Source organism: Thunnus maccoyii, chromosome 9, assembly GCF_910596095.1.
Source record: "Thunnus maccoyii chromosome 9, fThuMac1.1, whole genome shotgun sequence".
NCBI lineage: Eukaryota > Metazoa > Chordata > Actinopteri > Scombriformes > Scombridae > Thunnus > Thunnus maccoyii.
In genome coordinates this window covers 6,036,953-6,109,041 of record NC_056541.1, presented here as the reverse complement: position 1 = coordinate 6,109,041, position 72,089 = coordinate 6,036,953, and the positions used below count along the sequence as shown (strand labels likewise).

Genomic DNA, 72,089 nt, shown 5'->3' with positions numbered 1-72,089 from the left:
ATCAGGGGTTTTACAGTTAGTTAAGGCCATGATATGATGATGATGATATGATGTTATGATATCAGCAGGCAACAAAGACTACAGCTTCTGTTGAGGTGGAGAGGAGCTTGAGGATGCCACAGTCAATAAGAAGACTGATGAACAAGAGGCAGGGCTTTGTCCAGGGTGTTCTCAACAGAGGAGAAGTGGCAACAGACAAGCAACAGAAGAACAGGACTGAAGCTTCTGTTGTTTCAAAAGTAAAAGCTGTGCCATAAGAGGAGTTCAAGGAGGACACAAACAAGTTCTAGGAGATGACTGAGGAGAGGGAGACAGGGTTTTGTCAAGGCTGAACTCAGTAGTGGAGGAGAACTACTGACCTCAACCACAGATATAGTCAAGCAAGAACTATGTCTAATGAGCAGGATGATGATTTCATATCAGAGGTGGTGTTTTCTAAAGTGAGCCTGAACTCAGTGGAGACTTCAATGTACTGACAGGAGGGATGGAGAGAGCAAAAGATAATCAGGGGTTTTACAGTTGGTTAAGGCCATGCTTTCCGCTCGATTTTCAGGAGCAGTGGAAATACAGGGCTGTTTCTTGAATAGTGTTTGTTGGTTTAACACATGTTTTTAAGGAATGGCCTGCTTGATCTAAATCAGAGCAGAATTTCCCTATGTTTTCAGCAGATGAGGAGGAATGCAGTTTTTGCTGGATTTAGGAAGAGTTCGAGGAGGCTACAGTTAGTTAATACATAAGAGCAAGAGTCAGGGCTTTGTCAGGTCTGTTCGCAGCAGGTGAGGACAACTACAAACATACAGGTATGAGGAGACCAGAAGGACTGCAGCTGGGAAGAGGAGCACAGTGTGGCAGAAGCTTGACTTTACTCAAGCAGGTTGTAGCAACCAATCATAAGACTGAGAAAGGAGGATCAGCAGTGAGCCGTAGAGGAGGCTGCTCAGAGATTTGACTAAAAGATAATTATGGCAGATAGTTATGGCAGCAACTCAAGAACTTGATCGTTGACACCAGCATTGGAGGAGGCCTTGAGGTTGAGGAGGGAGGTCTATCGCGCAAAGTTAGTCGAGAGGACTAATAAATCAGGCTTAAGGAACGTTGTTTCTTTGTTTTTAGAGGCAAAAGGTTCAGTGCGGGAGGAGGCTGAGAAGGCCTGAAAAGGCCTGAAGAAAGTAAACCATCACAAGATTGAGGAAGGAGAGGCAGACGAGAAGCAACGAGAACGACTGACATGTATCAGCAAACAGGAAGAACTGCAGCTTCTGAGATTGCAGAAGTAAAAGCTGCTGTGTAGCAGAAGTTCAAGGAGGCCACGAACAGGTTCTGTCAAGACTGACTTCAGACATAGTTGATCGGTAGAAGTAAAATTTGAACAATCCTTTTTTCCTCTGTGGAGGAGGCAGTGCTGGAGGGCTCAGAGGAAGCTTTGCCCACTGTCCGGTGAAGGTCACTCAGATAGTACAAAGTGACAAGGCATCGCTGGTGCCTTGCAACCAACCCCATGTAGCAACCACCTACCTTAGAAACCACCCAAAACAGTGTAACAAACCCGAGCAACAAGCAACTCTTGTTGTGTCAGCATACACACATAAAATGCCAATTGGTCAGTTATTTTAGTTAGTGTTAGCAGAGATAATACAGACATTACTAGATTGCAATTTTGAGTGAGAGCACCGAGCATAACAATTAAACATTTCCCATTTAAATTGCCCTATTCATCATCACAACCACCTATTAATGCTTTGGCAACCACCTGAAACCCCCTGGCAACACAGTTTCTAGTTAGTTAACTACTTTTCTGATGAGTTCTCACAATTTGTGTCCTACCAACCGTCTGGTTTCTTTTAGCCCTGACTGCAAACCTTCCCTAACCTTAACCTGCAATTTTCGGGGATCCTTTCCTAACCTGTTGGTTATACTGAACCAAACCTGCCTTACCTATAGAAGTGGGAGATCTGAAAATGTTCAGACAGTATGAATAATTTTTGAAGCACTACTATCTGTCTTCTTAGGAGTCACTGACAAACAGCCTGTTTTGACATGTATGAGAAGTTGTTGGGCATATGCTGCTGACCGGGTTGCCAGATCAGAAAATGCATTATCATATTGGTCTATTTTTTATTTAACTGAATCTAATTCAAAATTGTTTTCCTTTTCATTTCTTTTGCTCCATTTTTCATCTTTATTCCTCCTTTTTCTCTTTCTGTTTTAATTTTTTTTAATGTTTTGTGTTTTTTATTTCTTTTATGTTTTTTTTTAAAATGTTTTTATGTTTTTATTTTTTTAAATGTTTTTATGTTTTTATTTTTTATGTTTTTATTTTCTTTTTATATATTTTTCTCTTTCCTCTCTTGGTGGGAGTTGTTTTACTTCTAGTAGTTATGTACTGTTTCAGAAAAATCCATCTGTATACAGTATGTTCCTCTCTTATCTGTGATAGAGTGTTCACTCAGTGTGCCTTAATCCTTTGCAGCATTGCCTGCATGTGCATCTGGAGCACCTGCTTTGTGTCACATCACCAGTTTATATTGTTCACTTTTGGAAGTTTTGTGAGTGGCTGCAATGTACTACTACTAAATAATGTATATTATCATATAAATGATTGTCAGGTGTCTGCCTTGATGGTCTGCATGTTGTGAAATTTGGAAAATTGAATTGAAATTGTTTTGTAAAAGCTTACCTTTCACTGAGATTTTTAACATTTATTTATTTCAGTACGGTAAAGGTATCAGAAGTAGCAATAATAATGGCAACAAATGATTAGAATAAGTTGCAGTTGTGATCAGGATCGATAAAGAACAATGTAAAGACGGATATGACTAATTATGAGATAGCAGGTTACACCCATGAGGAGGATGTGCATGTCAGATGTTCAGATGTGGTTACGTCTGGTCTAAGTGGTGTATTTACATGTATTTCTACTTTTTTTAGAGGTGTCATGGTGTTCAGTCTCAGGTCTGTCCATTTATCTCTGTTTTCCCACTTTTAGGGAGGCATCAGACCCTGAAGATAGTGTATTAGAGGTCAGTGATGGGATGTCTCTCTGAGTCCCATTTATCAATAAACATGCACCACCCAAGCGCAGAGCACAGCACATCCTCTTCAAAACTGTATCATTGTGCTCTTCAGGATTTTATCAGTATTAATTCTTGTGTTCTTGCACACTCTACAAGAACTCAAGTCAGGGTGTTCCTGCACACTGTGCCTGCTCACAGCGGCATCAAGGTCAAGTACTCGTGACTGTGCCTGCCTTAGGTTGTCCCAAGGTTTTGCAGGGGGATCTTACCCGTCATAGGCGAACCAGTCTTCCATACTTGCCTGTTTGTTTTTTATAATGTTTTTCCTAATGTTTTTCTGCATCTTTCTATTTCCTGTGTTCTTGCACTCTGTACAAAAACACCATTCACGATGGTCTCGCTCACTGTGCCTGCTCACAATGGCGTTTAGGTCAAGTACTCGTGGCTGTACCTGTCTTAGGTTGTCCCTAGGTTTTGCAGGGGGATCTTACCCGTCATCGGTTAAACAGTCTTCCATACTTGACCCTTTCTTATGTGTGATATGACTTTATCAATTGGGAACATATAAACACCAGTCCAGCTTGAAGGTGAATCTGAGTGTGCCTGACTTGATCAGTGCAGAATCAATACTTATGGGACTCAGGATTCTTCCCAGTGGCCTCATTTACTTTCTTCAGGTCAGATATGTGCATTGTTTCGTTTAATCTTTAGCTTCTTATAGGGCCATGTGTGTGTATATCATGTTGAAAGTTACAGTAGGTCTGTGTACTGCGCAAAGACACTTCAACATGTGGAAACGGATAAAACTACCAACTGAGCTGCAGCCGCTCTTTAACAGAATAGATAAACTTTACATTGGAATTAGACCTGGACCGGTAAAGAGGATGAAAGAAGAGGAAGTGACTCCCAACTGAAACATGATACTGACATGCAAATCTCCCAGCAGGATTAGAACTGGCTCTTTTCAGTAGAGTCGTTGTGGTTAGTCATATTTTCTTTGCATGTATTCTTTTACTTCTGATCAAAGATGTTACTGCAACTCTCTAATCTCTGTAACATTACTACTGATACTACCAAGGTCCGAATAACTTTTTTTTGTACTAGCATCAAAATGAACTCAACTTAGTTTTAAAAACTGAAATATAAATTTTAAAGTCAGCATTTACAGCTGAGGAACAACCACAATGTTTCACGAGAGTGTGCAAATAACTCACTCCCAGATTAAGACAGTGAGGAATAATAATCTGTAATTGCAACAACCTCATTGGGCCATTAGACCATGTTAGGTGAATTTCAGTTCTGTTCTATTTCCTTTGATGTAATTGATACCTGAACACTTTATCCAGCTGTGTGACAGATCGAAACGTCTGTCTCAATTATGTTGGGTGGTGTTGTATGACTGTACAGTAGGTTGTGGAGAAATGTGTCTGATTGTCTTTAGCTGTGCTGCTCAGTCAGTTTAGTGTAGTGTAGTGTAGTGTAGTTTAGTTTAGTTTAAGTTAGTTTAGGTCAGGTCAGGTCAGTTTAGTCTAGAATAGTGTAGTTTAGTGTAGTTTAGTTTAAGTTAGTTTAGTTTAGGTCAGGTCAGGTCAGGTCAGTGTAGTGTAGTGTAGTGTAGTGTAGTTTAAGTTAGTTTAGTTTAGTTTAGTTTAGGTCAGGTCAGTGTAGTGTAGTGTAGTTTAGTTTAAGTTAGATTAGGTCAGGTCAGTTTAGTCTAGTATAGTGTAGTTTAGTGTAGTTTAGTGTTGTGTAAATTAGTTTAAGTTAGTTTAGTTTAGGTCAGGTCAGTGTAGTGTAGTGTAGTTTAGTTTAAGTTAGTTTAGTTTAGGTCAGGTCAGTGTAGTGTAGTTTAGTTTAAGTTAGTTTAGGTCAGGTCAGTTTAGTCTAGTATAGTGTAGTTTAGTGTAGTTTAGTGTAGTGTAGTGTAGTTTAAGTTAGTTTAGTTTACGTCAGGCCAGTGTAGTGTAGTGTAGTGTAGTTTATGTAGTGTAGTTTAGTTTAAGTTAGTTTACTTTAGGTCAGGTCAGTGTAGTGTAGTGTAGTGTAGTGTAGTGTAGTGTAGTTTAAGTTAGTTTAGTTTAGGTCAGGTCAGGTCAGTATATTGTAGTGTAGTTTAGTTTAAGTTAGTTTAGTTTAGGTAAGGTCAGTGTAGTGTACTGTAGTGTAGTGTAGTTTAGTGTAGTGTAGTTTAGTTTAAGTTAGTTTAGTTTAGGTCAGGTCAGTGTAGTTTAGTCTAGTTTAGTTTAAGTTAGTTTAGTTCAGGTCAGGTTAGTGTAGTGTAGTTTAGATTAGTGTAGTGTAGTGTAGTGTAGTTTAGTCTAGTTAAGATTAGTTAAGGTTAGGGTGGGGTAAGTTAGGTTAGGGGACTGTAAATACCAATAGGTATCTGGAAAAGCTCTGGCTTGCGTTATCTTCTGGGAGAAATCCATAAAACCAGAAAAAAAACAAAGAAAAAAAACAAGTCAAACTGAAAAATACAATGAAAAAGAAAATTAATTTGGGCTTAGAATATCTCTCCTGGTGGCAGAGTGGTGCCACCTCTGGGCCAAAGACCAGGAGAACCTCGGCTCAAATCCCAGGGGGGACAGCCCAACAACACCCCCAAACAAATAAAACTGAAATTTAGCCCCCACTCTTTTTAGTGTTAGGGCTAGGTTAGGGGACAAAAAATTAGGTTAGGTTAGGTCAGGTTAGGTCAGGTCACGTTAGGTTTAGGTTAAGTTAGGTTAGGTTAGGTTAGGTTAGGTTAGGTTAGGTCAGGTTAGGTTAGGTTAGGTTTAAGTTAGGTCAGGCTAGGTTAGGTTAGGTCAGGTTAGGTTTAGGTTAGGTTTAGGTTAGGTTAGGTTAGGTTAGGTTAGGTTAGGTTAGGTTAGGTTAGGTTAGGTTAGGTCAGGTTAGGTTTAGGTTTAGGTTTAGATTTAGGTTAGGTTAGGTTAGGTTAGGCTAGGTTAGACCAGCGGTTTTCAAAGTGTGAGGCACGCCTCCCCTGAGGGGGGGCCAGAGGACTTCAGGGGATGTGCAGCGTGACAAAAAATAAACATCTGATAACACCCTCGATGCTGGTTTTAAAAATTCAATTAAATAATAGCATTATGCATTGTCTTACACTAAGATAACCTTAACTAATGTAAGGCTATAGTGTAACCCAGGGGTTTTCAAAGTCTGGGAAAGTGAGACTCCCCTCAGAGAACATAATGGTAATAAAAGTGTCCTACTGACTTTGATGTGTTCAAAAATTCTTTGACAAGTAAAATTGCACAAATAAGCCTTAAAATATATTTGAGGTTATTTTAGTAGGGCTATTGTTGAGTCTATTTTCAATTTAGTTATTGGACTGTGGAGGATTAATTGTTAAATAATTTTATGTAAAGGTTGCCCGCAATTTAAGCATGAATGTGGGAGAAAATCAAAAGATGTAAAAAAAAAGATAGATGTTTAAAATGTTTAAAAAATATGTTGAAAAAATAAAGATGTTTCCAACATTTGTTGTTGAAACTTATTTTTATGCTCAAGTAGAATATATAGTATAGCAAGAGCAATAATAGTAATAATACCAATAATAATTACTGTGTGTGTGTAATTAATTGAATTAAAATTTTTAAAGCCAGCATCAAGAGTGTTATGAGATGGCTGCTGGGGCATTACTAGGTGGTTGCTCAGGTGATGTTAATAATTTGATATTCATCTATGTCTGTGTATATTCGTTTCCGTGACCTGAACACCTTTTTTATCCTGGTCCATACTGACTTGTTGCTTTGTTTGTGGCTTACTTTTAAGTTGCTCTTCATCTCCCTCTTCCGTCTTTGTTTCTCCTCTTCCTGTGCCTTCTCATTTTCCAGTGTTCGTTTTAACCTGAGCAGCTCGCTCCTCCTACGCCACTCCCTCAATATCTTAATCTCCTGTTGTCTGACCGTGTCGCCTGAAACTAAAAATATATGAAAGGTAAGTCTGGAGTTCAGATGTACACCTGCACCCCTCCCCACAGAAAAGAGTCAACAGGTCACATTTATATATTTTTGTTTTGTTGCAGCTTGTTACAGTGACACTGTCTCACTAAGTGAGATCCAGTAGTCTGAATTGGAAAACCCAGACTTAACTGAGCAAGTTAACTGAACTGAACAGCTGCACCAGCTGTTCCTAAGTTAACACTTTAATGTCAATGTCAGTGTTATTTATACTACAGAAAAGGGCAATAAGAATCATAAATGGCAGTAAGTATCGACTGATACTGAAATTCCCACGTTGTCGATTATAATTTTGGACTGATTATGTTCAGAGCCTATAAAATTCACTACTAGAAAAGATACAAAACATGTTTGCTACCAGAGTAAGTCGTTACAACCTCAAAGGAAGCTGCATGTTCAAGAAACCAAAAATCAGAACAGATATAAAAGGGAGACGGTAAAAGGAGTTAATTTATGGAATAACTTGCAACCTGAAATAAAACTGTGTAATACAATCATAAAATTAAAAAAAAAATGTATGAAAAGAATGTGAAAGGAAATAACATATTTAAATCTTGTGTTATGAATATGATCATTGTATTCTGATCTTCTTCATGCGCTACATGTACAGGGGCAATGACATTTTTTATTTCATTTCTTTTTCTGTGAAAATGTTTATATGAGTCTAAAAGGGTAGACGTAATAAGTTTAGGTTTCAGCCTTTACTTTTCTGCCATTTAAGACTTTAAAGACACTGTTTCTGGAGTTAATCATTATAAGAACTTATGAATTGAATGTTTTCTTCTATGTATGTTAAACATAATATTTTGTATATGTGTAAATGGTGTACATAGGGTTTGGTATGTTTTATATGTTTTCTTATGGACTGGAATAAACACATGAAATGAAATGAGAACAAAACCTGAAGTAGAAACTGTCTCTTCACTAAGTTAAAACCACACAAACTAGTTATTACATGAAGATAAGATGCTACTAAACTTTATGTGAAAGAATGTAAATGGACTTACGACTAAGTGCGATGAACCACTCCCTCTCATAGGTCCTGTTGATGGCTCTGGTGATGTTCCTTCTCCCGGAGTTGATACACCAGATGTTCAGTCTGGAGAGGAGGCCACCTTTTGGAGCCGTTCTTTGTGTTTCCTCCTCTTCTTGTCCTTTCCACCCTTGGCTTTCTATTTCCTCTTCCCCCCTTTCTCGTTCCTTCTCCACACCTGTCACCCCCATCTCTTCCCCCTTTCTTTTTTCTTTCTCTGCCTGCTTTTGTCTTTTTCTCTCCTCCCCTGCCTGCTTTTCTAACTCTTCCCTCTCCCTTTTCCCTCGTTTTCTCTCCTCCCTCACCTGCTTTTTTAACTCCTCTCTCTCCCTTTTCTCTCGTTTTCTCTCCTCCCTCGCCCGCTTTTCTAACTCTTCCCTCTCCCTTTTCTCTCGTTTTCTTTCCTTCTTCTCCTCCCTTTCCCTCTCTTTTCTCTCCCTTTCCTCTCGTTTTCTATCCTCCTTCTCCTGCCTTTCCCTCTCCTTCCTCTCCCTTTTCTCTCGTTCCCTCACCTCCCTCTCCTGTCTATCTCTCTCTTTTTTCTCCCTCCTCTGTTTTTCTTTTTCCATCATCTCCTGTCTTTTTCTCTCCTCTTTCTTCCTCTTCTGCATTTCTTTCTCCTCCCTTTTCTTTCTTTCTCTCTCCCACCTTTCCTGTCTTATTCTTTCCTTCCTCTCCCACCACTCCTGTCTTGCTCTTTCCCTCCTCTCCCACTTCTCCTGTATTTCACTCTCCTCCTTTGTCAAGGTCCATGCCTTGACCGCTCTCCCCTTCTCTCTCTCCTCTATCCCACTGACATTCTCCCCCTGCTCCTCTCTTTCTATCTGTTTACCTGCCTGTCTTTCCCTCTCCTCCTTTCTCCTGGCCCACTCCTGGAACTGCGCCATTGTCCCCTTCCTTCGCTCCTCTGGTTCTTCTGGTTCTTCTGGCTCTTCTGGCTCCTCTGGCTCATCTGGCTCTTCTGGCTCCTCTGGCTCTTCTGGCTCCTCTGGCTCCTCTGGCTCCTCTAGCTCCTCTAGCTCCACTAGCTCCTCTAGCTCCACTAGCTCCACTAGCTCCACTAGCTCCTCTAGCTCCTCTAGCTCCACTAGCTCCACTAGCTCCTCCGGCTCCTCTCTTCCTTTCTGTTTATCCACCTGTGTTTCCTTCTCCTTCTTTGCAAAGATCCATGGCTTGACCAGTATCCTCTTCACTCTCTCCATCCCACTGTCATTCTTCTCCTGCTCCTCTCTTTCTTTCTGTTCATCCACCTGTCTCTCCCTCTCCTCCTTTCTCCTGCCCCTCTCCTGGAACTGGGCCATCGTCCTCTTCCTTCGCTCCTCTGGCTCCTGTCTTCCTCTGTCCGTGTCGATATCTCCTGGAGACCAAAGTCTCGTAAAGGAGTCTTCAAAGTCTCCACGACTGGATTTATTCATACTCTCAATGACAATGACTCAATGATGTGTGCCGACGTTGTTGAACTGCAGAGACAAACACACAGAGCGATTATTTCACTGACAGATTATTTTTTTTTATAGCAGCACATTGAACACATTTTTCTTACTAAACTGACTTTCTTAAAAGAAAAGCAAGAGAGATTTCAAGACTGCAATGACGTTCAAATCAAGTACTAATGTCTGTCAGACATATAATACATCTAAAATCATTATATTCATTGAAAATGTATTGCAGTATTGTTGTATTGAAACATTTAATTAAGACAGTTATCTAAAGAATGAGGGAAATAAACTTTTAGGGTAAACTTTAGGCTTGTAGCATTTCTTTTCTCTCTCTTTTTTTAAAAGAATTTCCTTTTATCAAGTGCAGTCATACAGTACAGTCACATGTTCAGAGACATAACACAGGTATAAATGTCTTAGGGGGCAATCCATGGATTTCAGCATCCCCTCAATGTCCATATACAGTTCCCATTCTCAAAAGAAAAGGGGGATGGATAGTGACATTTGTCCACAAACACAGAGAAAACAAATAAATAATGAAAAAACACGTAGTGTTCACATCTAAATGAGGAGAAAAGAAATCCGCAGGAATTGTTTCACTATCTCTTAGATCACATCAGTTGAAAACATCTGAAATAATTGGGGACCATTTGGTCAGGAATACGTCTGTTTTTTTATTGCAACCTTGCAATTATGTTTTCTATGTAGTAAACATCCTTAACTTTCTCCCTCCATTGTGTTACCGTGGAGGGCTGCGGCTTCAGCCAGGAGACCGTGATTATTTTCTTAGCGATTAGAAGAAGGACCCTCAGTAGTAATGTCTGATTGTTGTCTTCTGGTAATATTCTTAATAAAAAGTAAGATGGTTCTACCAGGCCACAGCCCCGCCAGCTGGTGCACAATTTATGTGAACTTCTCCACATAAAAACATGCAGCCTAAATTATATAGATGTGTGTATATATTGTTATGATCAGTGTTTTCTTTTGGTTTAATAATAATAATAATAATACTATTATTGGTAATAATGATTAAAAAACATAATTGGAACAGAGCAAGCACTCAGTACTACAATGAAAGCAAAGCGTATGATTAGCTCATGATAAGTCTCTTCTGTAACATGATAAGAAAACTTGATCAACAACAAGTGCACTGAATTTAACAAAAATAAAAAGGGAATTAGGAGTCAGATTTACTAAAATGCCTTGTAAGTAATCTTTAATTCAAATGGCATCTTTGAAAAAAAATGCAAAAGTGCAAGAACTGTACAACTCTGTGTCAATATGAATTTTCCTCAAGAGCAAAGAAAAACTACAAGTGCAGTCCATTTTTCACACATGCAATTAAGGCAACATGAAAAACTAAGTATACAAAATATATAATTATATAATTTTACATAACATAAAATATAATTATGTTATGCAACATAAAAAGTAGACTTGTACCTCCAGATTACAGCAAAAGTAACCCATCTTAGTGTTGTTATCTTGCATGTATCTAATGAGAAAAGTTATTTTCTTCACGGAATAATGCCGTGAAAATTAATTTCCTTCTTTCTCTACACAAAACATGTTTATCAAATGGAAATAACTACATTTAAAAGCTGGTTTTTCCCTGCTAAAAAGTGGTCTTACCTCTTCAAAGGTTGGGTTGGAAATGACTGTAGAATTCTTAGAACCTGCATTTATGCAAATGTTGCGGAACTCTTCCATTATGATGTTGGTGTTCTCACAGAGAACAGAACATCAGCATTGTGATCCTGTTCCAAGTAAAAACACTCTTTCACTTTGACTATATGAACTTATCCTGCCAGCACAGGCCTTTAACTACAAACCCTCTGATCACAAGCACACTTCACTAAACTCTGGGTCACCGCCAAATCTACATGACATTATAAGATATATCAAACATTAAAACTATAATAACACATCTCCTGGTGACATACGATCGAAACCAAAAGAAAACACTGATCATAACAGTATATATGCATATATATAGTTTAGGTAACAAGTTTTTATGGTCAAAATTTCACATAAATTGTGCACCAATTATCAGAGGAGAGAAAAGAAATGCTACAAACCTAAAGTTTATCCTAAAAGTGAATTTTGTTCCTCAGGTTTTAGGCAACTAGCTAAATTAAATGTTTCATTCGCTCTTTGTGCTTCGTCCATGTTTTTTAAAAATCTATTTTTGTATCGTACTTAGGTATTGCATTAAAAGGACAATAAAAAACAAAATCTGGCTCATTTTATGCATCACTGAGACTGTATGACAAGGTTTCTCATATCTATCTATGATGTGTTTCTTATATTTATGAAAGAAGCACACTTCAGTGATCATGCTGTAAGTGCCTTATGAAGGGATCTTCTAATGGTCAGTATGAACAGGAGGAATGATTATGGCAAGAAAAAAAAAACAATTTCAATGTTCATTTGGGCACCTGATTGTTGTTTTAAGACAGACTTGAAAAACTGTGAACCTGTCGTTTAACTACGAACCCTGTCATAACAAGCACACCTCGCTAGAGACAGACTTGGAAATTTGTGAACCTGTCCTTTAATTTTTTTGATTTAAAGCTTCAGCATCCAAATGAGTCAAATCAAGTAGATATCTTTCAACTTTACAGTCTTTTTAGCGCCAAAGTCTCTCTTTTTGTTGCTATACTTCCACCGCAGCTCGACAGGGAAACACAAAGAGGGAATTTGATGCTAAAAAGACAGTAAATGTGGCAGATATCCACTTGATATGACTAACTCAAACTGCTGAAGCCTCATATAAGCTTCACATCAACTTTTAAATGCATTTTTGCACAAAATTAATATGTGGACACACTGTCGATTTTGGGCCCCATCGCTTACATTGAAAGCACATTTAAAGGAGGGGAGGAAAACCTTTTTCAATGTTCATGTGGGCACCTGACTGTTGTTTTAAAGACAGACCTAAAAAATTGTGAACCTGTCCTTTAAATACAGTAATTGGGTAACTGGCAGAGACTCAAACACCACCACGTACACTTTTTGTTTAACTGGAGCATTTTTGATTGTGCCACTGAGTCAAAGCAGTACCTGAAGGCAACACTAGTCATCTAAACAAAAAAAAAAAAAAAAGAAAAGAAAAGAAAGAAAGAAAAAAATGGAAAGAAAAAAAAAAAAAGAAAACACCAGGTCACATGACCGCCTCCGTTATTTCCTGCAGCTCGCTCCTGCCTGCCTGCGTCAGCTCAGCAGCGGTGTGGTCGCTCTCTGAACGCACGTTAACGGAAAGAAAAACACTCCACACGTCCTGAAGGCCTCTTGCCACACCGTAAACTCTGCTGAAGTCACAGCGACGACGGATATTAACACAATCATTTTTTTTGTGGCTAGTTTTTATTTGATAGCTTTTGTAAAATAAATACATTCTTTAAAAAAAAAAAAAGAAAAAAAAAGCCAGTGCTCATAATGGCGACAGCTGCGGTGTCTGCCCCTGCTGGCTGCGGCCCCAGCCCCGGGCCGGGAACGGAGCTGGTCCGCGGGCAGGCCTTCGACGTCGGCCCTCGGTACAGCAACCTCTCCTACATCGGGGAGGGAGCCTACGGGATGGTGTGGTAAGTCTACCCGAAGACTCGTTTATCCATCCCGCTACACAAGTTACTGTATAACGACAGAGTTTACACCTCTTCTTCTTATTTTAACGCGACTTAACGTTAGCTAACTTACATATTTTCTGTTAAATACAATAACTTGGCTAATGTTATGTTTTAGTTAGCGAGCAACAGTGTCAACCTGATGTCAGTTAAATGAAGACAGCGTCCGTCCGTGAGGAAAAAAACAATAAGTCACGGCTGAATTTGTAGATGATTGGACTCAAATTTGGTGCTTTTTGCGCTGAAATGATCGCTGATAAGGAGTCATTGCTCCTTATTTAGCAAGTACTAACTTGTATCACCGATAAACCTACAGAAAATGTCATTTAATCACTTTTAATTACGTTTTAATGACATCATGTCGCCCTAAATATAGCATAGAGCAATTAAAATGATCAATTCTAGTCATTTTTAATGTTATTTGTACAACTTGGATCTAAAAGGGTGTGTGCAGTCTTCCACTTTAAATTTACAGTGATTTAAACAGACGAATCAGTAGTAATTAAGTTTTTATGGCATCTTGTTGCCCTAAAGGTAACATACAGCATTTAAACTGTTCAAATATGGTAATATTTCAACAATATTTCTACAGCTTGGATGTAAAAGGGTGTGTGCAATCCTCCACTTTAAATTTACAGTTAATTAATCAAATCTTGTGGTAGTTTCTGTTTCCCAAATTAGTAATTAAGTTTTTTTTTTATGGCATCTTGTTGCCCTAAACATAATATAAAAGCATTTAAACTGACCAAATTCACTTATTTTTCAAGATTATTTCTACAGCTTGGATCTAAAAGGGTGTGTGCAATCCTCCTTAGAGTGATTGTTCTTGACATTGTGGTGGTTTCTGTCTCCCATATTATTATAAAATCCATTCAGGATAACATATAGGTTTTCACTGATAATCAGCAGTGAATTTACAGTGATTTGATACTATATCATCTCATTTTTTCTTCACTATATATCATATACAGCATGATATGTTCTCACCCATAAACTAGATTTAGTTTGTGATATCTGCATAATGAGTTAGTAAAAGGTACCGTAAAGGGTTTTCCTTGTATGTTTGGTTCAGAAGTTGATGCTGAAAGCTGGTTACATATCGTATATGAAGGAATTTGTCGGCACAACCTTATCTGGAAGTTGTATTTTCAACCTGCTGATATGTTGTGATGATATAGTGATGATGTAGGGGAAGATAAACTAATCAAAAATCAAGTCATGCACCGTTTTATTTGTGGTATGTTGATTTTATCCCCGTTCTTGAATATAAATGGCACTTTGTAATTTTGTAAATTGTAAATTTATAGTGTAAATCATGATAATCAACCCAAAAGAAGAAAAATACAATGTAATTTTCAGTGTATCTCAATGCAGATTAAGTCAAATTCTACCCGTCTCTTTTAAAACACTCAGTCTTGTTGTTTCTTTAGCCTGTGGAAATGTAGTTGACTTTAAATGTGCACACTGTACAATATTACATAATATATTGTCCTAGTGTCAAACAACAGCAGAGTAGTTTTTTTTCCTTTTCTTCTGTGGTGAGAGGAGCTGAGTTTTCTGAGAACACTGGTTTGACACATAGCCAGCCTACAGAGAAGAGGCACAGCAGGTTGTTTAGCATCTTTTTTGTCTGGAGAATGGAAAACTCTCCAAAAGTACACAGCCACGGTTGTTACTCGTATGATCCCCCCCCCGTCAACAAATGACTGGTACATACTGTAGCTAAAAGGCAAGCGGACCAGATAAAATAGATTTTACCATTAAAGCCTCAGTCTTCAGTCGTACAGAGTTGTCTGTGAGATTGCTCTAGCTTTAAGAGAGTCAATAATACTTAAGAGTATGTGCTTAACGCTGTAAAGTGATGGTTAGCTGGAAGGTGGGTGACATAACCGCAATTCAAATCGTAATCATTTCAGAAATTCAGCTCCGACAACACAATATTGACTGTTGATTAATCGTTAATCGTCATTTAAAAAGTAAAAATATCAAATATTTGCTGGTTTCAGATGATCAAAACTGAAGTTGTGCTGCTTTTTTTCTACATTGTATCGCTGTAAACATGATATCTTTGCATGTTTTGACTGTTTTGTTTTGACAAAACTGCAACAGAATAAACTCCCTGTGCATTTATCAATATTTTTTAAATAATAATAACTTATTAGTCAAAATAATCAAGAAATGAATCTGTTATACCTGTTAATATAACGATACAGCAAGCTTTTTTAACGTTGTACACCATTTTATGAATTCCATCATGGCTCCCCGATGGATAAATATCTCCTAAACTATGTCTACTGACTGTTTAAAAACATTTTGAACTATTAAAATGATATATTATTTATTCATTCCATATATTTCATTCATTCATTTATTCATTTGGTTTGCCCAACAGCTTTTGTGTTGGGAGTTCAAGTGCAAATTTTCTGTTTAGCAGATTTACATTTATGTTTTTAAAATGTTGGTGTGTAATTTAAAGTGTCTTTTATAAATAAACAAAAAAAAATATAGGCAAAGTTTTTTTGGAAATGGTCATGGAATGATTGAACTACAGCCAATAATGAAACATAACTAAACATCCTGGTTGGGCCCCAGTGGTGCATCCTTCAGTCGCAATTGCGAAAGGCGCAAAGCGAGAAAAAGAAAAGCCCGTTGCTGCGAACCGTCCTTGGTTTAAAACAAAAAGATTAAAACAAAATGTCCACCTGTAAGCTTATTTAAGGGTTCATCTCATGACCAGCACACAGACGGTAAAATATTTGACCAAACTTGCCGGCATGAGCAAAATTAGGTTCAGGGATGGCGACATTAATCTCGGCTGTTATGCCCTCCTTGACACTTTGCAAAGACAACAGAAAGTACTTCCTGTTTTTAAAGGAACACTGGGCAGGTCGTCCTCTTAGCCAACAATTCATGTTGGTGGTAACTTGAGGGAACTTTTTGCAGTGCTCATCATCGTGGTGGTTTCTGCACTTTACTGTCACCTGTTAGTGAGTCATTTGGGGTTGCACTGTGACATTTTACTCCTTGAACTTTCTGTTGTTTCCGTATCGATTTCTGTGTAGGCTTTTTCTTTATCTGTTCATCCATGTTGGCCATCAGGGGTTTCATGTGGTCAATATTTTAGAGGGGGCACAGTTTCACATTGCAAATGTTCACCGCAAACCAAGTTGTTACCAGTAATTATTGGCTTTGCCTTATATGTTTATGATCAAACGCCAACCCCTTACCAGTAACTATCTAGAACTATAATTCAGTGACACTTATTACCACTGTATTGCATATAAAAGCAACATTGAACAAGAAAAAGTTAGTGAAAAGGCTTTAAACTCCAGGGTAATGTTAGCTGGTTAGCTAGCCAGCACAGCTGATTATTTTACGTTAAGTAAAGAAAGCTCACAGACATGTAGCAACAGTTTTTACTGACAGTATTTATCTCTTGACTTAGTAAATCTGAGCGGCTCTACGAGCACCTCTGATAACTACGTAGAGCTTTCAAGCTGGAACGAACCAAGTAGCCTGAACACAGAGGGGGGCTGTGTGTAGCAGACACAGTTAAATACGAATAAAAACATACAGAAAACCAACATTTGTTTAAAACCTTTATTGTGAAAATAGAATTTCTAAACCCATATAATTTCAAATATTTGAGGGGTCACAACACCTCTGCTGACGTCCGTGCATCTGCTCACTACCTGTTCTTTCTCTTTTTGGTTATTCCAAAAACTGCTTTCAGTAATATGAAACACATAAACACAAAATACTGTTTTTTTTTCTCTAGAATGAAGTTAATATTTTGCTGTCCTCTTTGCTGGTTTCCTCCAAGATGAAGCATCTTTTATCGCTGCTCCCCTCATCCCACTGTAAACCAAATGATGGTGAGGTGGTGCTTCCAGCTAGGCCAGCATTGGCGGATTTGATGGTTGTTTTGAGGGTTCTTTTGGGAAGGTGTGAACTAACCCGTTTGGTTCACAACACCAAAAATTAAGCTAGGATGCCATAAAACATGAGTCTTGACGATCTTCCAAAGGAACAGTGGCACGTTATAGGAGCGAGAATCTCAACCAGCCACAGGAAAAAAAAAAACCCCAAAACACAATGATTTATGAGTAAAAAGGTAAGGCTCATATTTCGATATCTCTTAGTTCCTGACATCAGAGATCATAAATTACAGCAACAGGCACAGACAGGTCTACCGTGCTTGACTAAGGTTGCAGGGACTGGAACTGTATTTGTTTTGGCTCCCCATGATGCCAAAATCTTTAAGGTGGCAGAAAAACAGGTTACTAGAACTTCATCATATCCAGTAAATGTGAGCTTTTCTTTCTTTTACAAGCCTTGTAAGTGGATCATGGGGGGCCTCAAAATGCAACAACAAACTGTATGTTTTGAGAGAGAATTTAGATTTTCAAGGAGGAACTTCTGTTACATATTCATATTTGTAGTTCTGTAAGTTTTTAATCTTTTTCATGTGGCCCTTAAATGTCTGCATCAGCACCTTTTTATACAAGCAGTGAGAGCTACATAGACAGTTTCGTATTCTTTAAGCTTTACTATGATCTTTACTCATGTATGATCACGTAATATCTCAGTTCTTTACTTTTGGTAAAGTACTTTCTGTATTTTTGGCGTGCTCGTGTTCCCCTCAGAGGCAGTTGGAGTGGGTGATGTGTCAGCCTCGGCCTCCTTGCACTTGTCTTGCTGCGTTCTTCTTGAAACCTGTGGTTTTGAGTCAGTTGGTCATGTTGCTTTGATGTGCAGCAGCCAGAGAAAGTGGTGCAGTGTGTACTTCATAGTCAGCACTTGGTTTGCAACTGAAATATTTTTAAATCATCATCAAGACGTTCTTTTATATCATGCTTTCCACAGTGGTAGCACACCCGCAGTATATTGGTGTTGCGTATTTATAAACAGCTTCCCTAAGGCTGTATATTGTGACATTTTATGCAAAATACACATTTCAAACACAGATCTGTCAAACAACATAAGATCACAAATATGTACATGATCACGTTTTAATAACCTGAAAGATTTAAATGGAAAAATCACACATACATTTGTAAGATAGAGATGGATTTGCTTCTTATAATTAGATAAAACTGTCTAGTTAACAAGTGTTTTGTAAGTCACATTGGTTTTCACCACACTTTGAGTAGAAATGCAACTAACAATTATTGTCATTGTTAATTTTTCTCTGGATTAATCAGATAATTGTTTGATCTATGACTATCGTAGAAGACCAAAGAAACCAGAAAATATTCACATTTAAAAAGCTGGAAGAGAATTTTTAATTTAAACTAAATGTAGCAGCTGTAGTCCTGAGTCCTAAAAGTTAAAAAAAAAAAAAAAAAGTGGATTTGAGTGATGCACATTCCAGCATTCAGTGAGAGTGACAGATGTGATTTAAAAACGTATTTTTTACAGAGTCCTTATTTCCTTATCGGTCCCACAAACAGCATCAAACACCTGATGTGACACCTGAACCAGTTGTGTTCACTGATGAAGATCTTTGTTGATGCCGTTAATAGCTCAGGAAAAAGCTAGCAAGTGGACTTTGAGTTGAGATAATTTTATCACGTAATAAGCCTGAAGCTAAGATGCTGTTTACCGTTTCCATGACAACATGTCTCTCCACTGTCTTTGTCTTCTTTTACTGCTACAGCTTGTTAGCTAACTTAATCACACAGAAAATCATGCACTAAGAGCAAGATTAAAGATGTGAATTCGCAGCTGATCATGGGTTTGGAAAGATGTGGTTCATATGGAAGCACATTAATTGTTTGGTCTATAAAATGTCAGAAAATACTGGATAAATACCCATTACAATATCTGAGAGCCCAGATTGCTTGTGTTGTCCTACTAACAGTTGAAAACCCAACGATATTCTTTTTAAAGCTGCAATGATTAGTCAATTAATCATTAGTTGCCAATTAATCACCAACTATTTCGATCATTGATTAATCGTTTAAGAAACAAATGTCCAAAGTCTCTGGTTTCAGCGTCTCAGATGTGAATATTTCTGGTTTCTATTATGGTTAACAGATTATCTTTGAGCTGTGGGCTGTTGTTCAGGAAAAAAGAAGATATTTGACGACATCATCTTGGGATTTTGGAAGCGGTGATTTTTCATTTTATAGACTAAACAACCAATCGTTTAATCAAGAAAATAATCTACAGATGAATCGATAATGAAGTATCATAGAAGATGAGGAAAACCAGAAGATATTCACATTCGGGAAGCTGTAAGCAGTGAATTATGGAGGTTTGTGCAAAAGAAAACATTTACAAAATCAATCAATTATCAGAGTTGCTGCTATTTAATTGTCTGTCGATCAACGAATGGTTTCAGCTGTAGTCTCATGTCTGATAATAGAGTCATGTGATCGATATGGTGGTCCTCCCCTGTTGTGATTGACTGGTTTCAGTAACATACCGATGGCTCTGATTCATGTTGTCTTGTAAAAATCTAGATGTGCTTGGCAACAACCAACACTTCCGAAGAGGTAATTATCACAACTACATTTGCAGCCTTCTACGACAATTTTGTCTTGTCACCAACATTTGATCTGAAGCCCTCGTTATGAGTATGTTAATAGAGCCAAAATCTCTACTCTGCTTCCAGGTTAGCTTCTGTTCCACTAGTTTTTGGTTCCCAATCACTAAATTCTGGCCCTCTAATAAGTGTGCTGGTGCTCATTTTGGGGATTACTGCTCCGTTAATAAGATTTGAAGACTTACAGTAGTTTTGATGTCTGGTGTGTGAGTTGATTGACAGCTGTGATTGACAGTTTGCTCGCCTACTGTCGCAATATTTTGGTAAGTTTAATGTTACTCGATTACGATACCTGCCCTGTTAGCACAGTTTAGCTAAAGTAGCTAACATTGGCCCAAAAGCGCATCACTCAGTGTTCCCAGTATGCTAGCGTTAGCTTGGGTTCGAGGTAGCGGGGCGTGTTTCCAGGCAACACCCCGCCATCCTTATTTGGAGGGTCCTGGCTCCAAACGGAAAAGATGGTGCCGACTATAAGCAGCAACTCTGGGCTTCGAACTGGCTCCAATGCAAACCAATGGATGACATTACACCTCGCCATGTCCATCTTTATATACAGTCTATGTTCTTGGTGTATTTTCTCATAGAAAATATCTTTTATCTGTCTTCCTAAGAGGCTGAAACATGATACTTGGTGTTGCTGTCCATTTTCCAAGTTAAATTGGAATTGACTACTGCTCTGGACTGCAAGATTTTAGTATCTTAACCAGTTAACAGTTATTTTGTTGGCATTTTACAGCTCTAATGAGTCTTGGTACCCTTATAAGATGTCATTAGAGCTGTAGTTTTATTATTTTATATTTCTTTTAGTAATAGTGTAGCTTTAAAAAGGAAAGGTGGACTGAAGGCTGAAAATAATCTCTGCTCCTTGGAGCCATTATAGAAATAAAACATTTTAAATTTAGTCTCTTCAGGTGTTTGTAGAATAACATACTGATAACCAGACCTTTCTTTGTACTTCCCAAAGTGTTTAGTTTGTGTTTTATGCTGTATAACAAAATGTAGTTTTGTTTAACTGTATGGGAAGAGGGCGGTCGACTGTGAGGCATGTCTGTGTCATTTTCAGAGTAGGCCTATTTTTGTTTTCAGTAGCCTCTTGTTGAGGTTGTTGCATGTCAGGGCTTTCCAGCAGCTAAGGGCTGCACAGATTGACGCTACGCTGAACCTCTTAACACAAGCCTCAGTTCGTGCACACGGTCTGCTTACACAATCACAAGATACTGTATCACTGTATCAACCTCTGTGATGATATTCAGAGGTTGCCGTGGCACACTCTGCATTTTCAACTCGCCCACATGAACGGTTAGATGATGGGGGAATGCTGCTGAAGTGGCTTAGAAAAAGTTTTATGTTTTAAAAAAGATACGTGATCGTCAGATTGCGCCCTTTGTCTGTGGTCATGTCAAGTCGGAGTAATCAAAACAGCGGGATGACATCTCATTGCTACTTTTTTACAAATTTTATCAGCTGCAGCAGGTGTTGGTTGACTGTAAAGAAAGTAGATTTTTACCGTTCTATGGATGGAAAAGTCTGTCAGTTGGTTGGTTCAACACACTTTGTACAGACATTCATTGCGGCTCAGGGATACTTCCTAATCGCTGATTACATTGGTGATCCCCGACTTTTCTCCCAGCACCATCATCAGGTCAAAATTTCAATTTGGCTTATGACCAAAAGCTTTAAAAGCTGATGATGTTCCCATCAGCCTCAGCTGGAACTTTGTGTTCAGTGCTAATTAGAAGATATTAGTATGCTAACACCCAAAACTAAAAGGGTGAACATGGTAAACCTGTACACCTGATAAACATCATTATGCCAGGCGTAAATCTGGAAGGGAACATGTGTTTGGTCATGTGTGTATCTGTCAGCAGCTACAGCCTAATATTTTTTGTGCACATTTAATAATAATAATGATAATAATAAAAAAGTTTATTTGTGTTGCACTTATCAAAACGTTACAAAGTGCTTCACAATGAACACATACAATATAGTCACAGGCCTGGAATCAAGTCATTTTTGGTGCATTTGTATTGATAAATACAAATTTATTGGGGCATCTTTGCCAAAATGTAGAGCCCCGAGGCCAAAACCAATGGTACAATAACAATAAGTGATAATTACATTGTATGAAAACAAAATGGTGTACAATCAACAATTCAGAGTCAGTGTATTGAAGAACAGTACTGAGTTTATTAAAGTGTGTGTGTGTGTGTGTTAATGTTGCATTGTGCTGAAAAAGTAGAAACCTGTCAGATCTCACAGCAAGTTATAAACTCTGTGTACGTTCGTAGTTAGCTAACACTATGCAGCAATATCCCGGTAAACTTAAAAACACAACATGTAGCAATACTTACACTGTACAGTGTTTAGCTGCTTGTGCTCCTCACATAATGTTAATTGTTAGCTAATGTTAGCTAGCAGGTTAGCTGTTAATGTTTACTTAGTTAATTTTAGAAGGGGCATTACGGCGAAACTCTGGGGCATCCACGGAGCTTGCGGTTTGGCTGTGGAACAATTCCTGCCCTGCGGTCACGTACGAACAAACAGACAGACACAAGGAGCGAAAGAGGAACAAAACCTAAACACAAAGGATGACTTAAAACCACAAACAAAACATCGAGGACAAAATGCAAAAACAGTGGGTGAACTGAAACCCAAAAATAGAACAGCTCAAGACCCAAGCGCAACGTCAAGAACAAAGCACAGCACAGTACAACACAACAGTTGAGTAAAAATAAACATAAAAATTGTAAGAAAGCCTTTCGATAAAAATAAATCCTCAAACGTGATTTGAAGGCAGGTCGTTCCACAGCTGAGGAACCCCAACAGCAAACGCTCTGCCCCCTTTCAGTCTTTAAGTGTGAGATGGGAACAGTCTGAACATCTGGTTGATAAATAGAGAGCAGTTCATACATATTCTGGGTCCAGGCCATGAAGGGTTTTAAAAGTAATAAGTAAAATCTTAAAATCAACCCTAAAACAAATGGGCAGCCAGTGTAAGGTCATTAAAATTGGAGAAAAATATTCTCTTTTCTTGGTTTTTGTTGGAGTCTCACTGCTGCGTTTTGTACAACTCTATTAATTGATTTATGACGGTATGCTCAAAGACCTCTCATGGTTGCGGTGATTCACAATCTTTAAAAAACCTTTTTTTATTCCGCCATTGACTGCCGACTCTTCACTTCTCTTAACCAGCTGGTAGGGACCGCGCATGATCAACAACTGTTACGGTTTGGAATTTTGTTTCCGTTATGGGACGACCAATCATGCCTTGTCGCCACGTTAGATCAATCGGTGCCAAATGTCGGTACCTTGAGAGCAGGTTGTGTTGTGAATTCATATACATATTGATAACATTCCTTATGAGTATTGTAAAGCTTAGATTTTCGTCTTTTCCATATTACGATACGCGTTACGACATAGCAAAAGGCATTTCTGGCAATCGCCAAGCTAAAAACAGTTGGAGACCTTTGGCTCAAAAACTGACATCCATAAAAAGGTTTGGTCTCATCTTGAACCGTAGTATGGTCCACTTAAGTTAGGCGTGGTACGATGATGAATAAGTCCCCATTTTTGTTATCTTTGCCGCCATCTTGACTGTGAACACCTGGCGGAGATCTGCATTCTACTGACTGCGCTCCTCTAGTTAACATTTAGCTCAAAGCACCGCCTCACAGAGCTGCTAGCGTGGCTGTAGACTGTTTGTCGTCTTGTTTTTTTTTTTTTTACCAATATCAGTAGATTTGGTACCATATATGCCGCCTTTGTTAACACATTTCTTAGGTTAGGCTTGAAACACCATTTGAGAAGCATGAAAATCTACAAAAAATCAGTAATCCCACTCGTTTTATGAATTTTCTGTACTACAGTTTGTAGTTGTAAGTCTGACACATGAACTGAACTCGTAATTAGAAGCTAAGGGTTTGGCCCCGCAGGCAGATGAGAAGGGACGCCACACAAGAAATTAAGACTGCAGACTGCAACAAATGTTGTTGTTGTTTCAATCTGTCAGTTTTATTTATTTTGATTAATCATTTAGTGCAAAAATTGCATAAAACGTCCATCACAATATCCCAGAGCCCAAAGTGACGTGTTTTGCTCTTCAAATAACTTGTTTTTTCAGCCCTAAACAGATGAAGCTGCTACATAAATGCTGTAATATGCAGTAAATGTGCACATGCTCTGGTAATAAGTATTCATTGAACTTGAGATTTGTTTTTTCCTTGAGAAATAACTAGTCGTCTAGAATACAGTATGTGTCTTTGCAACATGTACCAAAAGAAATATTGGTATTTGTCACCCATCACACAGCATATGGTAAACATATATTTGGTAAACATTTCATCCTAAACCTTAAATCCCAAATTAAATTCCTGTCGTCCTCCCGGTGAGTCTTGACTCCTTCTAATCTTTGATCTCGGCTCCTTGACCTGTCTTGATTCGTAGCTGGTTTGTTGACGCTCTGCTTCATTTTGCCATGAGCCGTCCTCTTGAAATGCCACTGTGGCGCCCGTCACCATGGCAACCCCTCTGCCTCTGACATCAGTACCACCACTCCACAGCCAATGGGAGAAGGGAGGGGAGAGAGAGAGAGAGAATGAGAGCCTTGACACTCTGAAATCCTGTTGTGCAATTCAGAAGGATATGTAATTTGTGTAATTTGGGTGATTACGCCTGCCAAGACTAGCGCGATGACTTCTGGTTCAACAAGCACATAAAACATTCACGCACACCTGCTGCTTGTCGCATCGAAGCTGATACTGATGTTCATCAGATGCATTTTATTACCGGACTGCTGTCGCCTCTCACATGCTGTTGTTCAAATGAACACAAACCCTTTTACTCACGTTACAGCATGAGATATATGATGACTGTTGTGTTGTTAGGGGGTGTGAAAAAAGGTTTATGCAAAGTGAAAGTTTGCAGAAGTGGTCAGTCAGCTTTGATGGTATCTCATGGCCTCGTTTCTAGATCAAAGTATACTTGCAGAAGTTGAGGTTGCATTGATGCAGTGCTGTCATGAGTACTGCAGTTTTCGACTCCTCTTGTAAGTCAAGTAACGCTAATGTAGGCACAAAGCAAGAATGTTGAACTTGCATCACGACAAACTGCGTGAGGACCGTCCTCCGTACTCCTGCTCTCGTGTCTCTCGTGTTTTTTATGCACATTTTTCTACAGCAGCCTCTCCTGTTGTGCAATGACAAGACAAGCTGCGTATTTACATATAGAATAAATAGTTTTATGTCTTTGTAAACTTTTCTTTGTCTTTTAAAGATCTGTGGATCTTGCCGTCCTTTCAGATAATGTTCCAAATTACTGGCATAAATCACCAGTGTGGTTTAATAAACAGGTTGTTGTTTATGGATAGTCAGCAAACAGATGTGGTTCCAGCAGAATGGTAAAGACAATGCATCAAGATTGAACAGCTGCAGCACTCTCCTCTGGATCTTTTTGTTTTAATTATTGATTAATCCGTTGGGATTTTTTTCCCAATTATTATTCTTTTTGTCTATGAAATGTCAAAAAGTTGTGCAATGCAACATCTTCAAATGTCTTGTTTTATACAACCAACTCTTCCTCACAGCAAAGCATCCCAATCAAATGATAAAATACTCACCAAAAACACACACAGTTACACTTAATTTACATAATTCACTACATTTAGCAGGGACTCTTTCTCTTTTTTTCCCTGAAGGAGATATCTTCTGGGTTTAGACTGTCAAATCTTAACATTTGATAAGCAGGAACCAGAAAATTGTTGCAGATTCATTTCTCGTCAACTTAAACCTGATTTAGTTTGGTTGTAACCTTTTTAATTAGACATTGTAGCAATGAGAAGCAGATATACAGAGAGTCACAAACACAAGTAAAGGGAACAGGTGGAGATGTGACAGTTTGCATTGCATTGCAGTTTGGTATTTTGTATTGCACTTTCTTTTATATGAGTATATGAAAAACCAGTTGTCCTACTAGCTCTCATGTTAATTGCTTATTCTCATCCAGGGATACAAGAGGATGCTTCATTTAATTGGCAGAGTTTTTGCTTTATGCAAAATGACACCATCTGAACATTGTTGACTGTAGAGACTCGGCCGGTGCAGGAATCCTCAGTTTGACTTTGCTGATAACGAGCTCAAACAGAGATATCGAGATATCTTGGTCAGCGCCGAGAGCTTGAAGTCATACAGCGGTTACATATGGGAGTGGCAGCACTCTTATAGGAGGAGAAAAGAAGAAATGACGGTAATACGAGCTTTTTTTTATGAGGCCTGCTGTGCTTCAGATTGGACAGTACGGTATTTATAGTGTTTGGTACACTGATCTCACTGCTGATGTGCTATTTTCAGCAAACCTTTGAGTAGCTTAAATTCTCACACTAAAGGAAATCAGATGTATCAGATGGAGCTGACGTACCTTAAAGTAGGAGTGTAACGGCACACAAAATTTACGGTCAATTCTGGGGATCATGGGTCAGTTTTCGGTACTTTTCGGTACTTTTTTAAATTTTGAACAATGTAAACATCCAACAATGACTCATTGGTTGTTAACTGTTACTGAAACCGTTGGGTTGCGCAACAGTGGAAAAGGAAAACAACGTTTCTGTTTCTTGCAAAGGAGTCAGGACACCCACTGACAACTGTTTTATGCTAATTTGTGGTTCTTACCACGTGCTGTTCAACCACGTCGGAAATCAAATGTGTTTATAGTGGTTCTGAACGGCTTCTCTTAAAAAAAAAAAAGCTGACTGTCACAGAGAGGGGAGGGGGATGTGCAGTATTGTTTAAATACGGGGATAACGGCGCATATTTTAATAAAAGTGTTGCACTTGTTTAGTGTCATGGCAGGATCGTCCAGCTCGGGTTGCTACATGAGCAACGGTAACCAGGGTAACCAGGGTAACCAGGCTAGCATACATCTATGAGCATGCTACAGCTAAGTGGTGAGCTGCTAAAACGTTCGGGGTGGAACTTGTGCTCTGGACTTATTGTTCCGCACGTCGGTATAAGTGAATTATAAAACTATTTTGATAGTAATTGTTTGGGTCACGGAGCATACAGAACCCAGAAAAGTCCCGTACCGAACCGAACATCCTGTACTGAACGGGTCGGGACGAATACACATAACGTTAAATCGCTACTATTAAGGTTACACAAAGGGGCCGTAAGCCTATTAAAGTGGACACAGCTATTATTTACACGCGTTAGATTCTCTGCATTCAGTCTGGTGCTGTGTGTATCCAAGTTTTTTTCGGGTTTTGAGATAAATAAACTAAATACGTTTCATCTGATGCCATGCTAGTTGATGTGATAAAGGATTCAAACCTAAAAGAAGAAGAAACAAGTGAAGATACGGACAGAATACAAACAAATGTGAAGTTCTGTCAAATATTTTTTCTTTTATTTAATAGCAGAAGCACATCAGTATTTAGCCTGTGTAATCCAATTGCTATTTGAAGTAATTAGAAGAGTGAAATGGCTGAAAAACAATACAGCACATAAACACTGTTGATAATAAGTTTGATAAAGCACAGATCTGCTCATGAGAGTTGATCAATTATATAGGAATGAGGAAAAAAAGCAATTACAGCAGGACAATTTACAACAATGAAAGGATTTTTGATTCACATTTAGCTGTGACGTGAGCGATTTTTGTCATCTAAGAATGTATTTTGTAAGTAGCTTACATACAAGGCTGCAACTAACTATTATTGTCATTAAAACATCAATCTGCAGATAATTAAATTAATCGTTTTCTCTAAGAACAATGTCAGAAAATGGTCCATTTTAATTTAATTTTTAATTTTTTGTCCAACCAACAGTCCAAAACCCAAAGATATTGAGTTTACTGTCATGTATGATGAAGAAATGCATTAAATCGTCACATTTTAGAAGCTAATATCAACTAGTTCCAAACTAGAAGATTAGTATTGTTATTAGTGATATGTGTCCTAGTTTTAGTAATAGAAATATTTGGTCCAGGAAATTGTTCACCCGCAGCAATAAACCACCGTGTTGTGTGTTGTGATCGGTTTCGTTACCAGACAACATAAAGAGTGGTTACACTCAGTAAATAACTTGTCATTTGTTGTGTGAAACGGCACCTCGGTTATTTTTTCCCCGACGTTTATACACTGAGAGAGACTCTGATGTAAAACCAAAACCAGGCCGGTGACAAAATACTTGAAAACACAGAAATGGATCTATATAAAATAATATCCTAAGGTCAGTGAGTACATGTTGCAAAATGCAAGGAAGGAAAATAGCATCCTCAAAGTCACTTCCTCAAAGTTTTCAGTCGCAGTCTGTAACTAAAAATTTTTAGTTGCTGAATGTGTTTTTGTATTTCTGTATTAAGATCATGGGCTGGTTGTCACTTACAATTCTTTTTTTAGTATTTCCCTGTTTAAAATGAAATGGTGATGGTTTTAAATGAAATGAAGAAATACATATTGTTAGTGTATTATAGAGTAAGTGTAGTGGTTATTTTTCTTTAGACAGAAAAAGAGATATACACCAGCAAAACGGGTCCAGTAAAGTGAGCTGAAGTAGATTACCAGTCAGTAAAAAGGTTCTCTGTGCTCCCTTATTGTATTTTATGATTTTTTTTTTAGTGTTTTTCACTGTATTTCACTGGAGGAATGCTCGAGCTTATCTGAGGATGCATTTTGCAAACAGCAGGGAAACAGAGATACCAGATCCATCACAGATCAGGTTTATCATATAAAGCCCATTTTATCACACAGCCGTGCGAGATTGAGCGAAAAGCTCTTGTAAATACAAATACCTCACTGTCACCTTGTTTAAAACTGGTTGTTGTGGTTAGTATACACAAAAACAGGAAATATGTCTTGATGAGCAAGAAGAAAAAAAAGAGATACAGCCAAATCTGTAATAGTTCCCATAGATAAATCTTCTAAATGTGTAAACAGAATTGATTTATATTGAGTGTGTGTGTGTGTACACGCTCAAATTGTGATTTTACTTGGTTAAAGACCCCCCATACTGATTTTTTTTTTTCTACACAAACATCTAAGAAGACCATATTGTGTGAACTCTTGTAGGTGATTAAAGGCTCTCAGAGACAGAAAATGATGTATGACAGTTGTAATCAAAAGATTAAACTTTATTGATGTCTGTGCAGACACAAAAAGGAAATGAAAATAAAATACATGTACACAAATCAATTGCAGAATAAGCAGTAGAAGAAATAAATAGTTTTAAAGAATGAATTCAGCAGCTGTGATTGTATAAATATAACTCAACAGCATCGTTTGATAGTAAATAGATAATCAGTGTGGAAATAATGGAAATGTGAGTGTAAAGTTATTTAATGCAGTGTAAGTTCTGATCTACTAACATTTAAAGCAGCTTCCATTAAGTATAAATTTAAAAAAAAACAACAAATTGGGCTGCAACCTATTTTCAGTATTGATTCATTTGGCAATTATTTTCCTAACTAATCATTTATACGTTGATATGATACGTTGTGATTTAGTAAATATTCCAGCAGTAAGGAGACAGTTGTGCAGGAGTTCTCATTGTTTTCAAGTTGCACCTTCCTCTGACGCACCTGTCGCTAATTCAGGTGTGCAGGAACTTTTTTCAAATGTTCGGTCTATAAAATGCCAGAAAATAATTAAAAAAAAATACCCCTGATCAAATGTCTGTTTTTTCACCACCAACAGTCTAAACCCCAAAAATATTCACGCTACACAACCAAACCTTCACCACTAACCTTCAAGTTAGAACCTGATAAATTATTTGCACTTTTGCTTAAAAAAAATGACTTAAAAGATTAACTGTTTTATCATAATAGTTGCATTTTTTGATGATAGAGCATGAACAATTGGACAGAAGCTGCTAAAAAGTACATAAAATCTTACATGATACAATAACCTCTAATTGATTTGGATTCACATTTGCACTTTATCATTAGTTTAGATCTCAAACATGATAAAATCACTTGTACATCATGATATTATTCTGTTTAAATTGACAGTAAAGAGCTGAAAGAATGAGAATGTCTGTTTCTAGTTTCATCAGGTCATTAAAACACACACAGAGTCTATCAATCAGTGATGTGATTGACAATCTGCTGTGATTTGGTTTCACACCAAATCAACTGTATATCTATTTATCTTAACAACACACTAGTCTGAGTGTTTTGTGAAGCCCGTCGCTTCAGCTCGCTCGGTGTTGCCTTTAAAGCCTTTGTAAAGTGTTGGACTCTGTGATGTCGGCCTACTTTGTGCATGAACGTACATATCTGGACGTTTTTTTTTTTTAGGTACGCGTGTGCCCTTAAGCATGGTGAGCTTTTCCCCTTCTTCCTTCAACCCAATCCCTTGAACATCTCCATGGTAACAGCCCTGTTGCATAACACAGCGGTTGCAGTGTAAAGCCTTGTATTCCCATCTCCTTGGAAACAGAGCCCCCCCCCCCTCCCTCCCTCCCTCCCATTCCACCCCACTCCCCTCCTCTCTCTGCGCTCCTTCCTGGGCACTGAGCATGCTCAGAAGGCAATACAGACGCAGAGGAAACAGGAAAGGCAACTCAGAGCAGATTCTCTCTTCAGAACGCACTGTTACATGAGCACAGTGCAGCTCTTATCATCCTCACTATCTTCAAGATAAGCACAGCAGGTCACTTACAAGAAAGACTGTGACACATTAAGTCAATGCCTGTAACACTACATTTATCATAAATACCAGGGGTCAGAGGTCACGACTATAGGCCTGCTTTTGTAAAAGTCTTTGATTTATCATAAAAATTTAAAGCTTTCTTATAATATTTGGATATATGCCTTCAGATAACTTATGATTATTTTGATTTTTGATGATTAACTGATTCATAGTTTAACAGCTTAAAGGGCAGGTTCACAATTTTTCAAGTCTGTCTTAAAACAACACGTCCTTTAATCTGACAAATCCAGATTGCTTCTTTTGTCCAACCAACAATCCAAAGCCCCAAAAGAAGACTGTATCCACATTTGAGAAGCCAGACAGTGAATTTTGGGCATTTTTTTTTAATCAATTACCTCAATTGCAACCAGTTAATTCTGTAGATTGACATATTGATTCATTTTTTCACCAGTCAGCAACAGGTTTCATGCAGCTTCCTGTCGGACTGAGCTAGAAACCACTGAGTTGTTCTAACAGCAGGGAAGTTATAGTCATCTGTGTCAGACAGGTGCCGCCATCAGCTGGCTGCGCTCTGCTTCCCGCCAGACGTAGTAAATTCACATCAGTACAAATAAAAAAAACCCTCTGAAGTTGTATCTCTGAGTTCAAAAGTCCTGAACGCCTGAGAGCAAACTAGAGTTCACTGATAAGGCCGAGCACGTCTAGACACTCACTCATACTATACGCTTAACTCTGTGTACTTTGTACTTCCTCAAAGAGTCCTGTCTTTTACATGTCTGGACAAACTGACAAGGAACTGAAGGGTTTGCCCCAGTAAACATGGTGAAATGTTAGTGTGGACTAAGACTGCAGTCAAACACTTTAAACTGAGCTGCGGAGCCTCAACTGATCAATTCAAGGCCCGTTTTGCAACATCCGGAGCATTTTAAGATGTTTAGTCGCAAACCAGAGTTTTTTTTTTAAATATACTTATGTTAGTATTATACTCATATAGGATATGAAACGATTTGTCAATCAACAGAAAATGTATCTGCAACTATAGTTTCATTTTCTTGGAAACAGAAAGTGAAATAAGCAATTTCAAGACGACACCATGGGCTTTAGGAAATTGTGACTGTAATTTTTTTTAAAATTTAACAATATTCTGATGTTTTACAGTTTTTTTTTAAATACTTTTTATAGATTAATAATAGATTGATAGAGTAATTCATACAGAAAACAGTTGTCATTTGCAGCTATAAAAATGTTAGATGCTTTTGGGTTTTTTTTAAGAAGTAAAGCAAAGTTGTTTATTCCCATCAGATTGAAACCAGAGTAGAATTAGTCATGAAATCATGTAAAACGGCATTAAATACTAGGTGTTTTATACTGTATATACAAGCCTAATTAGACACACATTTAACTTCAAGCAATCATCAGGATTCAAACACACATCCACAAATTCTTTGCAGGCGCTGGGTGACAATAATCTGCACAAAAAGACCAAAAAAATATCTGCACGCCGCTTCGTCTTTCTCAGTTCTTCTTTTTTATTCTACACGTGGTCACCCTTCGACCACAAATGGTCTCCCTCGGGTCCTCTTTTTTTTTTACGCATTAATCTCCAACCTTTTTCGAATACAGAAATAAACGTCCCTGTACAAGTTCAGCGTGTCCTAGTACTGCGGAGACATTCTGCTCGTGTGTTTACATCATGTGTGAGATTATTTTCGCTGTATCAAAAAAAAAATTGGTGGAGGCTGCACCATTGACTGTTCTCTTTAAAAAAAAAAAAAAAAAACAACAATCTGAAGATAACACGCCGAGCTGTGCCAAACCAGTTCTGCCCCGGATCAGATGTTAGCTTTGATGAATAAGTCTTGTAGCTTCCCTGCTGCTCTGTACACGAGGATATCTACTAGTGTAGCACAGTTACATGGAGAGCTGTTTCCTCCCACACACACACACACACATTCCTCTCACACAAGTGGAAAGGAAGGTCACTCATATTTCCCCTCGCAGAAGGCTGGCACACTTGTGTTTACATTTCAGTCCCTTACACCCCCCATCACTATAGCAACTCATTTTCTTATTTTGTCATACTATGTGGGTGTTTTTTTCACTCATTTCTCTTGTTTGTAATGTGCAGAAATAAAATCACTACAGGCTAGATGTAAATGATGTAGCTCAAGTAGTGAAGGACGTGCACGTTTTCTACATTTCTTTACGCTGAAGCGGAGATGTGTCGTGTTTTTCTGACGGCACGTAGCTGGAGACGGATGACTCGGAGACACTAGAAATCTTGGAAATTTAAATTTTTTTGGCAGCATCTTGGTGAATTTGACACAGTTTTAATGTGTCGGCCCCTGTTGCGCTGAAGATGTCTAGCCATGACATTACATTAAAACAATTAAAAATGATAGAAATGTACTAGTCACACTGCTTGAGGGCAACACCCAGACAATTTCTTAGAGTCAAAGTTGGCATTTTAAGACGCAGGTTAGCGTGGGAAGTTCAAAATATCTCAGGATGAGCGAGTGTGAGAAAGCTGAAACAACGATTACGCCGATGAAAGAGCCAAACATTTTCAGCAGTGGACGTGTCTGTACCTAGAATGGTTTTCTCTCCGTGTGGGGGAGGTGTCTCATCACAGGGAGGGCCAAGATTTTAGAGTGGAAATGTACAATTAGTCTGCTGAGTGTACACACACACACACACACACAGACAGACACACACTCAGACAGACACACACACACTCAGACAGACAGGCAGACGTTTTTACACACAGATAACACTGCATCCCTTTGTTAGCTTTTATTGCATTTATTTATTTGAATCACTAACTGATTTTTGCACCTGATACCATCGCAGTATCATCCCGTCCGACGCTCAGCCGACGCACCTGAACTCACCAGCTGGGAGAAAACTACCGTTTCAGCCCGGTGGCGCAGTGTATAAAACAATTAAAAGCATGCAGAGTAAACAAGACTCCAGCACTCTCAAAGGATGGGAGGAGGGATCATCGAGCATGTAAATACTTGTCGATGCAAATTAGTAAACGGTGAGCTTCATCCAGGAAGAAAAAAAAAACCCGCAGGCCAAAATATAGCCTAATTTACACTTTTCCTTCTTTTTTTATCTCTTTACGCCAAAGAGCATTTTGTTATTTCTTTCCTTATTTACATCTAGATCGTACACACAGTAGTGAATGTGTAGTTTTTTTTTTTGTTTTGTCTGTTTTGAAGCGATGCGGTGCCCTATTCCTGCTTTAGCCGACGGCAAACATGTCTCCTCATGAAGAGATTAGTGAGTAATAATGGCAGCTATGTGTTTTTCCAGTCTTGAGTATTGTTGGTTATTCATCCGTGTTTGCATAATGAGCAACATCTGTCTTTCCCTTGTTTTGGACTCAAATCTAAAAAGCCAAAAAAAGTGGTATATCACATGAAAAAATATGTGTCACATGACAGATATATATATGTATAATCTAATCTTTATGCATTAACTCATTGCCCCCCCCCTCTCTCTCTCTCTCTTTCAATCTGGCTGTAGTGTGAGCCAGACCCAGTCATCCCATGCATACAAACCTGCTTTATCATTTCCTGTATGGGTTGTGCTTTTCCTTATTGGACTGCCAGCGTGCCGGCATTGTGCTGCCCGCTAACAGATGATTCCCACTCAACGAGATGAACTGTCACATCAGGAATGTTGTTGAAGGAAGTTTACAGAAACGTCCCTCATGTGTGAAATCGCTTGACTTGGTCATACGTAAAAAAATGCCACAATCATGTTTACAATTAGGACACAAACATTAGTCAACCCCTGATTGTTCTCTTGTCATCAACTTTAGATAAATACAATATTGATTTTACTGAATAATATGTACTAGATACTGTTATCATTTATTAAAACTCAAATCATTTTAACTAACAAAGTGGATTTCTCAGTAGGATTCAGTGACCGAGGCCTAATGTATGTTACTCCATGTTTCAATCAAAGCAATTTCTTACTGTTCTACATTTTTCAGAGTTCATTTTTTTCACTTTTTAAGAACATTAAATAGCAGAGCTGTGCTTGAACGAAGCGCCACAGCTGTTTTTAAGGTCGCTTCAGACTTTGCGCTATTGTAATACAGTCATAAGAGTGTACCTGAGGTGACCTTTCTTGTTCTGGAGCCTGTTTGTCAAAAGCATGTTGAGACTAAGATGATCGTAGACATACAATGCGACTAAGATCATCTTTGCCTAAAGATAATTTTGGGAAACAGGGCAAACGGGACATGCAACCTCTTGTGCCTCTTCCCCCTCCGGCTCAGTGATCATGTGCAACTGCATCCTCTCAGCAGGGCGTACAGTAACCACGCTGACCCACAATATAACAGACCTGCTCGGGAGCAGTGACGACCTCTGACTTCAGCTGAGCTGTGTTGTTGCACTAAACTGCTGGCTGCAGGAAACTAGAGAGGTTTGTCAGCAAACAGTACTCGTGTAGCTCCCGTGTAAAGTTAAAGGTTCTGTAGTTTGTTCCACTCCTACGTTCTTCTTCTCGCTTTTGTCTAACAGATACTCCGGCGCTGTTTTCAGATCCAGTCTGTCTCAGAGGTGTATTTTGCTGTGGAAGATGCTGCTAATGCAGAATGAACATTTCCTCATGTTATTAGGCACTTCACATTAAAAGCTTTCCACTGGCAAACCACAGGAAGGAAGCAGCTTTTGTCACCGAGGTTAGTGCCAGACTGCTGCTGTTCGGTTGATCCGCGCAGCAAGATGTGATTTAATGTCTCGATCTGGTTTCAAATAAAGAATCGACCACAGCGAACCCGGTTACATAAAGAGCAGCAAACCGGCAAACCTCCGACTCGCCTCGAAACAAGCTTCACTTTTCTCTCTTGTTTCATAGAAAACCACTTGTGCCGTGCCCACATCACAGGCTCCGAGCACCATCGCTCACGGCTCGATGTGGGTATCCCAGCTGTGTGAAAAGCGGCGTTATTGGCAGCTGTTGAGGAGGTGTCAGTGCTGTCTCATGCTACTCTGTTGCAGGGATTGCGGGTATCAGTAAAAACAACCTTCAGCTGGACAGAGGAGTAGTTAAAGTTGACAATAACGTCACTTATTTCTAGTTTAAAGGCGACCCAAGATTGAATGGGACAAATTCTGACTGATCTGGTGACTTTAAATAAATAGTCTTGTCAGATTCTTTGAACCTGCACTAACTGATTTTTTTTCTTTTGGGACATTTCGGGGGCAGCGGAAACAATTTGCACAGACACAACTGTCACATCATCACCTTTTGAGTCGATATGTGTAGCAAACAGTTGCTTATTTACACATCCAGCAGTTACAGAGCAACATTATCATTCATTTGGAGTCGTGTTTTTGTCCACCTGGTGAATATAAGTCCAATATTCACTCTCTTTTAGCTCTGTTTTTGCTCTATACCAACTCCTGAGGGAAATATCTGGCTCTTTAGCTGCTAAATGCTCCACTATGGTCACCAGCTAATTGCTAACTGTGTCTTTTCGGAGGTTTAGTGCTGAGCAGGTTGTGTACAGTAGGTTTTTCCTCTAAAAACAAAGTGAACCAGAACAGTAAAGTTGCAGCCAGACAGCTAAACAATGAACTCCATAAAGTCGAAGGGAGCTGCAGAGTGAGGTTTAATACTACAAGCCGCTTTTAAGGATTTATGAAAATCTTTTGTTCGGCATTGATGTCTAATTGTTATTTTCTATCTCTTTTTAAGCTCTGCCTATGACCGGGACAACAAGATCCGCGTGGCCATTAAGAAGATCAGCCCTTTCGAGCACCAGACGTACTGCCAACGCACCCTGAGAGAGATCAAAATCCTTCTCCGCTTCAAACATGAGAACATTATCGGAATCAACGACATCATCCGCACGCCGACCATCGACCAGATGAAGGACGTGTATCCTTTTTCCAGACGTTTCTCATAACTAAGCTCAGGTTGTTGCTGTCGTGTGATGCAGTTGGGCTTCGGGTTGAGCCTCAGTGGCATAAATAATGTTTTCTGGGTTTATACGACGTTTGTTTAGCATCTTAACTACCAAGAATCCTGTGTTTGACTTGCTAATAGTGTCGGTTTTCCTTTATTTATGCATTGTTATCAGTGAGGTTTGTCTTACACTCAAGCTTTCATGTTGAATCATAGTTGAATGGAGGGTTTTGAGTTGTATTTTATTGCATAATAGTCTCCTGTCACCACATATTTGGCAGAAACACTCTTCACTGTAGCCCAGCAGCGACGATAGCAAACTGGTCGAGTCCATAGCCGCTGTCTGTTGCATAATATAGTGTGTGTGTGTGTGTGTGTAGTTTTATATTCACCTAAAAGGGAAGCCCGCAGCTACTCATCTCACCGCTTTCTGCTTTACAGATAACACGAGCAGTCATCCGGACAAAAACAATAAACCCTTACAGATAAAATATCTCTCCTTCCCAGAAACGAGCTTTCTTCACCAGCAGCTCTTAACTGAGGCCGCACCTTGGCCAAACTTGGATTTTAGTACGTCGCATCTACACGAGCCCCGGTTTATTTAACCGCCGCGACACTTCAGGGCCTTTGAGATCTGACTCAGTCTGTAAGTGGCACAAAATACCGATCAAGATAATCGTCTGAGATGAATGATGTAAAACCACAAGATGTTGTTTTGTAGGACGTATCCACACGGTCCAGTCGGGAATCTAAAAATGTGACTCACATATCATATTGACGGGACAAACTTATGTATGTTCCCCCCAATATATTAAAGTAGAAGCTCTTTAACTCGGCACCGTGCAGATATATTGTCCAGGATCTCATGGAGACAGACCTGTACAAGCTTCTGAAGACTCAACACCTGAGCAACGACCACATCTGCTACTTCCTCTACCAGATCCTACGAGGGCTCAAGTACATCCACTCTGCCAACGTCCTGCACCGCGACCTGAAGCCCTCCAACCTCCTGCTCAACACCACCTGCGATCTCAAGGTAGAATCACCTCAGCGAAGATTAACCAGCGTTCAGTCTCCTCCACCCAAACTGTATTCTTCTCTGCAGGAAAGACCTTTTTAAGCCTTTTTTTTAAAGGTTTTAGTTTAAATTTTAGCTTCTCGTGATGGTTTAATGTGGTTCTGTTAGGCACGGTGATCCAACGCACACATTCACTGGCAAAGAAAAGGATCAGTTAACTTACTAAACATGCAAGTAAACATTTTGTTGCACAAGTTTCTGATTTCTGATTTAATTTTGTGATGGGGGAACCTTCATCATGTCAGAGGAGGACAACATGACAAGTGAGGCTAATATTAGCTCTGACAAGTACAAATCAGCCGTGCAAACATTACTCTGGAGGCTCTGAATATTTTCTCCGATCCGGTTTACTTTGCGTCTTGTGTCCTCCGATGTTTTTAACCATTCCTTTTTTATTGTCTTTCATCTGTCCTCAGATCTGTGATTTTGGTCTGGCTCGTGTGGCCGATCCCGACCACGATCACACTGGTTTCCTAACAGAGTATGTAGCCACCCGTTGGTACCGAGCACCTGAGATCATGCTCAACTCCAAGGTGAGTGTCCTCAACCTGCTGTTTATATATATATATATATATATATATATATGTATGTATGTATGTATGTATGTATATATATATGTATATATATATGTGTGTGTGTGTGTGTGTGTGTGTGTGTGTGTGTGTGTGTGTGTGTGTATATATATATATATATATATATATATATATATATATATATATATATGTTGACATTGATTATGTTATGGGAGCATTTCTTTCTGAATCATGCTGATTATCTGCTATAATTCAGCTGTAACACCAAGGCGCTAACACTGCTAATATTAGGGCCTTTATGCTAACTAGGCCTAGCCAGGCTTAGCATATATTATATTCTTATTTATGTAGAACTTTGTGTAGCATTTATCATTGTATGTTTTTTGTAATATGCATTTTTATCGTCATGCCCTTTGTAAAATGTCCACTTTGAAAAAAATGGAGAGTCATGTGACTCAGATGTATTTATCACACCTGTGAGTGCTCATGCAGTTGTGCTGAGCGAACCTGAAGAAGCTACAGGCGAAACGCGTCGTTCGCTCCTAATAAAGTCACAGTATTTTCACCTTATATGTTCGTGCGACCGAGCAGCACCTGACTGAAAATACTAGCTGTGCATGTGGAGTTCTGTGCTTTTGATATATTTTATTCATGTTAATGTTCTATTTATTTCTATCCTGTTACATTCAGATGTATTCACGACTGTGTCTTTCTGTCCGTCACTCTCAGGGATACACCAAGTCCATAGACATCTGGTCGGTGGGTTGCATCCTCGCTGAGATGTTGTCCAACAGGCCAATCTTTCCTGGGAAGCACTACTTGGATCAGCTTAACCACATTTTGGGTAAAAATTCTTCTTTTTATATCCATTTTATTTTATGAATGGGAGTCGCACTGTGGTATTATTTGTTTTAAACAAACAAGATACCAGGAAGAACTGCTCAGCCAGCGTTCACATGTGAGTGTCACTTTTGGGGGTTTTTTTGGCGAAGATAATTTGATTATGGTTTTCACACCTTGTTCGTACGTTTCTTGAGAAAGTCCCTCTTTCTGTCTGGGGAAAATACAAAGACTTAAGGACAGATGTTAATTTAACATCTTTGGGAGGTAACGATATCAAGACAGCAGCTCATTCTCAAGCAAAAATAAGATTTTAGATGACAAGAAGAAGGTTTTACTCAAGAATTGAGAGGTTTACTCCAGTCTCGCTTAAAGTTATCTCTTTATAATTTTTTGATTAATTAGCAGATCATTTTTACAATGAATGGATTAATTATTTGGTCAATGAAATATCTAATTTACTGTGATGTATGTCGAAGAGAAACAGCAAATCCTCACATTTAAGAAGCTGGAACTAGATGATGTTTGGCGTTTTTACCTTAATAATGATTATTGACTGTCAAAATAGTAGAGGGTTAATTTTCTGTTGATTGACACATCGATTAATCAACCAATCATTGCAGATCTATCATAATTGTATTCACAATCTGTATTATTATTTGTGTATAAATAATGTTGTGCAAGCAGTATAGATGTGATCCTCCTAAAGAAATAGTTCTGTTTATGTAGAAAGTGCACCCATCTGTCTAGATTATAGATATTTACAATAACTTCATTATGATAAACATACTTAAAGGACTTCATGATGCCTCTAAGTTGAGATAAATGTGAGTCTTGTCGAGAAAGGCAGTCGTGTCTTCGTACAACTTTAGACTTGAACTAAAATTTCACACTCGTCAGTAGCAACAAGTTTGGCTGTGCCAGTCCATAGATAGTTGTTAATATGTGTTTATCGAGTCGTACTTTTTGTGTCTTGGTGCTAGACCGCATATGGCTTCACCCATCTGTCGTTCAAACTGGGTTTTTGTTTTTTTTTCTCAAGAAAACTTCCCAACGTAACTGAAAACTTTTAACAAGAGCTGTGTGAATATTTTTCAAGAGTTGTGTGTCTGGAAGTCGTCTTATAACGTATCAAATACTAATCGTGTTTAATGATTTTTTCTGTTTGTCCTTCAGGGATCCTCGGTTCTCCCTCTCAGGAGGATCTCAACTGTATCATCAACATTAAGGCCAGGAACTATCTCTTGTCGCTGCCTTTGCGCTGCAAAGTGCCGTGGAACCGCCTCTTCCCCAACGCTGATCCCAAAGGTCAGAGCCAGGACAACCTTTTCCATAGATAAACATGATTCCTACTGATCATGGAATTATTTTTATTTTTTTTTTTAGAGTATTATGAATGTTTGAGAGGTGATACTGCAGACGAGGAAGGATACATCAGCTAAAACAATTTCCTGAAGAAGATCCTGGACTAAATATTGTTTTATAGAGATAAAACCTTCACCTAGCAACAAAGCAACACAGCAACGTGACTGTCAGTGTAGGAATCCTGTGAATGGTCGTGTTTTAGTCTTTTATTGTCTTACTATACAAAGGAATGTGTCCAATTTGGGGAGAAAAAGGATATAAATAGATTTTTAAAAACGTGTGCACATCTTTCTCATTCAGAATCCAAAAAAATGTAGGTGATTTCTGCTTCCCAAGGATTAAAATAAACTTAGAAAACTCTAAAAATGTTTATTACATTTAGAAAAAGTAAAAGTATAAAACGTTTCAAGCACAAATTCTCTTCTTCAGGTATAGAGGTAAACAGAAGAAGCAAAAATCAATAGCTTTACCATTCAGGTTCATGAATTTTTAAGTGACTTCTTCATTAAGAATAATCTAACTAGAGCATCTGTTCAAATATTCACTATGTCAGAGCCGGTAGTGGTTGTGGAAAGACGAGCTCGACCAGGAACAAGGTGCAGTTCAAGTCACACAGGTTGTAAAATAGTTTGAACGCTTGCCGGATTATAAAGATTTAAGTCCAACTCCTTTGTTTTTTAATGGTTGCTGGACAGAAGAGGAGAGATTATACTGTGTAATACTGTGTGAATTCTTCCAATTATTTTCTCAATTCATCATTTTGTCTTTTAAAATGTCAGCAAACAGTGAAAAATGCCTGTTTATAATTCCCCAGAGTGAAAGGTGACTGCTTTACATGTCTTATTTTGTCAGAACAGTCAAAAAGACAATAAGTTTATTATAATTAATGATAAAAAACATTGAATCTTTACATTTGAGAAGCTTAAACCAGCTAATTTGGGCATATTAACAATTATGCAATAATCAAAATAATTGCTGATTTAATTTTCTGTTAATCGGTTAATCCTCTAATCATCGCAGCTCTAATGTTATGTGTAGTCTGTCCAGTTCTATAGTCATTTAACTTTATGAATCTTAAGTATGATCAGGGGTTTTTAAAACGCTTTAGTTCAATAAATCAGTCTTAACATTCAATCTGTTTAAATCAATAATTGAAATCTCACAGTTTCCTGGCAGCATGTGGGGGTTTCATGGCGCCCTCTAGTGGACAATCCAGTTGATTGTTGATGATATTGATCACCTGCATTATTAACTCTTTCTGTCTGTCTTTGTGTGTGTTTTTGTGCTGCAGCTCTGGACCTGTTGGACAAGATGTTGACCTTTAACCCTCACAAGAGGATCGAGGTGGAGGAGGCCCTGGCGCACCCCTACTTGGAGCAATATTACGACCCCACAGATGAGGTGAGCTGCTTTTTTTTCAATCACATCCTGTTTTCATATCAGCTGTGTTGTAAATAGCTTAAAATCAAAAGTCTCAACATTACATTTAGATCAATATTTCCTTTCCGCTGCCTTTTGTAGCCTGTTGCCGAGGCCCCGTTCAAGTTTGATATGGAACTGGATGACCTACCCAAAGAGACACTGAAGGAGCTCATCTTTGAAGAAACTGCACGTTTCCAGCCTGAATTTAGATCCTAACATCTCACACAGGTAAGTCCACATCACTGCAGTCCAGCCCAGAACATAAAACTCCTCAGAGAGAGAGAAAGAGAGAGAGATGTTGTTCAGAACTATAGTTACACAACAACACGGCTGTTCGCTGCACTGAAGTCACGAAACTTTTCAAGGTTAAAAAGATCAGGGAGATCCTGGTCGTGGTCCGAACCCGCCTCCGCTGCTTCATACAGCTCGGTGGGTTAAATTTAACAACTCACCACTTAAGAGTTTGAAGTAAAAAAGCCCTGAAGAGTTTTTTTTTTTTTTCTGACATCACACTTCAATATAGAATTTTGCTTTTGTAGAGTATGAAATAGAGGTACTTCACGAGGATAAAACCACTTTAAAAGAACCATTTACCTGAACTGGCACTTTAAAGGAACAGGACCAGTATGATTCTGCTTTATTACAGTCTGTTTGCAGCCAAAGCAAAACCTGAAACAGTCTGTATTTACGGAGGAAAGACGGACGTCTACAGCAACTTGAGACTAACATTCAGACACTAACGTATCCTTAAAGTAACATGTTTCCTTTATAAACTGATGAGGAAATAAAGTGTTTGTAAATTTCATATGAAAACATATGAATAGAATAGTTTTATGGAAGTTAAATGTTAAAATTCTTGAAATGTGGAACAATATGAACAAGGTCACATTTTATTGAATGGATTTATCTGTTGACCTTCAATACATTATAATCAATTTATAATCTTATTTACTTATTCTTCGATCAGACGATACTACAGTTGCAATTATAAGTCGCAATAATCAATTAAGAGAAAAATAATTGTCAATTATGTGATCATTCATTTATGATTTAAGTCATTTTTCAAGCAAAAATGTCAAACTGTCTCCAAGTACAGCTGTCATTTGTGAGGATTTACTGCTTTTCTTTCTCTTTCGTTTCTCGGATTTTGATGACATCACCTTCACCGTCACAACTCTAAGTAACTTGTGATTGCCGTTTTCTCTCTTTTATAGACCAAACGATTAATCAGTAATGAAAATAATTAGTTGCAGCCTTAAACAAACCCTTTTTTTCTTTTTTTTAAAAAATTAAATTAAATTTTTTTTTTTTTGCGATTTAACTTTTAAACATTAAACACTACATTCACAACCAAGAGGAACTGAACAGGCCAGACAGAAATAAACAGATAGATGAAAAGAAACAAAATAAATACAGAAGTTTTTTTTGTGTAAGAAAATAAATAAATGTGCTTAAGGTATCATAACAAGTTTTATTTTAGCTTCTGCACTAAAACACAGGCATCACATCTACACTAGTATTTAAAAAAGTCAAAGAATAGACTCAGTTCATGTTTTGTCTTTATTTAAAGGATCCCTTTATGATCTTAAAGCAGTTTCAAAGTTTTTCCACTCGTATTAAGAATACATTTCTCGAGTGAAAAGTGTTTAAATGTAAATATCCGATATGTAGGGGTGTAACGGTTATGAAACCGAGACCGAAACCGAGACACAAACATCCACGATCTAAAGATGCGGTTCCGTCTTCCGTCTGTGACGCCTTCCCTGCAGCCTCTCATTACCTTACTAATGTAATAAAACTCTCACATCCCCCATGAAATGACTCATTTTACTATCAGAATTTGATCCGTTCAGTCCGATAACATTTGGAAAGTCTAGAAGAGCTGCATGATAAAAATTATTTGATCCTCATTCAAGTAAGCAGAGAGCTAACCGGAAGCTCTGGTGCAGATTACCGTAATTACCGGTAATGCAGAAACAAAAAATTAACAGAGCAAATGGAAGCAGATCAGAAAACTTAAGAGGCTTCATACTAAAATATGAGCAAATATACTCAAACAGAAGGAAGTAGAAATAAAGACCTGTCTTTAATATAAGTCTGCTTCCAGTAAAGGCCTGGTATCCTCTGCAGTTGAAGGAAATAAAGGCCCCGACTACTAGAAATATGGTAATTTTGTTTACTTGGTTAATATGCAGACTGCTACTCTGCAAAATTCATTTATGTTCACTTAAAGTTAATTTATAAAGTGAATGTACCTTCACAGTGTTCTTTAGTGTCTTGATATTTACAAATTGTCCTTGATTTAAATGCACAATATATAATGTGTGTACGTTACTAAACATTAAATCAGTGTTTCTCCTACGCTGTTCAGCAGATACAGGACATCCGGACGAACTGTGAGCCGCCGATAACTTAAGATCCAGACGTCTGATGACTAAAATCCTTCATACGGTTAAAAGATATATAGACAGATAACCACACCGCTGACGCATGAGCAAAGAGGATATGATGTCGTTGACTGCCGACCAAATGAAACAGACCGTTACCTTGATTAAAATGATGGATTTTAAGTTTAAAAAAAGAGGCATGAACCAAACCGTGGATTTAGTAGAATCATTACACCCCTATTGATGTGACAAAGGTAGTTTTTTTTTTTTTTTTTTTTTTAAAGATGTTGAATATAACAACAAAACTGAAGCTGCGTCTGTGCAGACTCTCAACCATCGATATCAAACATTATCATTTCCTGCCAAAATAACACTCCTCACACGCGGTGCCTTTTGTGCTGCTCCCTGACAGGCCTCTTGTTGTGATAATAACTATCAGTCCTGCTCTTTGTGTCGGCGAATGTAATTACCGTGTTTCCTCTCCCGCAGCATTGTGATGCATAACACGAGTCTGCTGAAAAAGGAACAGAGTGTGACATCTCCTAAATTAGAGCAGCCACAAAACAACGTCGGCCGCTCTCCGCAGAGCCGGTTTATGCCTGCTTTAAAATGTATTCTCACATCTTAATTCATCACTTTAGTATTCATAACTTCACTTAATGTGTCTTTAACATAATAAACTATTTGCAGCTGTAGTAACATTTTAACTAATGTAACCCAAGTGATGCCAGAAGAGGTTTCTCATTAATTAAATCAAAGTAGTCGCCAAAGCTTTTTAATTAAAAGGAAGTTCTTACATTAATCTTTTAAGTGTTAATTGGTGAGATCATTGTTTTCAATTTTTTTTAATTAAAATAGTTGCTTAGTGTTGTTTGTTGTGATGCACGTTAGAGTCTCTGTAGGTGTCAAGCTTTGATAATAATTATAATATAATAATAATAAACAAAAGTTACATTTATGTTCGGTGTTATTTACAAAAAAACTTTTTTTTAAGGCAACTGAAAAATTTTCACACTTTAACTTCCATAGAAAATGTTCTTTAATGCTCACAGCTTATCTGACATTGTTGTTTTTTGGACAACACAATGTGTGTTTATGTGTTCCTAATGTTAAATGTCACAAGTGAAATCAGTATTGTGTTAAAAAAGCAACACAACAGACATAAACATGTTTTTTTTTGTCATGAATTATTATTTAAAATAAAGACAAACTTGTGATCGCTGGTTTTCTCCTCCCTCCAGATGACTCTGTGGACTGGCTTCTGCGTTGCCACTGCTCCTCCCCGCCTCCACACTGTTGCTGTGATTTGTTTTTTTTTGTTTTGTTTTGTTTTGTTTTGTTGTTTTTTTTCTTATTCTCCTCTCCCGTTGTCCACATCACCTGGATTCCTTGGGTCTCACTCGTCAAGTCCACTTTGCTCAGGAATGGCGTCAGGAATCAATCAATCAATCATTCTCTCTCTCTCTCTCCTTTCTCTCTTCTCTCTCTCTCTCTCTCTCTCTCTGAGGTGAGGTGAGGGTGGGGTCACATCACAGCTTACAGTTTGGGGCTGGGGGGGGGGGGGGGGGGGGGGGGGGATTGATTTTGTGTTTTAAGCCAAGATAAACAATTTTTTTTGTGTGTCTTTAAAGGCGTTTGGCTCTGGCTATTCCTATTCAAGACCTTTTTGTCCAGTCAGATGACAGTGATAGACTAGCTGTTGTGTTTTTTTTTTCGGTGCAACTGTCGTGGTTATAACTCTGCATACATTGCACAAGCAACGGTAGATTACTCATAAGAATCATCCATCAAAAAAAAAAAAAAAAAAAAAGGCCTTTTTTTGAATTTTCTAACCTTTGTCGCACTGTTACAAGGGATAACATGATCTCTCTTTATCTCTTTTCTCTCTCTCTCTCTCTTTATTTCTCTGGAGGAAAGAAAAAAAAATTAAAAATCCGAATTAAATCAACTGATTTATGCAATGAAATCACATAATCAACCAGAGACTTTACGGGCCACAAAGCCATCACACGGTGTTAATGAGGATCTATATTTTATCAAAGACCTTGTATTTTATCCTTAACACACACACACACACACACACAGAAGGCCCAAATGCAAATACATACATATTAATATAAATATATATATATATATCTACATATATATATATATATAGCCAAAAGAGTCTTAAGATATTTTAATGACGAGTGATGCTAGAAGATGAATCTGATGAATTTATAACTTTTTTCCCCCGTTTTCATCTCTCATCTGCTTCAGTAAGATGTCAAGTTGTGTATAAATGCACCTATTTCAGCATATTACAAGCGCAGCGGAAGGTTTCACCATCAATTTTTGCCTTAGCCATGACAAACTAAAGGAAAAGTCAGTTTATTTCATACAAGTCTGTATGTACAGTATGATATTTTTCATATGTGGTGGGGGGGGGGGGGGGGGGGGGGGATTTCTGCGCCAGGACTAGAAATCAGTTACCACAACAGAACTCGTTTCGTCCGGAGGAGGAAATGTTGTGCCTCCCTTTTTTCTTCTTGTTCACTGTTTTTTTTTCTTCTTCAGTCTCTCGTCTCTTGTTAATCTCTCTATCGCCTTGTTAGAATAAAACTGTGCCCTTTGCATGACTGTTATAAGCTCTGTATACAAAGACGACGATGTTAAGTGCCACACAAGCCGGGCAGATCCGCCAGGAGAGTCCAGGCTCTTTCTGTTCTACCTTTTGGTGGTATATCACACTTCCCGATCACATGGTGCTTTTTGTCCTGTTTTCTTTCTCGTTTGCTTTAGCATTCTCTCTTTGTCTGTTTTTTTTTTTTTTAATTTAGTTTCCATTGTTGTTTATTTCTACAGATTTACTCAGATTTCGATCTCCTCGTTTTTAGCTGAACTCCATCTGCATGCTGAGACGTCTTGTTTTTGCAAATAGGAGAATAACCATATATCTGTGTATATATATATATATGTATATATATATATATACATATAAATATATACCAATAAAAAAAAACATGTTATCTGAACCTGAGAAATGGGATCCAGGCACGATAAAGATGAAATAATACTCAAATGTAAAAGATCATGTTCTTCATTTGGTCCTCTGTAACATTTTTTTGCTTTAAATTGCACATTTTCACGCTGATTGGCAGTGTCAGTACCAGCAGACGACTGCAGTAGAACTAAAAAAAAAAAAAAAAAAAAAAAAAAAAAGTACAAAACTGCAGCAGAAGTCAAGACCATATTTTCACCTCTTGTCAGTAACTGCTGATTGAAGACTGTTGAAACTGAAGAATTTATATCAAGTGAAATTATGACTTTAAAGATTAGTTGTGGATTTAGAAACTATCCCGGACAAAAGCGTAGAGACTTCATGTGTAAAAAACAGCATAAATCAACCAATTCATTTGAGTAGCACTGCAGCGTCCGACGGCTGTCGTTTCAGTTTGTTTACAAGTGGGCCTCAGATATTCAGCTTCGTGGTACACCCAGCCTTTTACAAGTCACAGTACGCCCAAAAGAAAACTCAGCTCATCTGGTAATATGAGAGACCTAATGAATGAAAGAGAGAAGTATTATTCAGGACACTAAAGCATCTCAAAGTAGATTAGTCAAAATCTACCTGAACGGATTCTCCAAGAATCTGACTCCGCTGGCACTTAAAAGTAAGAAATTAAGAGATTTGATCATTTCAGAACTGTCCAGCTGCTTTAGCTGATTCATGACAACTTTCCAAGAGTGAAAAACGATGTATATGGTCTGCGACAAACGTATTGGGGCCGAGCTGTAAGCTTTTGATTCTTATTCTGCATTTGCTAAAACATGTTGAAGTGCAGGAAGATGTGATGTCGCTGGCTGAATTAAACCTTAGCGGGTGGAGCCAAAGAACCGCAGTTTTATTTAGGTTTTTTTGTTTTGTTTTTCTGAGCTAAATGATGTCAGGTAGTTGAGAAAAGAAGAGGCTGATGCTCTGCTTAAAGGCTCTCCAGTCGTATTCAGTCATCACTGTCAATTTGTTTCTTAACTAAAGACTTCGGATTAGCAAAACGACAAATATGTGATCATGACAGATACGAAGATTCCTAATAATTTCCTGAAAGTTTCCTGAAAAGAATTATTTTATTTGATGCTAATCATAGATGCTAATCAATTGGTGCACTTAAATTGAGATAATTTCATTTGATTGCTAAGCTAGCAAAACACGGAGATCTTAAAAGGATAGTTTGACATTTTGGGGAAATATGCTTATTAGCTTTCTCGCTTATAGTTAGATGAGAAGATCAACACCACAGTCATGTCAACACAGTGAAATATGAAGCTCCAGCCAGCAGCAGCAGGTTAGCTTAGCTTAGCATAAAGACTGGAAACAAGGGAAAGGAGCTAGCTTGATTCTGTCCAAAGTTTTTGAAGAATATACCTACCAGTTTTAATCAGTACAAAAACCGAAGTTCAAAAACAAGAAGTTGGGATTTTACAGAGTGTTATGTGTGTAGGATGATTTCTTGGCAGGGAGCAGTGACTTCCTGGAGTCTTTGCTGGTTAACTGGCAACCTCACAATGGAGACAAGTTTCCATGAAGTTGCTGCTCACAGCTAAAAATAGTCCCTCACATAAACCTTTGTAAAACCACAACTTCTTTTTTACTTTGTTTTACTTTACAGAGACAAACTTAACTGTTTCACCTGTTTCCAGTCTTTGTGCTAAGCTAAGCTAACTGTAGCTTTATATTTAACCAACAAATATGAGAACGGTATCAGTTTTCTCATCTAACTCTCTGCCAGAAAGTAAAATAAGGGAATTTCCCCAAAAGGTCAAACTATTACATTAAGTCAGTGCACAGCGGGTGAACTGAACTCGCAAAAATTTGCAATTTGTCTGCAGACAAAATAACATAAGTGAAAAATAATAATTGATGATGAAGCAGTTGTTTCAAATAAATGCCTCTTTTAAACACAAATAACTAAACTCAAATATCTTTTCAATCTGTCACTCTGTCCTTTGTATTTTCGCTGTAATTAGTAGCAGATTACATAGTACTTATCAGGAAATTTTCAAAATTTTTACTTGAAAAATGATAATAATAATAATGTACCCACAAAAATAACATAAATTCATACTTTTTTTCAATTCAAATGTTGATCAAAGTTCCAAGTTTTGTTGGCTCTGCGCACAGAGGTTTACGTCATCTGATGACATTTATAAAAATATTTTTTTTTAAAAAGTGTTTATGACCAAAACTTAAATTGCAGAAATGACAGTTTTTTTGCACTCTAAAATTTCACCTGAGCAGACGCGAGGTAAATATTCATCTGTCCCGATACTCCTCACACTCACCGTATACGCCCGTCTGTCACACGACTATTAAATGCACTTGCTTCTACAGTAGTTGGGATGGGATTTATAATCCGAGGTGCCTGCTGGGACTTGACTTGCCTGTAGATAGTTTTTTGTTTTTTTTTTTTTTGTTTTTTTTTTGGGAGGGGGAGGGGGGGTTTAATGAGAACATTAAGGGCACTGGAAACCTTACTGGGATTAGTTGTATGATAAGCTTCTGCTGAGTTCTTTGTGCAACCTGTCTGTTTGTGCCTTTTTTGATAGTCTTGATATCCAAGATTTGATGTGCAGCTTTTGTTTAGTCGGGACTCCGTTGTAATCGCAGTATACGCTCTTTAAAAATGAACACAATCAAGTCGGGGGGGGTGGGAGGGACGGCGGGTGGGTATACTTATCTTTCAGTTATGTAAATTTTAAAGAGATTTGTTGCCACAGCTGTGTGATTTGTGACTGTATTGAAAAGATGAAAAAGCAAAGATTTATATTTTTTGCGTTACCCTTTTTCCTTGAGCCTATTCTTTTTTTTTTTCTTTTTTTTTCTTTTTTTTTGATGTTTTTGTGCAGATATTTTTATTGTAAAATGAATGTTATGTTTTTATCAGACACTAATCTTGTTTGAGTTGTCTCCAGTGGAACTACTTCACTCTGTATGTTTTGATCAGTATAAATCTTTAATTGTGTAGTTAACATTTCAGAAAGAAAAAAAAAGGTCCTTGGTTGTATTTTAAAGGTTTCTGTTTGACCTGCCATAGAAATTGTTTGAACTGATCGGTCAGTTTTATTTTGCTGTCGTGTGAAGGATTTGACTTGAACGAAGCATTTCTTTGCTATTATTAAAGACTGACTGCCACTTTGAAAAAAAAAAAAAACATCTGGATTTTTTTTATGTTTGGGGGTTTTTTTTTTTTTTTTGCAACTCTGCCATGACATTTAAATAGACGTTCATTAAAAAACAAAAACACTGTACCTTCATTAACATTTCTGTGAATTCTCTTTTTCTAAGCCAGAGTGCAAGAAAAACACAAGAAACTTCACAATTCAAGATAATTTCTTTAACCTTCCTTAACATACAGAATTGCAAAATTTACATTTATTGGAGCGACACAATACTCAATTAAATGTATTTAATGAGAAGATTTGAGAATAATTAATAAATAAGATGTATTACTCATAAACCCACAACTGCCACCTTTAATTTTACAATCATATATTCACTTTAAAGGCCAGATAGGGAGTCTGCAAAAAAAAAAACAGGGTGTTAAAAGTCCTTTTAATACCTTCTACCTTCTAATTAACATTAGTTATGTAATATTTTTGTATCTGATTGCTGGATTTCTGAAGACATAATACATCTGTAAACTTAAAGTGTGGATTGATTAGTTTCCATCACACCTGAAGCGAACACTGTCGCTGCTCGTTACAGTAGCTAGCTGCTTAATGCATTTCTCTGCCACTTGTCTGAGTCCAGGTTGCATTAATTTAATTACATCATTAGGAATAATTGTTATAAACTGCTGGGAAGTATAAATGGAACAGTAAATGGAAAGCACTTATACATTCACCCGTTCACACACATATTCATACACTAATGGCGCTAATGGCTACCCTGTAAGGTGCCAGCCTGCTCATCAGGAGGGGAATCTAATGCATCCGCACGCACTCAATTTGGGGTTCAGTATCTCACTCAAGGACACTTCAACATGCGGACTGGAGGAGCCGATCTTCTGATTAGCGGACGACCTGCTCTACCTCCTGAGCCACAGTCATTAAAAAGTATTCTAAGCCATGTCGTCTTTACTGGTTTTCCATCATGCTTTCATATTTTGACCAGTATGATGGTGAAACAGGTGTTAAATAACTGCAGCTTTAAAGAGAAAACTTGGTCAGAAAACAAGCTCTTGAACAAAAAGTTTAGAAAAGTTTTTAAAGCTAGTTGTGAGTATGTATCTGTCTTAAAACAAAACTCACATTCTTATATCTACCGTTATCACTGGCTTCAATGTAAGAGTTTGGATTTTAGCAGTCTGACACAACCCAGTAGGTCCTTTCCAAAGTTATTGTCTTTGTGTTTATCTCTCCGCCGCAGCTCAGCAAGTAAACACAGTCCAGAGAAAGAGGATTTTGTTTTTTTTAAACTAATACCCATTTGATTTGTCCAACTAAGACTGCTGAAGCCTAATTTTAGCTCCAGCTAAACATTAGAGGATTTTATGCTGAATAAAGACTGTGGATTTTGGCCTCCCGTCTCTTCCATTGAAATCTGATTATGAATGGATCTTTTCTCAGCCAGTACAAACAGGAGGAGCAGGGACCAGTAACTCTGCCAGTGTTACATCCGGGCATGTGAGGCTACGTTCACATTTTATGCTGCAGTGGCCCAAATCTGATTTTTTTCACTTAAGTGTGAACAAATCTGATTTTTTTTGATACCAGATCTGGGCGACTTGCGTATGTGGTCCTCATATCTGATCTCTGGCGATGCAGCTGCTGTCAGAACAGTCAGATGAGAATTGATGTGGTTCTTTTAAGTGTCGTCATACGGACGCGGGGTCAACGGAGACACGAGGAAGTTTCAAATTTGTTGGAAAGTTATGGAAAAGCTTTTATTTATTGTCGATTTTATTCTATTTGACTCTCTCACCAATGACGTTATTGTTGTTATTCTTGATGCAGCTCACATTTCAGTTAAATCTGTTCATTTGTGGTATTTCAGGAGCTCAGAGGAGCCGGATACATGTCGCTTACAAACATGAATATGAACCATCAACACAGAAAGACTGGATCTGACTTAAACCCTGACTAAACACCCTCTGACTGCTGAGTTTTTTCCTGGATAAAATGTGTGTATATATGCTGTCTGTGGTGTTTTTTCCCTGATGAAGGTCTGAGGACATCATGTTTCATACAGTATATTTGTGAATTAAACGTCCATTTAATTCATACTTCAGAAACGTCAACAAAAAAAAAGTCAGGTACCACAGAATCCAGCACGATGTTGATCCTCCTGTACTCCTTTTATTAACTACATTTCAACCCTCAGACTCAGACAGATCAGGTAAAAATTGATTGTTTATTGATGAATTTTCCTTCACAGTCTGTCACTTAGACTTTGTAGTGTGTAGAAATGTAGATGAGATGGTCACCTGTGAAGATCTGAACACTAGTTTCTCATTTTGGAAGAATTTATTTACTGATTTTAAATTGTCCACATGTGCTTCCCACCTTTTCATAAAGTTTTGGATCAAACATACAGAAAATACTGTAAAATAATAACTAAGAGGAATCAGTCACAGCTATTTATTAATAACTTGTTGGGATTTTATCTTTTGACAACATAATTATAAATTCTAACAAAACATTTGTAACGGTACAGACAACAGACACAAACTTGCCTCCACTCAGACAGCAGGATGTGAAATGGTAACGTCTGAGCTGATTTTAAAGTTTTGATTCTGACATTAATTAAACCCGAACCTGCAGTGATGAGATCTTCAGAGTTAACGAGGCTCTTATCTCGTACTGTCGGTGGTGGGAAGAGTACTGAGATCTTAATATCTAAATAAATAGATCTAAAATACTCATTTACAAGAATAAGTCCTGATTCTTACTTAAGTTAAAGTGTGGGCAGCTAAATGTACTTAAAGTTTCAAAAGGAAAATTATTTAATATGCAAAATTAGTACATATATATTATTGGAATATTAATACTGATTCATTGACATGTAAGTTTTTAATAGCAGCATATTGTTGGCTAGTCTAATCTATAACAATGCTATTTTATAGTTATAAACTGATCATATACATGATTTTATGTATGAAATGTTGATCTGAAAAGTAGCTAGGAGTTATAACTGCAATTGTTTTTTATTTTATTTTTTTATTCATTTAACCAGTAATTCTCTTGAGACACATCTCTTTTAAAAGGGAGACTGGGCCAAAATGGCAGCGTACAATCAGTGTCACAAAGTTACATAAAAACACTTTAATTTACGTTCAGATACCTCAAAATTGTATTGAAGTACAGTATTTGAGTAAATGTACTTACCAAAGCATATTGTTGCTGTTTGCTGACAACTTTACACCAACCTGAATAAATAAAGGCTGATGAATGAATGTCAGATCCGATATATATTTAACATGAACTCTTGATGTTCAACTGATTGAATAAAATCACACATTTTAACCATTAGATGCTGCAGTGTCCTGTAGAGGGCGCTGTCGCATTTACTATTAATATCTACTGCAGCCTCCCTCTGTCTAGTCAGCAGTCTGATTCATAAATTGATGCCATTCACATTTGTAGCCTATAAACCAAACTCCGATATTTCTTTAATGATTATAAAGTTGTAACACATTTGAACTACATTCTGAAGATTAACGGACTTTAATCTGTTTCTGCTCATTTAACGATCTTTATTTTCAAGGAAGGAAGATAAAAACACGTTTATCTTATTAAATCTAAGAACATTTACACAAATTTCAGCCTGTTTGCGTCACAAATCCATAAAAGTGTGGACAAAAAGGAACAATTAAACGAAAAATTAAATCTATAAATTATTTTAAAAGATGATACTGAAATAAAACAGTTATTTTAACTCTGACATAAATATTTATAATAAAACTACAGTAAACATCACTATTCAACGTCTATCGATGCCATTGATTTTTAGGGGGTTTGTTTACTTGCTGTGCTTCGACCACGTGCTTGCAATGCGGACACGCATGCGCGCCGTGAGGTATTGGCGTTTGGCACCGCACGCGTCTGTCTCGGTGGCGCGCACAGCCAAAAACAATCCTCGGCCACGCGAGCGCGCATACCAGAGTCTGTTCTCGCGTTGATTGGCTGTCGGTATCTAGCCCCGCCCTCTCTCTAAGCTGATTGGGCAGCCGGAGACTCAGCTTGTCACTGATTGGACGCTATTTGTAGAACCGGCTGTGTAGCTAGGCTATTGCTGCGTTCACGTACATCTCTAAAGCTCAAATTTAAGTTTTTTTTTTACAGGAAAACGTTGCTTTCAGTTGTTTGTGTCTCAAGTAGCAGCTAAACGGCGCCCACAAGACTCTGTTTTAAACTCTCTGAAGGCCATAAAGGCGAAGTGACAAGTGCAAAAACATTAGAAAGTGTGGATTATGTACTGAAAATATGCCTGATGAACAGTATAGCAGCTGTTGACATGGTGTCCAGTGAACAGCTGTTATTACCCAATAAATAAATAAATAATAAATGACTCCACGTAGGCCTAAATCAAGATGTGACAATTGTGTTTTAAGTTTCCAATCTCACTCTAAATCTTAAATCTGCACTTCTAGAATTAAAAGATGTGTCATCTGTATTTTTCAACCCTGAAAAAGCAATTGATAAACTGAAAATAAATGTTAAAATCTGTGTACTCTGACTGTTGTACTCGGGTATTCGACGTTTCCTCAATTCTGATACAATAAAAACTCAATGTGATTTCAACTAAACCGTCTCCATGACAACTGAGCAACTCCATCTGCAGAGGAAGACACCGAGATGTGGTTGAAAGCTTTGGAAACAGTAAGTTGGACTTTGTGTTAATATATATATTTTTTAATTTCTTCTTTCGATCATACAATTATTTATTTTTATTTTTAAGTTTTGGATTTTAACGTAAAATTTTAATAATATTTCATAGTTCTGGTTTTATTTTATTGAATAGGCTGAATAGTCTTTTTTGAACTATGTTTTTTTTTGGGGGGGGGGATCATTGAGTGTTTAATGTCTGACTGTAAACCACATTTCCTTTGGTATAACACTAAAGTTGAAATTCCTTTCATTTTTCCACGTTGAGTTTCTCTGCGCTCAATCCTCCTATTCCAGGAAATCTCATATTCCCTGCAGCACTTAAAGGCAGCACCGGTAGATGAAATAAAACGCTGCTTTATTTGCACTTTTTATACAAGTTTTTACACCGTAACCAGCTCACACGCTTCACTCTGATGAGACTATAAACAATTTAAAGATCTGATCAGGCAGTCTCATCTGACAGAAACGGTGTCCTGGATGTTTTTGCGCATCACTCAAAGCGCGCCGCGCATCACCAGCGCTAATTAGGATTTCAGTATAAATGGCCGCAGACGGGACAGCTCAGCCTGTCCTGCCGCTGCTGACGGAGAACTGCTGATAGAGAGGTCAGAAAGCTGCAGGCTGCTCCAACATGCACACACTCTAAGCTGCCTCACGGATGGGACTCTACTCAAACCCGGAGATATCCCGCAGATTTCACGCTCCAGCGCAGAGTCTGTGGCTTATAAATGCAGTGAAAATCCACCGAGGAGATTGATGTTTTTTGGAGACTTTTTAATGGCACTCGGCTCGACCTAGACAAGCTGCCGCTGCCTGTATGGGACGGTGACGGTGTCTTTTATTTTTGTTTTTGTTTTTTGGATGTATTCAGACTCCCGGAGCTCCAGCGGAGAAAACGATTTCCTCCACCGGGTTGTTTTGGTTTCCGAGGGGGGGAAGGCGAGGTGTTTTTGGGGTGAGTGCAGAGCCAGTGACCTGCTGGAGGACAAGCATGTGTTGGTCCGAAATACGACAGTAATAACCCTGTAATGCTGCTTTAATATCCCCTTAGAGACTCATAAAGCATGTGTCTGTGTGGTGAGTTTGTAGCTGGGATCATACTTTATGCTATTTTATGTTTGTTTCCTGTTGCACCAAAGAATTTATAGTTTTTAGCCTATAGCCTGCTTCATTTGTGTCATAGGGTTAGGATTTTTGATGTTTTTGGACTGAATGCTAAACCGCTAGCCTCTGTAATGCATGAAAGCACTTTAATATTATGGTAAAATCCCACAATGTTTATATAATAGGCCTACTCTGTAACACTGCTCCAGAAACTTAAAGTGTGGTATTTATGTTGCAGTTTATCACATTTTTTTAAAATCTCCTGTACTTTTAGGATGACATCTCTGTAGGATTCATACTTTTGCACTCATAATGATAGATCTATAACCTGTTTACATTAATGATCAGGTTACAATGTCTCTTTCTTTAATGAGACACGTTTTGCAACGTGATCTTCGAGTTACGTTCAAGAGCAACAAAAAAAAGAGAAAAGCCCCTGAAGTGCAGCCTCTGTCAGCTTATAATTTGCGCTATCTCTGTTCCCATCATCACCACCAGTGCGCCTTTTTGGCTGCAGATCTCGGTCAGTTTTTGTAAGGGGGTAGGGGGGTGGGTGGGAGGGTGGAGGGGTGGGTTAATGCCACGTGAACAGGCTACAAAAACACAGTGAAAGGATGGATTTCATAACGCTCACGCGCGCACAGCCTGCACCTCTCTCTCTCTGCAGTGTGCAATGTTGTGTTTACATGCATCCCGCTCCTACGGTGAAGCAACACATTTGAGGGTTTCATGGTGTTGCAACACGACTGGGCTCATCCTGAAATGACAACATTTTTTTTTTTTAAAATAATGACACACAGAAAAAACAAAGTATTCATGAATTGTTGTTGTGTTTTGGACGCGCGTCCTCGACGTCTGGACGTCAAGGGTATGACGAGGGCAGCTAGGCTTTTTGTTCATGTTTAATTTTAGGTATTTTTATCTATTTAGTGTCATCATTAATGGCATTATATTTCAGATGTGGATCTGTCTAATGTCAGGATGATGCAGTGTGACATAGTGCAGCTGCAGGAGGAGGAGGTGGTGGTGGATCAGGATGCTGTTTTTGTTTTAATCTGCAAAATAAAAAAATAATAACACCAGCTATGTCCCACATGGCAAAAGCCTAAAGATACACTCGAGGAATATTGATCTGCTTTTAGAATTAACTGAAGGAGGCAGGCCTTTTCTGTGTAGTTGTTTTTTTAGGAAACATCATCTTTTAATATCACTACAGTGTTTATATGGTGCTCAGCTATGACTTTAAATTGACCTTTTCCTGCTTTCTTGTGTTATTACTTCCATTTGGTGTCAGGATTGTGTATTATTCTGTGTTTGCCATCATTATAAAACATTACAGCATCATAAAAGATCGTTTTCTTAAGGGATTGTAATCAATATTGTCTCTAAATCTGTCCCCATATGGCCATTAATCTCAAAATAATTGATCAAGCAGCAGGCAATTGAAGTGAAATATGTGCTGAAAAGGTAGCACGTGACTCTGCCTCTGATCACAACAAAGAGCAACAGATAAAAAAAAAAAAAAAACAAAGCACCAAGAAAAAGAATCATTTTTTACACCACGGAAGAGAAAAAAATCAGATTCATATTCTCATCTTGTATTTATTTACACATCCGGGCATCTGCGCGCTCCCTCCTTCCCTTAGTGGCGCCTTCAGGTCGCATGGGAAATAATCTCTTCAGCAAAAACATAACAATACGTTTCAAAAACCAATAAGGTTTCATGGATCTCTTTTGTGAAACGCTGATTTAATTTGGTTGGTGAAATAATTCTCAACTCGTAACTCATACTTACACACAAACACTACATATGATGCATTTGAGTTCATGTTTTACAGCAGCACATCAAACACTGCAGGCAACAAACTAATTTGAACTATACTTTACCTCCACTTAAAGCTTCTTCACCGTAAAAATAAATCTAATTCAAAGAGGTTTGGTTGTAAGTTGCCAAAGTTAACAATCTGAAACCTGAATTGAAACATATAGTGAGTAAAAAAATTGAAGGCATCTTCATTTATAGACAGTGTACAAAAGTAGCACTATTGATATGTTTTCCACGGAAGTTGAAAACCAAACAGAGCCTTTACAATAAGAAGAACTCTACTGTCTGGGTAAGATAAACCTGATTGACCCCAGACAGGGAAGTTAAAGTGTCACATTAGCAAACGGAAGTACAAGAACAGATCCAGCATACAAAGAACTGTAATAAACTAGACTATCATATACATTATTAACACCCGCTACAGCAAAATAAAGCATAGAACAAAAATAAAGGGTACTTAATGGATACTATAAACATCATACATATTTAATGAACCACAAAGTGTATTGAGATAAAAATCATTTTAAGTGAGGAGAAAGGGAATACTAAAGGTTGCATGTGAATAAAAAATGCACTTTAGTAAATGGAATCAGGTTGTTGTTAGAGATCTGGGGGGAAAAATACAAAATGTTTTAGCACCTTTAAAATAACAAAGAATTAAAATGACTCAACTCAAAAAATATGTACACTCAGTCACCACTTGAATACCACTCTCCACCTGGTTTCCATCTTTCCCACGGGAACCTGAAGGCAGCACAGCCACTCATTGATGAGCGCGCCTGTCAATCACAGCTGCAGCTCCCTCCCACGTGGTGACGTTTCCGTACCAAAGTAACCAGGCCAGTCCATTACGCACACAAAAGACACAACAAAAGCCTGTGCTGGGAAAAATGAGATCCGTCAGCACCCAAAGGACACAACAATAAGTTCCCATCTGGCAGCATCACACATGGACCAGAGCCTGGGACGACGACAATCATTTATTTAACTCCAAACAACAACAACAACAACACAACATCTCTCTCTTTCTTCAGCTGTCCAACCAAGCTGCGTTTTGCTCAGATCTGATCCAGGTGGTGAGTACAGCAGCAGCAGTAGCAGCAGCAGCAGCAGCAGCAGCAACAGCAACAGAAGAGCATGTTTACCTCAAAAAAAAAAAAAAAACTGAAAGAAAAAGCAGTAAACATGGTTCTGGTGTCGTGCTGGATTCACAGTCTGCATCAGGCTCGGAAAAAACAAATAATAAAAAGCAGCCAGCACAGCGACACTGTTGCGCTTGAGCTGGCGTCGTGCTCTTTTGTTTGGGAAAAAAAAGAGGAAAGGGGGGGTTGTTAAAAAAAAAAAAAAGCATGTAACGTTCAGATTAACTTCTTTAGATTGTCCTAATGTTCAGTTTAAGGGCAGGTTTTGTTGTTAAATGTGTTATTAGTGTTGTTGAGATGCAGTGTTGAGAGCAGCGAGTCTTTTGTCTGGACACTCTTCTTCCTGTTGGTTACCAGAGACGCACAGTGTGCTGCCTCTTTGTTTTCACTTTGCTCAGTTTGAACATCAGCTGTTCCTGCTGGGTTACCTGTCGACTCAACTCACTCCTCGTTTCATAATGGAGCTTTCCTCATTTTTAAGACCCCCCCCCCCCTCCCTCCTCCCAAAAAAACCCCAAAACAACAGCGTCGTTTAAATCAAAATTGTTGTTACCAGGCGATGAGGAAGGCTTGTGAAACAAAGGAACCAGCGCCAGGAAATGCTCTTGTAGGATTCCAGGCCAAATTTTTAGAATATTTTACAGTTTTTCTTGTTAAAAAATACAGAAAATCTTAAAGTAACAGCATAAGAAGTGAACACAAATAAGACCATGTGCTGTCAAATACTCTGAAGTCAGCAACTTGGCTTCACAGGTGACCACAACAAACCGAAACACAGCTCTGCAGACGTTGTTTACATCCTTATTTGGCGTTTATGAAGAAAACTGTCAGGTGTGCGTCATGTCATGCTGTCAGTGTGTGTGTGTGTATTGAAGAGAGAAGAAAAGGGGGGGGGGTCCACATGCAAATAACAGCATGCTATTGTGTGTCTGTGAGTGACAAGCCCCCCTTTTTTCTCCTGGGGATGCACAGCACAGAGAAGATTTAATCGCTGATGGTGATGATGCTGAAGTATGACACACTTATAAAGCTTGTGTGTGTGTGTTTTTTTCACCTTGCCACCCCCCTCGCCTCATGCACGTGCAGCTGGGGTTAAACTGGGCTAATTCAGAAAGGGGATTTTGTCCTTTTCATGCAGGGATTATGGCCTCAGGCACCTGTGCAGATTATACAGTATGTATGTAAATATGGCTCGTCTGGGGCTGCTGGGTTGGGTTGCCAGTCTTCACCTTTGTACCTTCTCAGCTGTGTGTGTGTGTTTATGTGTGTGCGTGCGTGCGTGTGTTTGCAGCAGCCATGCTTTCACGTCACTTCACGGCTGCTTCCTGTTGAGTTGCGGAAGCTCCTTTGTTTTTTCGTCTGGCTGCTGGTTTCTGTCTCGGTGCTGCTCTTCCTGTTGCAGCATGTTGAGCTCAATTGGAAACTTCTAGAGCTGCTGAAGCTCATTTTCATTGTGTTTTCACTCTCAGGGATGCAGGGTTATTGTGTGTGTGTGTGTTTTTTTCTTTCAAGGTGCAACCTTTGTTATGCAATGCTGTCAGTGAGAATGATTGTTGAGCCTGAAAGCTGCTGTAGACATGAAAGTATATATATATATATTTACTACAACAGGTAGTTTCTCTTCCTTTCAACACTTGGATCATCACTCAGAAGATGAAAATGAAGCCCTGACACTTGACAATGTCTGTCTTTTGTTGTAAATTACAAATACTCTTTTGAAAAGATGTATCATATTCCAAAATATGGCTGACAGAAAGCTTAATGTCTTGTATACATAAACACATTATAAACAACAATAAACCCTTCTCAGCATTTTCATACAAGTAGATGTTTCTTTTCTTACTCTCATAACCGTCGCCAAGTGTGTTTTTGTTGTAGGAATAAAAGGCCGAGCAGATATATAGCACCACTTGTAGGCAGTCCAATTTGGATCAATAACAAAACACACAGCTGTCATAGTCCTGCCCACATTGTTTGATTGACATGTGCCCTCTGAGAAGAGCTCAGTCATTTTCTCTCTGCAATCGGTGATGTAATAATTATTCAGATACTTAAAGGTGCAGTTAGTAGAACTTAGCGACATCAAGCAGAGTGGATTTGGCAGAAATGGAATATAATATTCATAAGTATGTTTTAATTAGTGTATAATTTCTGAAAATAAGAATGAATGAGCCATTTATAGCTACACAGGGAGCAGCAGCACTGCAACGGAGCCTGCCATGTTGCACCACCATGTTTCTACAGTAGTACTTTTCGCCGCCACCGCAGGTTTTCCTACATGCTTGGAAGGGGAGGGGGAGGGGTATTAAGTTGGTTGCAATCGATAGACGCCATTAAAAGTAAAAGTCCCATATTCAAAATCTTACCAAACTAAAAGTACAGAAATATCTTTAGCAAAATGTACATTAAGTATCAAAAGTAGTATTCATTATGCAGCAGAATGGTGGTTAGTGACGTTATTATGTATTTTTAAGTTTTTGAAGTAAATGAAATTGCACTTAAAGTGAGACTGCGTGACTTTTGCTGAACAGCGGCCGCTGTGGCCTCAAGTCATAATTACAGCTAAATGCTAAAAAGTGGTGTAACAGTCGCACAAGCACAGAAGAGTCATGTTTTCTAACGTTAGCTTCATGTTTAGCCACCTTAAGCTACTGTTCTTACCAGAGTCTGTGGCAGCAGACAGCAGCAGGGTGAGGAGAAGGGTATTTAGTCGGTTGCAGTCTGCAACCTCACCGCTAGATGCCACTAAATCTTACATACTGTTCCTTTAACTCGTTGTTTTCTGACCTGCTTATTTACTTTTTCACCAAAACTTTCACCCAAAAAGCCCTCATAAACCCACTATACACTACCTGCTCCGCACCAAACAACAGACAGACACAGTTAACGACTAGCAGGTGAAGAAAGAGGAACTTCTAGCAGCTAAATTGACAGTTATTTCCTTCAGAAGTTGGTGGAGACCAAACCAGAGCTAAAAGAGAGTGAATATTAGACTTACATTCACCAGGTGGACAGAAACACGACTCCAAATGAATTGATAATGTTGCTCCGTAACTGCTGGATTTGTAAATAAGCAACAACACATTCACCACAAGTTTGTCAATTTTCCAGTTTGTTCTGCTGCCCCCAAGTGGCCAAAAAAAAACATCAATGAACGCAGCTTTAAATATGGTACTTGAGTAAATTTAATTACTTTCCGCCAATGTCTGCAATGTAGTTTTACTGGAGTCACAAATGTTTAAATCAAATCAAGTCAAATTCAACCCAATTTCCACGGTGCCTTTTGAGCCAGATTGCAATACAAAGTCCTTCACATAGACATTGAAAGAACGATCAATAAAGCACGAAACAACAGTAACAAACCATGTAAAATAAACCAGTAAAAGGCCCCATTCTTTACTTTACCCACTATATGAACAAACCACCATAACCTCAAACTTTAGTGTCCACTTAAAGACACCAAACAGCCTCTGGACACAGACAGGAATGTTTTAGAGGAACAACACTTCTGTTAAACGTTTGACAGCTGATCCTTTTAGTTCCCGTTCGCTGTGAACCACAGCAGAGACAAACACACAAACAAAATGATTAATAATCATAGTTTAATAGACGAGATAAGTAACAGGGTTATAAAAAGCAGTGGGCGGCATGGAGATGAAGGCAGCAGGATGAAGAGGAGGATGTGTAAAGATATTACTTTCTATACAGATAGGTAAAATAAAACAATTGGCTTGTTAGACAATGCAATACTTATGTTGATTTCTTGTCCTGTGAGCCCTTTTGAGCAAGTGAATCACCTTTTCAAGTCTCCAGGTTACAAAAGATTTTTGAATCAATTCATTATGGATGTTTTTCAGTGTTGACGGAGGCATAAACGTCACATTTTTGGTCAGCTGGAATCCGAATTCTTGCCGCACCGAAGTCTAGACGGCGGTATAGTCGGAGGTAGAGCAGGTCTCTTCTTCATGGTGAATATTTGGCGGTGTTTTTAGACCTGTAGCAATGTTTTTGTCAATCTCAGTCCCTTCAAAAGGTCACACACTCATTGTGTCTTGGCTGCATTGTCTCATCGGCTATTCTAGTCTGTCCTGCATATGAACTGGTATGCATTTGTTTCTGTAGAGCTGAATCTCCTGCAGGCCTGCTGAATTCAGCATGATAAAAGCCCGTTTAGAGATGTTATTTGTGCTTTTTATGAGGTTTTTTTTTGTGCCTAATATGTGCTTAATTTGTCTTTTGTGTTTTAGTCTTTGTCTTTTTTGTTTGTTTTAAACTTTCATAGGAAAAATCAATTTTAGAGCAACTTGGATCATATTCTGGTAGTTCTGACCAACATTTCTATCAGTTATGATAACATTGTACTTGCCAAAGTAATTGCTGTGATCACTAAAAACAAGTCAGATGAGGCAAGAATTTCAGGCAGCCAGGTTTTAAACAAACATCCTAAAGTTAGCCAAACTAACTTAGAGATAAAAACAGAGCTGAACAGTAAAATTATCAGCCAAACTGTCTGTTTTGAACATTAATCACATATTAAAGACAGACTTTTCGGTTACATTCTGACTCTCTGGGTTCACTAACTTTCAGTTTTACCTCCAATTAAAGTGGTTTAGAAATTCTGGCTGAACTGTCGGCGTGTTTACAACCTGTCTGATCATGTTACCTCATGTTACCTGCCCTTATCTGACTCTGTTGTAGCAAAGTCACCATGTTCTCACATCACAGCAATTAACTCCATCAGTACAATGTTTATCACAATCAATAGAACCAGAATTATCCTTTAATATCAACCTGCAGGTGATAATTATCCATGTAAATGAATTGCTTATTCTTACCAAAACATATGTAACTCCTTGTAAAATTGATCTTTTTTGTAGTATTTCATATATTTCTTCTTTATTTTAACTGATAAGTATAAATATATTAAATAAATATATCATAAAATCACATCTACAGAGCTAGATTATATTTTATGCTACATCTGATGCAATAATAATTTTGAATGTAATAATTAGAAATTGAACTTTTATACAATTATATCTAAATGCCAACAAGTATCAACTGAAAAAGTAGAGAGAAAAAGTGTTACAACACTAAAACAATAAACTCAGACTCCTTTTTATAACTTCTGTAAGACTTTTTCAGTAATTTCAACATACACAGTATTGTCTTTTGCAATTTATTGTATAATTTGATGATTTTTAATACTTTCTGCGACAGACTGAATGCAAATATAATGGACAAACAAATAAAAACACATAACTTTTATGCGAGCAGCTCCAGTAGTCTCATCCTGCATTCATGGGTCCAGTGGGACAAAACAAACAAAGACTTGCTCCTGTCATAATAAAAATGAAAGAAAGACAATTTTTTCCGAGCAAGTGAAACATATTGTGTGGCCTCAGCTAAAGAGGAGTCTGTTTGACTTGTCATAGCATTAAGTTACATCACCTCGCAGCCATGTTAGGAGTCAACAACATGCTATTGTAATCACATAATAGATGATTGTAATCAAATGATTGCCCCAGCAAACGAGCAGTGTTTCATATTGGAAATGCAATCAAGATCATGAGTTCTAAAAATAGGAGGTATGGAACGTGTCTCTAACCACATCTCCTTTTCCTTTTTCCCCCCCCTGCAGGTTTGATTTTCTCCTGTGGTGTCTGTGTGGAGCGTGCCACACACCCACTCCACAACAACGACGGCTTTTGCTTGCATCTTCCAGTGTTTCTTCTGTCAGCAAGTCCAGCAGAGCTGCAACTCTTCCAGTGCCAGCCCTGACACCAGCGAGGAGCCCTGCCCCACTGACATGGTGAAGATGACCAAGTCCAAGACCTTCCAGGCTTACCTGCCGAACTGCCACCGCACCTACAGCTGCATCCACTGCCGGGCACACCTGGCCAATCACGACGAGCTCATCTCAAAGGTACGACGGCACAGTTCGCTACATCCAGATCCAGACGCGCACACACACCCCAGTCCTCCCGTGTCCTTCACATGAAGCAACCCTGCAGCAGCGCACATGACATTCAACTGGTCCGACTATATTTATATACACCAAGAAGGGCTGCAGGGGCTTTGCGGTTGTGTCACAAATCTCCCGGCAGCCACTTTTGATGCCATCATTGAAGGTCAACTAGAGAGAAATCATTCGGAAATGTAAAAGATACTAGAAATATACTCATCTGCTGTAAATATAGATCCACTTAATAATGTTATGAATAAAAGTGGAGAGTCTGACGTGGCAGATTTGGTTGTAAATGTAGGTTAGTGTGTCAGAGCTACACTTTCTGTTTCCAAACATCTTGTAACATGAGAATAGAGTTTAAATAGCTTGAACAAACTGCTAGCTCACTAGCCAGCCTGCTTTTTTTTGTCAAGCAAACAGTGCTAATGTTTTTTTTTTTTTTATTAGCTATCAGTAACACTTGTTTCTACCACATCATGTGGTGACAAACAACCCTTAAAACAGACAAAAATGCCTCACTCATAACTTCCTTAAATGTACTTTAAAGCTGCATTAATTGATTTTTTTTTTTTTTTTTTGGACTTAACAAGTTGACAGATAAAGTGTCCTGACATATTGTTGACTTAAGGCGCAGTCACACCAACGTTTAAAGAGCTTGTCAGACTTTTAAGTGTTGCTGCTTTTGCTATTTTTGTTTCTGTTGCTGTTTTTCAGCTAAAAAGTCCAAACTGAAAGCACTGCTGTGGCTCACTGAACGTCTTTGCTGACCTCAAAGTCCACAACAGAAGAAACTCTCATAGTTTATTAGCTGTTTTCTACCATCCACTTTTATAAATAACCCTTCTCTCCTGAACATCTTTTGAACTGTGTGAGCAAATCGTTTAAGGCCGCTAACTCGTAGAGCTACTGTGACTGATTATCTTTAGCATGTTGGTGGCTTGTAATTTGGCAAGTCATTTAACAAGCCTGTATCACAACCTGTTTCACGAGGATAAACTTTGCTGTGTCACTTCCTGGTGTAACCTGCACTTTCTTAAGGTTAAAGTGTTAGCAAACAATTGTCTTTTGACACATGAATCTGACACGGAGCAACATTCATTTGTCTTATTTTAGCTTTCTGCACCACCTCTTGAAAGAAATATCTGGCTTTATCTTGCTGTTAGATGTTCTCTTACAGCTAGTTGCTAGCTAACTTTTCTGCTGTTTGGTGCTGGATAGGAGCCGCACATTCATAAACAAGGCTGGTGACTGAACCATATATGTGCTATAAAACAAGAACATTGAATTATTTTCATATTAGGTATTGTTTGATTCAATGTAGATATAAAAATACTTAATGCAGCTTTAAAAATAAGTGTTTTTATCCCAACTCATTGATAAGAAGCAACATTTAAGGCTTTATGAAAAGTTCAGATGGTTGTTAATGAATGTATGCTATTAAGATGTCCTGTTGTGTCGGTCAGTTGTGGAGAAAAGAGGAGAGCATAAGCTGCTGATAATCCCTTAAACTAATTAATAAAACACTGCATGAGTGTCGCAGTGCAAACTGTATTTTAAAAATGGGATTTTCACCCAGATGTACAATCAAATGAAACGCCGATAACTTGTCAGAGTCATTTAGAAATCAAAATGTCTATGTTTGTCCCTTCAATCACATTTGAGGTGACACTGTGGGCCGTGATGATAAATTCTGACGGCGCTATTTGGAAATGAATAAATCTGCGGCCTGCTCAAACCTGTGACTTCTCACTCAGAGGGGACTCAGCAGTGATTGAGTGTTGTCCTCCAGCATTAGTCGTGGCGAACGACACTCGGATTTGACAGCGATGTCATTTTATTTGATGCTCACCTTTCGTTATTGCATCTCTAAAGCGTGTGTACCTGTCCGCTTCTTGCATCTGTATTTTATTTCTGCCCGTTAAATTCTCTAGAGGGGTTGATGACAGCCGCAGCTGCTATTATTACTGAGGCGGTTTTTTTTTTTTGCAGTGCACAAAAGAGCCGGTCTGTCTTTCAAGTCTTACTGCTGTGGTTATTTTTGTTTCTGTTGCTGTTTTTCAGTAAATAAAAAAAAATTTAAAAAAAGTCAAAACTGAAAACACTGCTGTGGCTCGCTGAACGTAACCTCAGAGGCTTACTTTCATAATATCAGATGAAAAATCAGGACACTCTGGCTGCAGATCTGCCTCACTGCCCACGTTTTTCGTTTTTTTATTCGGTTGTATTTTTCTCCTCTTTGTTATCTGTACTCAACCTGCTGAGTTTAGCGGTCGAAGAGGTCGTTTCAGGGCCGCGACTAATGATTATCTTCATTCATCAGTCGATCTACGGATTGTCTTTTTGGATTAGTCGACTTAATAATTGTTTAGCCTTGAAAATATCAGAAAATAAAGACAAATTCATGCAGGTTTCCAGACACCGATGTTGCAGCAGCTTAATTTGGCCAAACAAAAGATAGAAAACCTAAAGAATGTTGATATAAGATAATAAAAAACTGCAAAAAGTCACATTTTCTGTCAATCAAATAAACATTTCAGCTGTAGAAGTTGTTGACACTTTGCACCAGAAACCTTTTGACTTTACAGCAATTAACTGTTGCCAACCTGCTATATTTGTGGCAAGAGAGATTTAATTAGCCGATGTTTCTATTGACTCAGAAGTAATCGGTTATTTCTTTTGTCGTCACTAGATCGGCGTGACGAATGTTCCCGAGACTGCACGTCTCCCTCTAACCTTAACTTTTAGGAAATGTATTATCATCAGCGTCATCATCATCATCTGCACGGCAGGAGTGGATAATTAGCGTCATAGAAATAAGACATTTCAGTCGTTCAATCCGGCGTTTCTGTCAGACTGTTGTCGGAGAAGCTCTTCTCTAGGAGACTGTGACCCGTAGTGAATCTAAATGACAGTTTATTATAAGTGGCAAAAAGTGCCTGGCGGTGCTGGTCTGAATATAAAATGAGTTCTTCTCCAACTAATATTCAAACAAAATGTCTTAAAGCTGCACCAGAGAAAGATTTTCCAAGGCAAAAGTTAAACCTTGACATTGATTATGAGTTTAAAAAAAAAGTCTTTTCACACATAACTCTCCATGTCCTGTCATTCAGCAATTCAAAGTCTCAACTGCAATATGATTGGAGTCCTTTTTCATTTGTGGTTGTGCTGTAATGTGTCTCATTGTGTTGGCCTGCAAGTATATTTCCATCCACATGTTTTTATGTAGATTGTTAATTTGCACATAAAAAAATCTGAGTTGAATAATTGAAAAAAAGCATATATATAATATATGTAATATAGCTTGGATGTGGAAAAGTTGGCATGTTAAAAAAGTTATTAAACTGTCGACAAAACATTATTGTCATGATGTCACTCTCCGTTCAGGGCTCCGCTCCACCAGACAGACCAAAAAAAAAAAACAATAAAAGGAGTGGAAGTGTTGTGAGTTTACACAACCGCAACATCCCAGCAATGAAATACAACGATGTATCGTGTTACTGATGCAGATTTATTGTGATAATCTTTTTTACGTCCTCTTGAATATATTCACATGAAGGTAGCTGTTGGAATCATGCACTGACTGACGTTTAATTTCACATTAATCCATAACGGCCGTGTTCACGCCGACATTTATGATGTTTCACCAAGTTCAGCTGATTTGAACAGCTTCAGGAGGATTAGCTTAATTTGCTTTAATAAACAACAACTTGCTAAATTAAATTCACTGAGTGCAAATTTGAACTGCGACTTGTTATCTTGCAGCGTGGTCACACTTTAAGTCCAGGAAGTTGTTTTAGCTAATGCAGTTAATGTTGTTTTGTACTCGGTTGTAATACTCGATCGAGTTGTAGCTTTGTTTTTAATTAGCCAGCTAGCTAATGTTGTTATGGTACTGATGCTTGGTCATTTAATCATCGCATCACTTTCTGTATTTTAATTGAATCTTTTTGTCTGTATATTGTCAAGTTTTTGCCACGATAAGCAGCTTCTTTTTGTGATGTTCCACCAGAACAGGTGTTTATGTGTCTCTGAGGTACTTGTGTTTTTAATTTTTTGTGTATTTTTTGGGGGGGATAATTAAGTTAATCCACTGAGATCTTCAGATATTCCTCTGAGTAAAAAACACACTGGATCTACAGTAGTAAGACATCAGTTTCCATGATTTGTTTTCTTCAATTTCCTCTAAAAACCACTGTTAACGCTCGACAGTCCCACAAAATATGTGAATGATCCTCTATCATCCTACACTTCCTCCTTCACGAAGCTACTTTGGAGTCCTTATCAAAAGTCGATACAACCGCTAGGATCCTGAAAAATACAATTTTAAACCTCCATGAATCACATTTGATACATTTGTGGAAACCTGCACGTAAATCCTCCCACATCCTGTCCTCAATGATTACCTTCAGTTCGAGAAAATTGTTTTTTATGTCTTACACACACACACACACACACACACACACACACACACACATCTTATTTTACAGTCAGATCACACAGAGGGATGATGAAGATTCAGTCCATTTGCCCAAAATGAAATTGTCCTGCCAGGTCTGGTCATTTATCTGCCCACAGAGTGACGAATCAGTACCTGAGTGAATCACAAACAGCAGAGAGAGGAAGCTGGACTCTTGAGACCGTGACGCTTCATAGCAAATGATCTAACAGCGCGTTTTGTCAGAGGGCTTCTGGGTATTGAAGTCCTCATTGTCCAAACAGTTAGCCCTCGCTGACATTTGGAGCCACAAACATGCAAAGCTGCCAAGTGTTGCTTTAATGCCCGCCGCAAATCGACAGCTGGTGAGCAAAGAGTGAGTAAAGTTTATAAACTATCAGATGATCCAGAGTTGCCCCGAATGAAGCGATGACCTTTATGTGTTATAATAAGATAGTGACAGTCGTGCTCCCCGTGCGTTGCACTCTCACCACGCGCTAAGCTGATTATTCAAATGGCAAAGATGATCAATCTGCGCACTCGCCATCTCCATGTCGAAATCCATTTGCCTCCTGCGGCTCGGAGACTCGGGAGCTCGCAGCTTGTTAGTGCAAAGCAGGAAGAAGACGAGAGCTCGGTAAACAGCTCTACCACCAGACTACGTTCCCTTTCAGCAGGATCAGAGGCCTCGAGATGATAATTTTGGAGTTGTAAAGTCTGCACAATGAGGAAATCACAGGGTTTATTATTGTTAAACACGGCTGTAATTTACACTGATGCACCTTTGGCTAAAGAGAGCCTCTATCCTTGTTTATCTGCTCCTCACTTAATCTGTCTGCAGCCATGAAAGATATGCAGATTTATTGTCACACAGCAGAGAGATGTCGTTTTATGATGACATGGTGTTTTGGGTCCGTTGAGGCTTTAATAGCTCCTGTGCTGCAGCAAATCTTTAACCGGTTTCACTTTCTTATGTTTCTACATGGGACTGGAATGAGTAGAACAGCATGCAGCGGAGAATAATGGAAAGGCTTTTACAAATTGTTGGCCGTGACGCAGCGGTGCAAAGCCTGCCGACCATCTACCATTAAGCTTGTGCCAAAACACCAAGTTAGAGGTCAGCCTGTTAAAGTGGCGGCTTGTAAATGAGGTTTGTCTGGATGGTTTCAGAGGCAGGCGGGCGCTCCAGGCTTGTGTTTGAGAAAATAGTCGGTAATGTGGTAGATTTTATGTGTTGTAGTGATGACTGACAGACCTGCCTGCCTCAGATGGATGGTTTTAATAGGGGTGTGAATCTTTGGGAATCTCATAAATCGATTCAGATTCTTGGGTGTCTGATTCAGAATAGATTCTCGATTCAAAACAGATTCTTAACTGAATGAATAGAAAGGGGAGCTCCAGTATACTGTGTGCCAAACCATTCACTGGTGTCCTTAATCCACTGAAATACAATATGAAACATAAATGACAGATGAGATAAATGGTTCACCTTTTTATTTTAAAAAGTTAACCACATTAATTAAAGAATTAATTAATTCAAACACATCTTACAGTCTCCTGCCTGGGTGCTCCGCTGTGTTGTTATTAACGTCATGTCTCCAGCAGAGGAGAGCAGCCTCTCTGCTGCGCCGTTAGCAGGTCAAAGACATCGCTGTACAACACCCTGAGCCGGCGCGGGGTCGTTGAGGTGAAACAGACTGAGCACCGAGTAATTTTCTTCACCTCAGAGTTGGTTTAAGTTGCTTTAATGCTGCAGTGTGTGTGTCAGTCAGCTGGTCTGCTGCTCCACTAAGCTAACGTTAGTCTCTAAGTGACGGCGTAGAAAGTTCACAGCATGCTTCACATTCGTCGTGCAAAGGTAGTTATTTAGTTATTAAATCAAAACATGCTTGCAACTGCTGCTTTTTGTGAAGATGAACTATAAGGTAGTGCTAGCATGTGTGCCTTGTATATTGTCCAGGTGACGTTTGTAGTGACTAGACCCAAACTTTAAGTCACTACTGACCGCTAATGGTATGATTGTTCCGACATGCACTCAATATTGCGCAGACTATTCAATTTAATTGATAAATGCTTTCTTTATTGCCTTAAGACAGTGTCAAACTTTCTTTCTATTAACTTCCTTTATATAAAATAAAATGAGAAACCAAAAACAACCAAAATAGCTACTATCCTGAGCACAGTCAAAAAACTTTTTGCCTCTCACCATCACCTGTAATGATTGGCATGACCTTTAAATAAATCAGTGCTCAGCCAGCCTTGACCTTGTTCCCCCTGCTGTTTGGGAGGAGTACCACATCAAATCGAATACCTGGCTCCTACAACGTTATTAACCAACATTTGGAAGATTGATTTGTGACATTTGTGAATTGATTCAGAGTCGTAGGAGATAAGAAGCGAGATTCTTATGTGAATCGATTTGTTTCCATCCTCCCTTACTGTCCAATGTTTCAAACGTCAGATGCAGTTTTGTATAGAAATGTCATCAAACAGAGGTTGTAAGTTAGATGTTTGAGCTAGTTTACTGTTTTTTTATGCCTCTGCGCCGGCAACAGCTGTGGCCGGAGGCGTTATGTTTCCAGGTTGTCTGTCCGTCAGTCCTATTCTCGTGATATCTCAGGAACTTGGACTCAAGGATGAACTAATAAGAATCTGGTGCTCAAAGGTCACCGTCACCTCCCAAATAACTGAAGAATTCATACGCTAATTATGACAAAGTTTCACACAAATGTCTATATAGGATAAAATGATGGAAGTGATGGCATTTTATATCCAAAAGGTCAAAGGTTTAACTTCACTGTGACGACATAACGTTCTGCAAAAACACTTTTCTGGCTGTTATTCGACGCCATCACTCAGGAACAGAAGGGGGAGATTGTGACCATATTTCACATTTGGTCGGACACTGAATTGATGACATTTATCTT

The 72,089-nt window shown here is 38.4% G+C and overlaps 2 protein-coding genes across 4 annotated transcripts in view; both read left to right on the top strand.

The window, feature by feature from the left end:
* The first annotated feature begins 12,654 nt into the window (after positions 1-12,654).
* mapk1 (mitogen-activated protein kinase 1) lies at positions 12,655-45,359 on the top strand. Of its 3 annotated transcripts, none has more exons than XM_042421757.1 (9): positions 12,655-13,035; positions 35,985-36,167; positions 37,041-37,230; positions 37,689-37,805; positions 38,535-38,649; positions 39,822-39,953; positions 41,302-41,411; positions 41,532-41,660; positions 45,061-45,359. In XM_042421757.1, the coding sequence occupies exons 1-8, from the start codon at positions 12,890-12,892 to the stop codon at positions 41,646-41,648; spliced, it is 1,110 nt and encodes a 369-aa protein (XP_042277691.1). In that variant the 5' UTR covers positions 12,655-12,889; the 3' UTR covers positions 41,649-41,660; positions 45,061-45,359. The 3 variants fall into 3 exon arrangements, with proteins under 3 accessions (XP_042277691.1, XP_042277692.1, XP_042277693.1); XM_042421758.1 differs by lacking the exon at positions 12,655-13,035 and adding an exon at positions 25,853-25,912; XM_042421759.1 differs by lacking the exon at positions 12,655-13,035 and adding an exon at positions 34,947-34,965.
* A 12,659-nt stretch (positions 45,360-58,018) lies between these two features.
* Positions 58,019-72,089, top strand: part of ypel1 (yippee-like 1) — a 33,016-nt gene continuing 18,945 nt past the window's right edge. Inside the window, exons 1-2 of the mRNA XM_042421253.1 lie at positions 58,019-58,693; positions 64,401-64,685. Of these exons, the coding sequence (XP_042277187.1) occupies positions 64,569-64,685 (117 nt within the window). The 5' untranslated portion in view covers positions 58,019-58,693; positions 64,401-64,568. The remainder of the gene's footprint in view (positions 58,694-64,400; positions 64,686-72,089) is intronic.

Bases quoted from the DNA above. Each gene is read 5' to 3' on its own strand.
- mapk1 (XM_042421757.1), top strand. From the start codon at position 12,890: ATGGCGACAGCTGCGGTGTCTGCCCCTGCTGGCTGCGGCCCCAGCCCC. The intron at 36,168-37,040 runs GTATCCTTTTTC...GGCACCGTGCAG, and splicing joins ATCGACCAGATGAAGGACGT to ATATATTGTCCAGGATCTCA. The intron at 41,412-41,531 runs GTGAGCTGCTTT...TGCCTTTTGTAG, and splicing joins ATTACGACCCCACAGATGAG to CCTGTTGCCGAGGCCCCGTT.